At 34.4% G+C, this 70,081-nt stretch overlaps 4 protein-coding genes and 1 pseudogene across 4 annotated transcripts; all 5 read right to left on the bottom strand.

Annotated features, from left to right (window-relative positions):
* Nucleotides 1-21,614: 21,614 nt before the first annotated feature.
* Nucleotides 21,615-22,094, bottom strand: LOC132047758 (glutaredoxin-C9-like). The gene has a single exon (XM_059438756.1). The coding sequence runs from the start codon at nucleotides 22,092-22,094 to the stop codon at nucleotides 21,615-21,617; it is 480 nt and encodes a 159-aa protein (XP_059294739.1).
* A 4,663-nt stretch (nucleotides 22,095-26,757) lies between these two features.
* Nucleotides 26,758-27,456, bottom strand: LOC132048199 (glutaredoxin-C9-like). The gene has a single exon (XM_059439110.1). It carries the CDS (start codon nucleotides 27,411-27,413, stop codon nucleotides 26,928-26,930), a length of 486 nt encoding a protein of 161 aa, XP_059295093.1. The 5' UTR covers nucleotides 27,414-27,456; the 3' UTR covers nucleotides 26,758-26,927.
* A 2,432-nt stretch (nucleotides 27,457-29,888) lies between these two features.
* On the bottom strand, nucleotides 29,889-37,081 carry LOC132047757 (MLO-like protein 2; annotated as a pseudogene).
* Nucleotides 37,082-42,813: 5,732 nt separating this feature from the next.
* On the bottom strand, nucleotides 42,814-43,507 carry LOC132048198 (glutaredoxin-C9-like). Its single transcript, XM_059439109.1, has one exon. The coding sequence runs from the start codon at nucleotides 43,505-43,507 to the stop codon at nucleotides 42,959-42,961; it is 549 nt and encodes a 182-aa protein (XP_059295092.1). The 3' UTR covers nucleotides 42,814-42,958.
* A 4,507-nt stretch (nucleotides 43,508-48,014) lies between these two features.
* LOC132047756 (uncharacterized) lies at nucleotides 48,015-48,688 on the bottom strand. Its single transcript, XM_059438754.1, has 2 exons — nucleotides 48,549-48,688; nucleotides 48,015-48,450 (listed from the first exon to the last, which is right to left on the bottom strand). Exons 1-2 carry the CDS (start codon nucleotides 48,686-48,688, stop codon nucleotides 48,015-48,017), a joined length of 576 nt encoding a protein of 191 aa, XP_059294737.1.
* Nucleotides 48,689-70,081: the final 21,393 nt, after the last annotated feature.

The raw sequence follows: 70,081 nt of genomic DNA, 5'->3' as shown, positions 1-70,081 counted from the left end.
AAAAATTTTAAATTTTTTCCCATTCTTGTTTATCATGATGGGGATTTATTTTTTTTTGTTGGATACTGATCTTATTCGGAAGAGGTTCAAAAATGGTTAAATATTAAGAACAGAGTAAATTTCCAATAAAGTCATATGTGAGATTTATTTACAAATATTATTTTTGCTTATTTTAGGGCCAAGATCACCCAACTATCGCTATTTTTCTAATAACGTTTTCAACACATAAACCTCCTTCTGGTAATGAGCATTTACGTCACATAAAATACTACTATTTTTAATAATAAATACAAAGATATAATGCATTTACCACTTAAGCTGGTGTAATTCTTTTTTTTTTTTTTTTTTTTTTTGTAAACAGAAGTTTTATTTATATATTAGGTTGCACATCCCAGACATACATAAAGGAACTGATCTATATGAAATAGTTCCACAATCATCTCTATCAAGAGTAGTAGTTACAAAAGAAGGAGATGCTTCAAAAACATGATTGTTTCTTTCCATATCGGGTCCATAGACTTCCTTCGTATTCGTACAGCGTATCCGCACCCATATTAGGTTTCTCGGGAGTGTGGTGCGTACGGGTTCCCTGGTTGAAGTAGAAGTAACCTGCAATCCGTTGAAGATATTTGAGTGTAATAAAGTATTGCTATTCATCGTATTTAATAATACCTGCGAATCAGTCCCTACCATTAATGACAAGAGATTTTTTGATCAAAGGCTAATTTTACTCCAGCATGTATGGCTATACAATTCTGCATAGAGGAAGACAGATCCAACTTGTTATGTTGCATGTAAAACCACATGATCCACGATCCTAGATGATCACGGAAGACTCCTCCTATGCCTCCATTTCCCGTAGAAGTGGACTCAAATGATCCATCAATATTTAACTTTACGAGCAACCCAGGAAGAGTTTCCATGAAACAGGGATTACCTGCTTTGGAACAATGTTTGTCTTTGCTAATGCTAGATGAAGGTATTCTAATGCATGAAAGGTATACATAGATGGTAGAGAAGATTCTAGGGACGGGATGGTTTCCGAAGAGTGTGTGATTTCTATTCTTCCAAATATTCCAAAGAATAATTGGGGTTAGTATGGCGGTAGAACTGAGATGTTTGCCATGTACCATACTTTGATCCTTAGAGGTGCGTAACTAATGTAATTCATTATGGAAATACTGGTTGGGGATGATTATGCTGAAGTGGTTCCAAATCGGGATAGGTTTTGGACAGGAGGAAAAAAATATGATGAGTATCTTCTTCAATGTGTATGCATGATGCACAAGTTCTAGAGGTAATAATATTCCTAAAGAACAAGGAAGAAGCAGTAGGAAGTTTGTTATTAAGAAGAAGCCGCGTGAATTTTTTTATTCTATTGGTAGCTTGTATTTTCCAAATTCAATTGGAATGAGTTGTAAAGCTGTTTTGAGAGTGGTCCAGATTTGAAAGATACAACATATAAGCGCTTTTGGTGGTGAAAGATCTATCGGAGGTACGGTTCCAAAAATATGAATCATTCTTTGGAGTAGAGATTTGCGTGCAAGTGTTATAAATGGATTGTGGGAAATCGAAAGATAATCCGGACAGGTCCCAAACATTGTTAGCAAAAATGTTGGCTACAGAGAGGTTGTGTTCGGATGAGTTGAGCGGTCCGTGCATAGATCTTCGTAGGGTATGGGAGGATTCGAGCTAATTGTCCGTCCAAAGATTAATATTATTGCCAAGACCCACATTCCATGATATGCCAGTATTGAAGAAGGGAATGGTACATGAGAGACTTTTCCATATATAAGAATCAGACGGTTTATGGTTTAATAGGGGTTGATTTCTCAAACGAAGGTATTTTTTGAAAAGAACCTTAGCCCAAAATCGATCACTATTCTTTTTAAGCCGCCATATTAAACTTGCGAGGAGGGAAAGGTTTTGCCCGTTGTTTTAAAAATACCTAGTCCACCCATATGCTTAGGCATAGTCACGTAGGCATAGTCACGAGTCCAAATTAATTAAGTGAATTTTCTTTTATATGTGGTGGAACCCCAAAGGAAGTTTCTTTGAATGCGGTCTATATGGTCTCTAGTGTGTCACACCCCTAATGAGGAGTATGATGGGCTCCGACCCGTAGGTCGAAAACCACAAACGACTTAATAGATACTTAGAACATCACATATCATAACTCAGAGAACACCTGCACGCAGAAAAGGCCCAACATAGAAATATCCGATAATTCAACACATATGTATATATGCAGACCGACAAGGTCGCCACAACATAAAGTATATCATAAAGCCAGGCAAGGCTATCGTAAAATATCCAACCCACAATAAGCGACAAGGCCATACATAATATTTACATATCCCACTATGTCTATGAGCCCCAAGAGTGTACATATGAACATATACTACACTAGCAAAAAAATACCAAAAGACAAAGAAGTTCGGAGAAGCCGGCACTTGCGCTAACACCGCCGATTAGAAAGTCCCATCTGCGGTCGCTCCTCAATAACCCTGTCGTTCGTGCAAAGACGAAATGCAGCGTCACGTGCAATGGGACGTCAGTACGGATAAAAGTACTGAGTATGTAAGGCTGGAATCAATAACATAAGTAAAACGGAGATACAAAGACAATAGAAGTAACCTGCCATTTAAGAACGAAATCATATGCAAGCGTATACATATATATAAATAGTATCATCATCATAACGTACCCGGCCTTTTCAGGACTCGGTGTATAACGTACCCGACCCTTTCGGGACTCGGTGTGTAACGTACCCGGCCCTTTCGGGACTCGGTGTGTAATACCAACTGATCAGTGGTTGCACAATAGGTGCCGTACCCGGCCGACTATAGCGCGGCTCGGTGTAGTAAAATAGTGCATACATACATATATACCATGCATAATAAGCCAATGAAGTGACAACGGCCTTTCGGAGTGACATAAGGTCATAACCTCCGAATGAATTATGGAGCTCGTATCGAATCCAAGGAATTAGCTTAATGGTGATAAACATGATAATATGGTAAGAATCAATCAAATAAGTAAGGCATTAAGATTTGAAATACATATCATAGAATGGAGTGAAGTTGTTGGAACGCTTATGTTCATGTTCTAGTTGGGTTCGTGCCAAAGAAGAAACGAACACCTTGCATACCTTATCCATCAAGCCACCACTTAAAGAATTCCTTACACCGATGCTTGCCCTTCACCCGAACCTATATATCGAGAAATACATCTTTCTTTAATCATACTTTCATCATATTTCCATCAACTTATAAGCACTAATTATTGAAGACTAATTTGGGTTACGAAAATTTAGGCAGCATCTCCCCTATATCATATACTTCCTCCAAATACCAAAACAACTCCCAAACAATACCAACAACATCAACAACAACATCCTCAATATTCTACAAGATAAATATGTATATTCTCATCCCAAAACTTTCTTCAAACCTCAATCCATAGACCAACAACATTATAACTTTTATTCTTGTAAATATTCCTAAATCAACGTTGATAAAGAGAGAGATTCAATGATTCATACCTTATCTTTACTAAAGTAGCAAGATCTTCAATATTTACTTTGTTTCCAAGCCAACTCCAACACGAATGAAATTATAAACGAGACTACACGTTGTCGACCTTGATTAATACGCATAACTTGAAATTGACTTAAAATCCTCACCTTTTATGTGATATAAGAGAGGTTTGCTTGCTGAATTTTCTGGAAATTTTTAGAAGTTTTTGATGGAAAAAAATGGGGTTTTTAACCTTTTTATAGTGTCTCAAAGTCGGCATGCATCAGCGATGTTCTTTGTTTCCGTCAGCCTAAATTGTAACGTCCATAATTCTCTACTCCGATGTCCTATCGATGAGCGGGTTGTTGCGTTGGAAGCTAGACTCGACGAACTTCATTTTAGGCTTTTGCTTTACCTTAAAACTCCTCATATACTAAAAGATATTCTTCCTCCAAGTTGGGCCAAAATTGCCCCTCATATTTTCTTTAAAATTCCAATAAATTTAATTTCCTTGATTCACTTGCCCTTCAATCCTTCCATAACTAACCCTCGTAAACATAAGATAAGCACATCTATTCTCGTGTATTCTTGGAGGTAACTCCAATGTCCATACTTAAAACCGCCAACACCTACGAATTTCCGCGTACCAAACTACGGGGTGTAACAGAGTGGTTTGGGGCAGCAAACTGCATTGCATTGCATAGGTGGGAATAGACGCAATCACAGATTTAATAAGGGTACATGACCTTCCAGTGATAATGGACGAGTTTTCCACCCTTTGAGTCTATGTTCACGCGGTCAATATATATTGATAGTCAAACTTTTAGGGTGATGATTAGTAATCGGAACACCTAGGTACTTACCCACTTTAGCGGATTGTCGAATGTTTAGCATAGTCGAAAGGTCGTTTCTATCATTAAGGGAAACATTGGCAGAGAAAATAATCTTAGACTTATCAAAGTTTATTTTTTGGCAGTGCATAGGCAATTATTAAAGATATGTACTATGGTTGAGACATTCGTAAATCAACTTTAGCTAATAATTTAAGGTCATCAAGAAGAGTAAATGAGAGATGGGCATGCCTATTGTACTAATTTTTACTGGTTGCCAAAGTTGTTGTGAATTGCATGGTTAATAAATACGTCAATGATTCCATACAAATGATGAACAAATAGGGCGATAAAGGGTCACCTTGTCTAATGCCCCTAGTGGTGAAAAATAACTAGTAGGTTTACCATTAACAAGTATGGATATAGAAGAAGCGGAAACACATGACATCGTAAGGGCAATGGTATTTTGGGGGAAGTTAAGAAGAAGAAGCGATTGTCTAATGGAAGACTATTCTAATCTATCAAAAGTGATGGGTGTAAATTATTCATGTAATTTTATACATAAAAAAATAAGTTTTAAAATAAAACATGAATAATTGTATCTTATTCTCTCTATTTTACGTGCGAATTTTACGGAAGAAAATCTTAGAGAAGAATGGAGAAAAGCGAATTGTCAAAGAAGTAAGCAAAGAATTCAATAGGTGCAACCACAAATTCATAAGTCATAACCATGGAGTTTTACATGTGGGAATTACAAAAGTCAACATTGGGAGAAGTTGTGAAATCCACGGGTGTCACCGCTTCATACTCACACCCGTCAAGTGTTGAAATCCCCGGGTGTCACCTCTTCATATTCACACCCGTCAAGTGTTGAAATTCACGGGTGTCACCGCTTCATACTCACAGCCGTCAAGTGTTGAAATTCATGGGTGTTGCCGCTTCATACTCACACCCGTCAGCTCAAGGGCATCAAGAAAAGAATTACAAAATTCACGGGTTCGACTACTGTTGTCATACTCTCACCCATCAAGTAAGGTCACAGATGTGAGCACTACTTCAAAGAATGCATTCGTAGGGGGATACACTACATTCTCCTATAAATAGAAGCATCAATTTGCTTACAAAGGAGATAATAGAATCCAATCATGAGAAAGACATAAGAAATAGTCTTTGCTCTATTTTCTCTTCTTTTTATTTTATATTTGTAGGAGTAGTATTTTATTTTTAATTTCTTTCTTACATACTCCTTAATGGAGTAGTTTCTTTTTATTGGGATAGTTGAAGAAGCTTGGTATAATGTTATAATATTATCTTTACTTTAATTTTTTCAAGTCTTGATATTCAAATCTTTGATCTTGCTTCTTTTAGTCCTAATTCTCATGGAGGGATTAATTCAAGCTAGTTTATCGATTTAAAAATCTCAATATTATTTCTTTTAGTCCTAATTCTCACGGAGGGATTTATTCAAATAATTTTGTTGGTTTAAAATTGTTATCTTATTTCTTTCGGTCCTAATTCTCACGGAGGGATTGACTCAAATAAGTTTAATGATTTGAGGGGTCTCTATTTTATTTCTTTCAGTTCTAATTCTCGCGGAGGGACTGACTCAAATAAGTTTATTGATTTTAAGGGCTAATCGCAAGAGGTCTTTATTCCTCATAACACAAATCAAGTCAAATAAGTTTTTCTCTCTTTTGTGGAATTTACCAGAATGAGATTTTATTATAATTGTACCAAGTGGATTCAACGACTCCCAACTCTTTTCTTTTTAAATTTTCTAATAAGTTGTTTATTTTATTTTAAGTAATTTATAATTTCAAAACCTCTCCTTTCATCAATTTGATTCTCTCAAATAGTACCCAAGACAATACGCATCATAGCCTAGGTGGTTCCAATCTTTGTGACGATATCTTAAACTATACTAGAATTTGACGAGTACGAGCGAATTTTCCTATGCACTTTGGCCTCGTCAAAAAGCTTTTTCTAAATCAATTTTTAAAACATTTTCCCAAATTTACCTTTGGATTTCTTAAAAGAGTGAATAGCTTCTTGAACAATAATGGCGTTATCGACAACTCGTCTTCCCGGAATAAAACTACATTGTTGGGGACTAAAGATTTTATCGAGGAAAGGTATAATACGATTAACAAGGATTTTAGTGATAGTCTTATATATGGTGTTACAAAGGCTAATAGGTTTATAGTGGGTAATTTTTTTCTAGGTTATTGATTTTAGGGATAAGGGATATAAGAGTCTTATTTAGATCAGGCGGAATGGATGATGAGGAAAACACATCCATACATATTTTAATAATGGCACCTTTAGAATCGTTCCTGAATTTTTGGAAAAATGTAGGATGGAGACCATCAGGTCCCGGAGATTTAAGAGGTTGGAATGAAAAAATAGCCCTTTTAATTTCAGCTAAAGAAAGATCGGAACCCAAGGAACTACTATCTTCGGGCGATAGAGCATTAAGGCACGGATTAAAATTCATCATGTTACAATGGTTAAGTTCTATTGTATAAACTTTATGGAAATGATCAAGAATAGTATTGTTCATAGCAGTAGGATCAAGGTCCAATTACCTACAAAATAATTTAATCCAAGAATTCTGTTTCTTCGACATCTACTACTGGTCGACACATGAAAAGATTTGGTGTTATCGTCTCCATCAACCTAAAGGAAAATCAGTATAGAGGTATGCTTATTAGCTATAGCTCAGCAAAATTTGGTAGTAACTTTTTACACTAGACATGGATACATGTGTGAAAATCACTACTACAACTTTTAAGAAATACTCCTATTACAATTTGATCCCATAACTTTAAAAGTATAATTAATTCAGTCTAAAAACGTTTAAAGCGCAATCCGTCACATTTATATACTAATAAGCCACTGACGAAAATATCTACATACATGTGCTGCTCTTTTTTTTTTTTTTTTTTAAATTCTTAATTTCCCCTTTCCCTTATTTATATATGGGTAAAACACTTCTTTGATTCCCTCGATTAGTTTTGCAAACAAAAAACGCATGTGGATATAGTAGGAGTAGCAATTACGCTATCTTTTTTATTTTTACTTGTCTACAATGGACTTTGTATTTTTCTTAAAACATAATCAATGAAGTGTATATTTTATCATAATACCTATTTCTATTGATGTATAGTTTTAATATTCTTGAAAAATAATTTGAGGAATAAGTAATTAATGTTAAGAGTAAAACATGATTTTTTCTTTTCTTTTGATATGTTAAAGTGGAAAAGTAAAAGTAAAAATTTATTCCTATTATAATGACCAAGTAAAAGTGAATGAAGAAAATGTTATCTTCCTGTCTAATTGGCCAAATTTAATAAACGACGAAGTTTTTATATCTTCAAACTGATTTAATACAAAACAAACAAACTTACTAGGTTAATGAAGTTTTAAAACTACAGACTCATAAACAAATTGGAGTAGAAAATGACAAAGATTTTAATCTCCAAAATCAAAGTAGAAAGTCACGAAGATTTTAGTTTTCCAAAAAACAGAAAGTAGTGTGAGTATATAATTGTTAGTAAAATCTAAATTCCTAAAATCTGATCCCGTGCACACAATTTTCTCGTGTGTCCTCAAGAAATCTAATCCCCTCACTATTGCCCAAGGTTATAGATTAACTCCTCTCAGGATAGAACGAAGTACTATTCTATAATAGCGGCAATTCAAATTACAGAACTTCAGCGAACTTAACAAACAAAATCACACGACTCAACTACATTTTTGTCTTGAAAACAAATGTAGAGAGCATTTTAAAGGGGAAAATGTCGGGCCCCAAACCCGACCTTGGTTCAACATGCATCCGATGTTATGAATCACATAGGAATCACCTTATAAAGTTATAAACGACTATTCTCTTTTAAGTCTTTCAGCATTTATCTAAAACAAGTCATCTAAGGCTAAATGAAAAGCATGCCCACACTTATAAGAGTAATCAGTGGAGGTCCAATGTAAATAACCAATCGTAACACGTAGCAAAAGCACCAATGAGTCAAATGATGACTTCAACCACTACCCACCGTAATAACATCTATCTATGGAGCTTCTAAGATAAATAAATGAATGGTCTAACTTCGGAACGCAACCCGGAAACTAAAATAATAAATTAAGATAGAGGGGTACCTGTCCCACGAACAAGCATGTGGGCTCACCAATAATCTGGAAAGCAGAAGGTTCTCCTACTCCGTACGTGTATCACAAACTTGCTCTTATGTGTTACCTAACACACCATAAAAAACAACAATGGTATGCCTGAGTACTAGGTACTCAATGAGTTTCTCTGGTACAATAGTTATATAGCAAATATACAAGTTATAAGCATAATTGAAAACAAAGTTAAGAACAATTCAAACAAATGATAACATATTATGAATATTTAGTATAAGTTAATGATGAAAAAATAGTTACTTTGAATCCTTAAGTCGTTCTCGTTACCTTAAGTTCTTAAAAAAACATTTCGAAGTTCAAAGATAGAGTAAGCTAGCAACCTTAGTAATCATCACTAGCAAAAGCCAATAACACAGGGTTATATCAATTTCAACTTATTATACTGTTTATCACGTTAAGTCTTCTCACTCATGAATTCAAGATCATCATCAAGCTACTCACAGGCAACCAAACTATAACATATGCCAATATATGCCCAAATCAATATAACGAAGGAATGACCACTTAAGGTTTCCTAAACTGCATAAAGCACCATATCAGAGTTATCAACTCACAACAGCTACCTTTCTTCCCGGATAGCTAGGCAAAGACTCCACCGGGGATACCAACCCTCGATGGCCACTCTTCCTCTCGGATGGCTATGCTAACCCCACTAGGATCCATAGTGACTACCCTTCCTCCCGAGTAGCTAAGACAAACACAAAACAATAGAAATCATGGTCTATTAGCCGAATCACAATCATAGCATAGAAACCGAATCACTCATTATGGATTATGTTAAGAATCGGGTATGCCAATGTCATTATTAAATTTAGATATCAAATTCGGATCATTAATCAATTTCAATTCAATGAAACTCGTTCGTAGGGCAAAACACTTCTAATATCCAAACCTTTGAAAACAAGTTTAAAGCATCTCTTATAGAGGTAAATCATATTCAAATTTCAAAGCTTTATAATTCAGCTTCAATCATCCCTTAATAGGGGAAATCGGGGATATATATATATATATATATATATATATATATACATACACACACATAAGGTTTAATGGGGGCTTGTCCCTCACGCACACAAACCATTGCCAAAAAAATCATTTTCAAGGTTGAAAAGTATGTTCGAAAAGAAAGATACCTCAATTCCCGCTATAACGCTAACAAACGGGTATTTCGAGGTTCAACAATCACTCCACAATTTATTTAGATGAGCAATATTAGAACTTTACACTTTTCTCTTGAATTCCTACCCTTTTCGAAAACTAGGAGTTTTATGCCAGTTTCATGTTCTTGCTTTCACACGATTCACGATGGATTTTAACGTATTTAGGATGATATATGAACCCAAGATAATCCCCATAACTATACTAGAATTACAGAAACTTACCTCATGACGACTTCTCAACGATTTTTTTCTCAACCGTTCTTGAATCGAATTCTCACAATCTATGAAATAGATGAGGTTTCTAATGTTAATCTTTGTTAGATTGAGGCAATAATTATAGGAATTGATCAAGAACTTATCTTAGAAGTTTTGGGAAGCCTTAGGGTTAGTTTCTATCAAAAATCGTCCAAAATGAAGTGGGGAAGGGTTTTGTCGCAATTAGAAGTTTATATAGTTTGGAACCAGAAAACATGGTCCGCGAAACCCGTGCGTTGCACGCCCATTGCAAGTCACTGCATGTGCGCCACCCCTGTGTCGCACAGGTGGCGCACAAGGCCAACTTTTTTTCCAGAGATATGTATTTTGTGTTCCACCTGTGTGACATACGGGTGTCGCGACTGCCGACACCGTTCAGTAAAATGGGCATAAATAATGATATTCCAAACAACATTAATTCATGCAATTTTTTTTTCTAACCAAAAATCATTAAAATGAGCAAATAAGTCAAAGTCATAATGCTCCAGTTTGTCTCAGCATGGGAATTAATGCACCCAAAATATGAGTCTCCATCACTTTATCAACCTCTCATAACACCTTCCCTCCTATAAACACTGCCGACAACTCTCTCAGACCGCCATTTTCACCGCCCTCAATCTTCGACAGCTCCTCCCAAATGGCAGTTTCATCCGCCTCATCAACCTCGAAAAGGGTGGTGTTAACACCCAACTCTTGCAACAAATGACTGGTGGTCCCACCAGTCGCATTGTTAGATGATGAGTTCATGCTTCTGCTAGCAATAGTTGAGGATGAGCTCATGCTGCCACTGCTTGTGGCGGCCAGCAGCGAAAACAAATTTCTGTTAGAGATAGTTCGACACATAGTATCAAAGAGGGAATTAAGTATTGGAGAAAACAGGCCAGGGTTGGAATATATATATAGCCTATAGGGTTGTTAGAAGTGGGAGACTACGGTCAATGATGTGACGTAATACAGGCGTCATTGTTTTGTGTAATTTCGTCACTAATATACTTTTCAATTTTAATTGACTAGCTCATATTTAGTTTATGCTGGCCTTTTACCACCTTTAGTCCTCCACAATTTGCAATAGAAAAGAAATAAGGGAGGTTCATGATAATGTTTCAAAATTTCCAATTAGTTAAGATAATTAAATTCAATTATTATGATCAGATTATATTATGGATTTTTTACCAGTCAGACTTGTGCACCAAAGTGTTCCAAAATTAACTATCAGTCTTTCATTGTTATATAGATTGGAAGTATTTGCCTAGTAAGTTGATCTACTCGCATTAACCTAAATTAAATAGAGCGTTTTCATTTTAAACTATGTTCACACTAAGTCTTGCTTTTAACAAAATCAAGAATGCAACTAATTTTTATTTTTAAAAAGACTATCCTTGTTTCAATAAATAATCTAAATATTTTTTACAAAAATATCTCAATGATGTTATACAATTAAAAAGTTAATGTTATTAAACAATATTTTTAATAAGTGTTTCAAAACTTTAAGTCACATATAATGTTGATCAAAGTTAATGATTTGCACTTGGTGGTAAAAACTCAGAGCATTGACTCTACTTACAACTATCAAACTTGATTTTCCTGTAAGACAGTTGATATTCATAATAAAAAAATGCACTAGGTAAAATTATCTATGGTTAGAATAATTTTGAATAGATATTAATTATTTTACAGAGTCGCCACTTGGAATTGAGTTTTGGTGTTTCAAGTTATCTTATGAATCCCTAATCAAAAGGAAATGACTCTTTTATTGATCCGCGAAAACAAAATAATTGGTAAGGAATTCTGTTGACCGGGGAGAATGTGTTAGGCCTTCCCCGAGTTCCGTGGTTTTAGTACGATCACTTTTATCGACTTTTATTTGGCTAAAATTAATTCTTGGATAAAACGTGATTTAATTGTTTAAACCTAGAAGTGTGTATGCACACAATGTTTTTCATTTTTATTATATGTGTTTAACCAAGAAATAGGTCCGTACACATGGTTAACTCAATCATTATTAGAGCGTCAAGGAGCGGGATGACACACATGACCTTTCCTTAATTATATGCGTTTAACCAAGGAACAAGCCCGAAGACATGGTCAACACAATAATTATATATGAGTCAAAAAGTTGGATGACACGCATGACTTTTCTTTTAATTATATGCTTTTAACCAAGGAACAAGTCTGTACACATGGTCAACACAATTATTATTAACGAGTCAAGGAGCGCGATATCACTCATGACCTTTCTTTTAATTATACACGTTCAATCAAGGAACATGTTCGTAGACATGGTCAACAACTTTAAACACACCTAAAGAATCTACCGTTAAAAGGGGTTGTTTGTCTCTTAAATCCAAGAAGTTTCTTTTGTTAGTTTTCGCTCTTTTGACAATGGGTTTTGAACAAATTCGCAACTCATCTCGCTCCCTTACAATTGTTTTTTTCGCTCTTTTATTTATCGTTTGCAACAGGTATTGAATAAATTCATAACCTATCTCACTCAACCTCACAATTAATTAGCACTTTTTTTGCACGGATTTCCCTTCAAAGGCGTTGTCTCTAATTTTTGTCCCTCAAATTGTAGGTCTTTAATTTTTTTTCCCTTCGCTTAAAAAAGTGGCCGAAAATATCCTGAGGTTCTGGGTTCGAACCCCCGCTCAGTGAAAAAAAAAATTCGCAAGGCAAAGCTTCGCAAAAATTCTGTCTTATAAGGCAGAATTTGCCTTGCGAAAATAGGCCTAATTTTGCTACGAAATTCTGTCTTGCGATTTTTTTTTTGACTGAGCCGAAGTTCGAACCCAGAACCTCGAGGTATTTTAGGCGAAGGACAAAAATTAAAGACCACCCCCGAATAAGGACAATCGTGCAAATTGCGCATTAATTAACTAGTTAGGCTTTAACCCAATCTTGGGCCCAAAAGAAGAAAGCATTATAGGGAAAAGGATACTGTGTGTCCAATGGCCCAAAGTAATGCCACATTTGGCCAATATTTGGGCCTAATACTCTCAAGAGTCCGCTCGGCCAAAAATAATGTCAAAAAATGACCGGCCGACCCAAAATAATGCAAAGCGCTGGCCGGCCCAGCAGCCCAAGCCATTTTTTTTTTTTAAAAAAAAAGTCGCCACTAGTTACGTAAAAAATCAGGCTTTTTAGTGGCAATTAAAAAAGTCGTCACTAAATGTTAAATATCCCAAAACATGTATAATATGTGTATATTTAGTAAGAAATATCCCAAAATATGTATAATATGTGTATATTTAGTAGTATATACAAGAATGATACAGTTTATATACATATGCTGGAATTATATATATACTTTATATACAAGAATGATACACTTTATATACAAGAATGATACAGTTTATATACATATGCTGGAATTAATTATACATTTATTACACATAAATTATACGTTAGTTACACATTTATTATACGTTAATTATATATTTATTACATATACAATAGTGATACATATTATATACCACAATGATATGGTTTCTATGATACACTTTTTATACAAGACTGATACAGTTTATATACACATGGTGGAATTATATATACACTTTCTATACAAAAATGATACATATTATATACAAAAATGATACATACCTTAGTGATTCATATTTTATACAGTTTCTATACATTACTGATAGGTACTAATACATATTTTTATACACAAATGATACATATTATATACAAAAATCGCCTCAGAGTTTTTTTGGAATATTTCTTACAAAATATACACATATTATACATGTTTTGGGATATTTAACCTTTAGTTGCCACTAAAAAGCCTGATTTTTCTGTAGCACAAAAAGTCTGACTTTTTTTTTTTTTTTTTTTTTAAAAGCGCTGGGGCTATTGGGCCGGCCAACCTTTAGTGGCGACTTTTTAAATCTTTTGGGGCGACTAAAGGTTTGCTACAGATTTTGCCTAACGGATGGGAATTGTTAGGGGCTACTTTTTGGGTTTGGGAAAACTTGGGACAGGGCGTGGGTTTATTTTGGGCCCAACTGCCATTTGTGTCCTTTTCCCAACATTATATGCCACTCTTTTTGATCCATTTAATTTATTAAAGGAATAATGACTAAACTAATCTCTTCTCAATGCGGGCAATTTGCACGATTGGCCTTAATAGGGGGTCATCTTTAATTTTCCCCCCTCAGATTGCTAGTCTTTAATTTTTGTCCTTCGCCTAATATTCAGAGGTTCTAAGTTCGAATATATCCTGGCTCAGTAATAAATAAAAAATCGCAAGGTAGAGTTTCATAACAAAGTTAGGTCTTAAGGCAAACTTTTGCCCAAAATTAGGCCTTAAGGCCTAACTTTTGCCTGATAGGCCTAATTTTGGGCAAATGTTAGGCCTTAAGGTAGAGATTTCGCGAAAGCCTTGCCTTGTGAAATTCTTTTTTTAATTTATTTTAACTGAGCGGGATTTAAACCCAAAATCTCGGGGCATTTTCGATTACTTTTTTAAGCGAAGAGTAAAGACAACAATTTGATGGACAAGAATTAAAGGTCAGTGCGTTTGAAGGGAAATCCGCACAAAAAGAACTGTCACAATGCAAGACCACGCGGCCCATTTATATCGTCCTCATGCATTATCCTATAACAAATCAAAAGCAACATCCATTACAGTATAAGTGTATAATAAATCTAAGTCAGAAATCATTCACACTAATATGATGCTAACATTTAGAGAACTACACTTATTTAATCCATCAAATACGCAATACGTCAAATAGGGGAATGAAACACAAATAGAAAACTTAATTTAAGAAAACAGTGAGCTAAAATTCTTTCATACATATCAAAGTGATTGCATCTTAAACCAATCAAACACGTATTTCCTAATCTCCGAATTAAATTACTCCTTAGCAAGCAAATACATATGAGACTAAGATTACTTCGAATTACAAAACATTAAAGAAATAATCAGAGAAAAAAGAGAAGAGAATGGACCTCAAACAAAGCTGAAATAGTCTTTGGAATTGGATTGATAATGAACCATTTTGGATACAACAAAGTAAAAACTCCAGCGAGTAAATGTAGCCGGAGAAATGAACAATGACAAAAACCTCAAACCGGAACAAATGAACCGTAGCCTCGGACCTCGACAGCGATTGACCTGAAAGGAACTAACAGCGGCAACCCATGGCTGGTGGAAGAAAGTGGTGTCGATGGATGAAAGAAGCGATTGATTATTGGTTGTGTTCACTGGTTGAGCAGTGGTGTTTTGGATGAAGATTTAAGGTTCAGGTGCTGGTCATTGGTTTGGTTTTCAGCTTATGTGATTCTAATGGGTCTAGTTTTATGGTTGTTGAGGGTGATAAAAGAGTGACGTGAAGAAGGAGGGTTGTTTATGGTTGCTTGATTCTTTTGGACGATAACTTCTTGGCTCTAGGTGTAACTCTCGAGATTTTTGATGCGGCTATTGGTTCGATTTTTAATTTTCATTAAAATGGTAAATAAAAATACCAAGATGCATACACTAATTGACTACTTTTAAACCAAAAATAAGAAAACTTAAGTAACTAGATTAAGGGAAAATTCAAAACAAATTAACTAGAATAAAAGTAACCTATTTTTTTTGTAATTTTTCTTTCTTTGAAAGACTAAACTTGTATTCTAAAAATAAAACTTTTTTTGTTGGTTTTCAATTTTCTCAAATAAGAGATTAAAAATATTAAGAATTAAAAAAAGTCAAAAGTCAATATTAAATCTAGAAAATATTTAAAAGCTAAAAATGACCAAAAAACTGTTGGTATGGTAAAAAATTAGATGTTTACATTTACCATTTAAGTTGGTGTAATTCAACCTAAAGGAAAATCAGTATAGAAGTAAGCTTATTAGCTATAGCTCAGCCCAATTTAGTAGTAACTTTTTACACTTAGATATGGATATATATGTTTGTAACACTAGATGGCGAAAACAAATTTCTTTTAGAGATAGTTCGACGCACGGTATCAAAGAGGGAATTAAGTACCGGAGAAAGCAGTCCTGGGTTAGAAATGGGAGACTTCTGTCAATGATGTGATGTAATACATGTGTCATTGTTTAGTGTGATTTCGTCACGAAAATACTTTATAACTTCAATTGACTACCTCATATTTAGTTTATGATGGCCTTTTAGTACTTCTATGATCTATCCCTCTGCAATTGCAAAAATAATAATAAGAAAAAAAATAAGGGGTGTTTATGATAATGTTTCAAAATTTGGAATTAGGTTAAAATAGTTAAATTCAATTATTATGATCAGATTCTATATATGATGGATTTTTGACTAGTCAAACTTGTGCACTAAAGCATTCAAAAATCAACTATCAGTCTTTTATTGTTATACAGATTGGAAGTATCTTGCTAGTAAGTTGATTTCTACTCGCATTAACCTAAATTAAATAGAGCGTTTTCATTTTATACTATGTTCACACTAAGTGTTGCTTTTAACAAAATCAAGTATGCAACTAATTTTTGTTTTAACTATGCCTATCCGTGTTTCAATAGATATCTGGATTTTTTTTTTTTTTTTTTTTAAATCTCTCAATGATGTTATACAATTAAGAAGTTAATGTTATTAAATAATATTTTTAATGTGTGTCAAAAATTTAAATCACATGTAATGCTGATCAAAGTTAATGATTTGCACTTGGTGGTAAAAAGTTAGAGCGTTAACTCTACTTACGGCGTATTTAATGACAAAAGATACTAAATGAAATAGTACTTAGATATTAATACTATCATCTTCATTGAATTTCTACCATATGCAACAGCAAATCCTCATTTCTTCACAAGCATAAATTTGACTACTATTAACATCAGCGTCAGTTTTCTTTTCTTCTAACATTAATAGAGAGATTGTAATCTAACTGGTCATCAGTGTTCAGGAAAACTTGAGATTCGAATATTTAATACTCCAATTAATGATGTGAACTAGTATAATCTCGTCACTGAGGCTAATATTTGTTACTCTCGCCGGTTCAAAATAAGTGTCCATTTAGCTTTTAGCACACTCCTTAAGAAAATACGAACTCCTAGGAAAAAATAGGTATTTTGACTAAACTACCCTTATTTTAAATTTGTATATTACTATTGACACATTAGGATCTGGTCACTTAGCACGTAATAAGGATGAATCTGGAAAAAATGAAGCTAATTACTTCTTGATTATGTAAGTGGACACTTTATTTTGAACCAAACTAAAAATGCTAAGTGATAGCATATTATGAACCGGACGGTGTAATTACTTAGCTGGTAACATGAAAAATGGCTGAAGAACCAAATATGTACCTCCTCCTCCTTCTTCTTCTTCTTCTTCTTCTTATTATTATTATTATTATTTTTTTTTTATTTTTTATTTTTTATTTATTTATTATTTTAAGCTTCTTTTTTACTCCATATTTATTCGACTACCTTTTTTCCATTAGAAAATTTCCTGTACACACAACAAATAATTGAGTTAAGGAATTTTAAAACGAATTCTGTTCTATTCATTAGGAACGGGATAAAAGTTTCAGATTTTAAAAAAGGGAAAAGAATAAAAAATATCCCTCTCTTTGGGAAAAGTCTTTAAAAATATCAACAAAAATATCCTTCGTCCTTAACTTATTTTTTAACTACCTTTTTTCCATTAGAAAATAATAAAAAATAACAAATTTACCCTTCCATTAATAAAAGTTTTATTTTTAAAAAAGGGAAACTTTTCAAACATACCCCTTTGTTAACAGAAATACCGATTCCCCCAAAAAAACATTTTTTGACCTGATCCAAAATTAACCCGACCCAAACAAAATAATAACTCCTTAGTCAACCAAACAATACTCAAACGTTCAATGCCTCTTCACAAACATTAGAGAGAGAGAAAAGTGACGGTTCCCAATTCCTCATGCGATTCTTCACTTTTTCCAGCCAACTTTCTTTTCAATATGGCATAAAATATTATCTCAACTTCGACAAAATTAAGACGAATAGAGTATACTTAGTGAATACCATCTCTAGTATCAACAGCAACAGGCATACAAGAGCAAAAATACCCACTTGAAACTATCCTAGGCACATCCTCTGGTGCCTCTCTCACAGTTAGCGCCGAATTGGGTCGACATCCTTTCAATGCATTCAATGCCTCGCTCTCCAAAATCCTTCCTTTCAAGTTCTTCCCCATCTTTATTTCTCACTAACACTTCACTGATCAGAACTCTCTCTTCATTGTTCCCGGTTTTCGGGGCATCCAAGTTTTTGCTCTGATTAGTCAATGCTATTACGCACAACAAAGTAGAGGTGTAGTAGTATTTGGTAAATTCCAAGAAAATGCGTTTATGTTTCTTGGTTTTGTTAGGAATTGAAGAATTGCATTTTGGGGTTTGAACCTCTAACGAAGATGATGAGCTCATGCTGCCCCCCGCTATGGCGGCAGACGTGCTCATGCTGCCGCTAGCAGCGGCAGATGATGAGCTCATAAAACAAATTTCTATTGGAAATAGTTTGACGCATGGTATCAAAGAAGGAAGTAGTACTGGAGAAAGCAGGGCCAGGGTGCAATATATATATATATATATAGCCTATAGAGTTTTTAGAAGTGGAAGATTCCGGTCAACAGATGTGATTTAATATGGGCGTCACTGTTACTATTGCTTACGGGTGATTTTGTCACTAAATAATTTTTATTTTTTAATTGACTACCTCATATTTATTTTTTAATGCCCTTTTACTGCCTCTAGTCTCCCACAATTTGCAATAGAAGAGAATAAGGGAGGTTTATGATAATATTTCAAAATTGTGATTTAGATTAAGAGAATTAAATTCAGTTATTATGATCAGTTTCTATTAAGAATTTTTGACCAATCAAACTTGTGGACCAAACCATTCAAAAGTTAACTATCAGTCTTTCATTGTTATATAGTGTGGAAGTATCTGGCTAGTGATTATGTTGATCTACTCGCATTAAGCTAAATTAAGATAGAGCGTCTTTCATTTTAAACTATGTTCACACTAAGTGTAGCATTTAACAAAATCAAGTATGCAACTTATTTTTGTGTTTTTCTATCCTTGTTTCAATAAATAATCTGAATATTTAAAAGAAATCTCTCGATGATGTTATACAATTATGAAGTTATGTTATTAGATACTTTTTTTAATAAGTGTGTCAAAACTTTAAATCACATACGTAATATGCTGATCAAAGTTAATGATTCGCACTTGTTGGTAGAAAGTTGGATCATTAACTCTACTTATGACTTATTTAATGACAAAAGCTACAAAATGAAATACTTAGATATTAATACTATCATCATTTCAACCCATATCCAACTACAAGTCCTCGTTTCTTCACAAGCATAAATTTGACTGCTATTAATATCAGCGCCAGTTTTCTTTTCTTCTAACATTAATCATAATCTAACCGGTCATCAAGATTCAAGAAAACTTTAGATTCAAATATTTAATACAATTAATTGTGTGAACTAGTATAATCTCTTGTCACAAAGGCTAATACTCCATCCATTTCATAATAAGTGGTGTTTTTAGCTCATGCACAACCTTTAAGAAATCGCTTACTTCTTGAAAATTAATAGTGTTTTACTTACTTACCCCTAATCAAATTTTACCTCTTTCTAAGTTACTTCTTTCTTAGAAAAACTACTTAGTGGTTCTTGAGTAGATAAATAAGGGTAATTTTGGAAGAATAAGATTAATTTCTTTTTGAAATCCTAACGCACCACTTATTTTGAAACAAAATGAAAAGCCTAAAACACCAATCATCCACCCTGTTCTTTTGTATCCCAATTTTTTTTTCTCGTTCCGCGATTATCGTGAGCTTTTAGTACGACAAATGCGTAAAATAGAGACTAGTATATCGTACAGTCACTCTTTCTAATATAGTTAATTTGGATAACGATCAACTAAATCATCATGTGAAGTGTCATTGGTGCTTTGTAACTAATCATTGACAGTCAACTATTTAATTAATTAATACTAAATTCCCACATTTACATATTTTTTGAGGCATTTTATGATCAGTACGTAATTGGTTTTTGCTTATGGAGTTTAAGATATTATATTTAACCAATTATACAAACTATCAAACTTGATTTTCCAATAGGACAATTGATATTCATAATAAAAACTAGGTAAAATTATCTCTTTGAATGATTTTGGTTATTCACCTTAATATTTGGCTCTTCTATACTGAATGCAAAAATGAGCTAAATAAATAAAAAGTACAGTGTGAATAGATTAAAGAATGATTTTTGGTTTTTTACCTGAACAATTTTAAATTGCATATTCTTATTAATTCTATGGATGATTTTTGGTTAAATACAAAAATATGTTGCATTACCATTTAATGTTGATATAAAATTAATTTCAACATTTTAAGGTAGTTATCCAATGAAATAACTATAATTTTTGCGATGTGATTGTAAAATATATATGAAAAAGCGAATTTGGTGTAATTCAACCTAAACAAAAAATCAGTAGTATATGTAAGCTTATTAGCTACGTGTTCAGTCAAATCTAGTAATAATATATGTGGGAAAATTACAACAAATATTATATTTTGATTCAATAATTTCAAAAGTATAAATAGTTCAAATCTAAAAAATTTAATAGTTGAATCCATCAGATAATTATATATTAAAATCATGGAACGCCTCTAACAAAAATATATACATGTGTCGTTTTGTTTTCCCCTTAATTTCTTTTATTTTCCACCGTCATTTATAATTATGTAGCATGTTTAGCCAAGCTTTGGTTATATTTTTCTTAAAACTGCTTATTTTAGAAAGTTGAGGTGCTTATACTTGAGCTGAGGATCTATCGGAAACAACTTCTCTACCTTCAAAAAGGTAGGGATAAAGCTGCATACACACTATCCTTCTCAGACCCAACTTGTGAGTTAAATTGGGTATGTTGTTGTTGATCAAGTTTTTAGGAACAGAATAAGTGCTTCTGAGTAGCAGGAGCTGTTTTTTTAGAAGCTAAGACTTTTGAAACCTTGACCAAACACAAATCACTGCTCTAATATTGACAAACTACTTTTGTAAATCATTTGCCAAACACAAACGACTACTCTAAAAAAAAAAAAAATCTACAAAAAATATTTTTCAAAATAAATAGATTTTGGATTAAGCTTGGCCAAACAGACAAATTAAACGGTCTTTTCACCAAAACCCTTCTCGATCCCCTCGATTAATTCCACCAACAACTACTTCCTCCGTTTTAATTTGTTTATTTGGTTTTGATTTGACATTGAGTTTAAGGAAGTAAAGAAGAGTTTTAAATTTTGGGGTCTTAAATTAAATATATATTGAATGTACGAAAAAAACCTTTAATCTTGTGATTTTGAACATTGACATGTGGAAAGTTGAGATTTGTCAAAAAAGGAATGAGACATTTTTTAACGGACTTAAAAGGAAAGTGAGATTAACAAATTTAAACGGAAAGACAAATATTTCTCTAAATCATTTCTGTGATCCACTTTGCATAACATGAAACAAATTAAACAAAGTCACAGATGGTAAATGGGAACAATAATACTATGAAAACATATCCCTAACTTTGTCAAAGATCTACCTAGATAGCTAGCTATCATTTTGTTTATATTCAAAATAACATGTTTTTCGATACCTTATGAAATTCCAAACAACATTAATTCATGCAATTTTTTTCTAGCCGAAACTCATTAGAATGAATAATTCACCCGAGATATGAATATTCATCACTTTGGTTACCCCTCCTAACAACTTTCCTCCTACAAACACCGCCAGCAACTCCTTCGGACCGTCATTGTTGCCGTCTTCGCCGCCCTCAATCTCTGACAGCTCCTCCAACTTGGAGGCTTTATCCGCCTCATCGACCTCGAAAAGGGTGGTGTTAAGACCTAATTCTTGTAGCAAATGCTTCACAACAAGGCACATGTAGCACCCACGCATGGCTACAACAACAACCACATTTTCCTTTATCAGCGTCACCACACTCTTATGCCCATTCACATTATTGTTGTTAGTCTCACTAGGAGGTGGTGTTTCGCGACTGGTGGTCCCACGAGTCGCATTAGTAGATGATGAGCTCATGCTTCCGCTAGCAGTATGGCATGACCCAAGTACCCGTGAGTGGCACCCACACAAATCCCCTAGTGGGCGAACCATTCTCGTAGCCTTTTTTCTTAATCACTTAAACAATTATAAATCAATAATCAGGATTAATTCGTGAATAAGTCTAAATCATTGCCATAAATAAAATAACCGCAGAAGTCCTGACTATTACAACCCCAAAATCCTAAAGTCATCGTACATGGACTCTAAAACATAAAGCTGTCTAATGAATGAAATAACTGTCTAAAACAATCATAAATGTCTGGAATGAAAGTAAACATCCAAATAACTAAAGATCTTCAGGCGGCATGGCATGGATAGGAGCTCACCCTTGGATTTAATCGGAAACTGGCTTTACACTAGATATGAGGTCTGGAAGATGTCTCTATAACACAATCTGCACTCAAATAAAAAGTATAGCAAGGTAGTATCAGTACAAACACTATGTACCGGTAGATATCATAGGCCGAATAAGATTAGTATCATGCATACTTCATAAAATCAATAAGATATGCAGATAGGCACAACAACACATACCAAATAATTTCATTAACAGAAATCAGCCAACAGGGATAAGATAAGTCCAGCTATCAATCAATCAACGAGTTGATATAAGTTCAGTCATCAACCAACAATAGGAATAACATGAGTCTAATGCAATGCAGTAAAATAATGAAAGTATCTCAACCGTATACACACATGCTAAATGGTATTGTTTCCCAAACATTCATGACTTGCAGGGGACCCATGATGTCCATGTACCACTCGCTCCCGAACTGACCTCGGATCACGAGCCCATAACTAGGTCACATCCTCACCCCTTGTCAAATGTGCCTTTATATATTTATATCGCTGCATCTGATCATAATATGAATCTCAACGTATTTCCAGACCAACAGTCAATATGGAACATGATCGGTCAATACTATCAATATCAATGAATACAAGGCACCATGCCACAAGTCATAACAAGACTCAGATAAATTCACTCAACACAGACAATCTCAATCAACAAGAAGAGTATATATTGACTCCTTCCTTTTCAAAACACAGTAATTCCATCTTAAGTTTCGATATATGAAGAAATGGCAGCCAGCCCATATAATCAAAATTCATACCAACCAAATCATAATTTCTCCTATCAACTTCATTACATATACAATCAACTAACCAAAGTCTAACTCAAGTAAACCGTAACCTGCCTCAAAGCCGAACTGGAACAATGCAATTATTTTGCAATAGCTTTCCCCTTTCATAAGGCTTCGGAACGTTTAAAGTCTAGAAATTATAACGCTAAGTGAGTAAGGAATAATCTACTCAACAACAGTAATTTGGGGAAGAAAACCCCACTACTTCTGCCCCTTTTCAATGGGTGAACTATCATTAGGTATGAATTCATCCTAAAATCAATCCCAACAATCATGCTATATCAATTCATTGGTTCTATAATTAATTCAACCCCTTTCAATTAGTTTTAGGCTAAAGATTCCATTTTTATTGGACCTCTAAGTCTCAATCAACCATTCCCACCATTAATAATCAAATTCTCATCCTAGGAAGTGATAATCTGTACTCCTAGATGATTAAATAACAATAAAATCAACAACCATTCATTGTTCAAGGGTTTTCATAAATTCTAGGGTTCTAGCCTTTTAATTCACCATTAATGAACCTTATTTGATGTAGGGACTTAAGAGGATTATGTAATGAATGAAGCAAAAGGTTGAGACTTACCTTGATGAAGAGTGGTGCCCTAGCCTTAGAGAAATCACCTTAGTGTTCATGGGAACTGTTTTTGGTGTTATGTGGGGAATGAGTTCGAAATATTGAATATAAAACACTGCGTTTACGCCTCCGTCGACCGGCGGACCTCATTAATTACGAAGGTCTGCTATAGCGGACCTCCACCGTTTAATTCTCGAACCCCAGTGGCGGCGAAACGGCATAAAAACATGCTCGCGGTGGACTCGCTACGGCGGTCTTTGCACTACTACTTTTGAGTTCCCATTAAGCGCAACGATCCATATTGACTAGTGAGCTACTGGTTTCACAGAGAGAAAAAAAATTTTTCACCCAAAATCCCAACACCAATGTAGTACTGAGGCCTTTTTTTTTTTTTTTTTTTTTTTTTATGGCAATAGTTGCTGATAAATAGAGAGAAATCTGGAGCGATACATGCAGAATCCCAAAATTGCCATACATAGCTGAAATTTATAGTTTAATGTTAAACAACAAGAAACTTAAACAACAAGAAACTTATGGTACATTACTCCCCAGTAACAGCTAAATCAGAAGTATTTTTTCTCATAACCGACAAGACCATGCACCCCTCCTTCAACTTGTGCGGCTCCTGTTCGAACCTCTAGCCTCAATGTGCCTGATCTTAAAAGTTCATGAGCAGACGGCAAGGAAGAAGCACCTAGATCCTGGAATCCTTGTTTTACAGCTTGCACCTTACAGACGCAAACCAAACATGCACATATGCATAAAAACATGCTACGGACTCACCAGTGGCCTCGGAATTCCTAACGGAGGTCTAATTTACTAAGTCACCCCCTAACGAAAATGAAGACAAGTTTCAGACAATGCACAACTAAAACCAACACAAGTTTCAGTTTTTAGACTTCTAACTTTTTGAGTTCCCATTAAGCTCAATTCTATTCTCGGAAAGGTACTAGCTAGGGTAAAATGGGCAAAGCCCCCATAACGACCTAGCGGGTCGTTATACAATAGCGGAGGATGAGCTCATGCTGCCGCTGCCTGTGGCAGGGGACAGAGAAAAAAAAATTCTGTTAGAACTAGTTCTTCGCGTGGTATCAAAGAGGGATGTAGTACTGAAGAAGGAGGCTATGGTGGAACATATATATATATAGATATAACCTATGGGGTTGTTAGAAGTGACAGACTATGGTCAATGAATGTGACGTAATATAGGCATCACTGTTACGATTGTTTACGTGTGATTTCGTCACTAATATACTTTTCAATTTCAATTGACTACCTCATATTAAGTTTTTGATGGCCTTTTATTACCTCTAGTTCTCCAATTTGCAATGAAAAAGAAACAAGGGGGTTTATGATAATGTTTCAAAATCTTCAATTAGGTTGAGATAATTAAATTAAGTTATTATGATCAGATTCTGTTATGAGTTTTTGACCAGTCAAACTTGTGCGCCAAACTGTTCAAAAATTAATTATTAGTTCTTTGATTATTATATAGATTGGAAGTATCTAAATAGATCTACTCGTATTAACCTAAATTAAATAAAGCGTTTTCATTTTAAACTATGTTCACACTAAGAGTTGCTTTTAAACTATGTTCACACTAAGTGTTGCTAAATCGAATTTTAGCTTGAATTAATATTAAATTTTAGTAATAGAGGGGATTAGTTTATTGGTGTGCGAACCTGAGAGACGAGAGCATATAAGGCAATGTGACATATCCACCGAGGAACTGAACCGACACTCCCATGACAAGCCTTGTGACAAAGTCTACTGTTTTTCGGTGGAAGCAAGTATTTAACCCATACTTGTACTGCTCAAAATAACAACCAAAAACAAATTAGTTAAGATGTTCTTAATTAGGAATCCCAAAGGGAAAAAATAGAGAAATTTCAGTTGTATTGTGGTTCGAAATCGTGGAATCGGATCGTATAAAAGGAGCTTCATTGGTTTATGATTACTCATTACTGTTAAAGCAATATAATATAGGTATATTATAAAGTCCATACCTATGCTACTTAGTGCTATTTAACCTTACGATTTTTTGTTGGATGTTCAAATTATTTCTCACGAGCTTTGATCTAATATACTATCTCTCATAAGTTCGATCTTCAATCTATATATGAACCCTGTTCCACGTGAAAGAGTATTAGAGATACATAATATAATGTCTCACATTAAACCAATATTATAAAGGTGTCATCCATCTATAGATATTCCGTACTCTATTTAAGGGTATCACTAGCTTCAGATTTCGGTACTCACCAACACACCTCGTACAAAATTAAAAAGGTTCACAGGGAAAATAATTCCAGTGCATAAGAGGACACATAGCAAACTAGTAAAATTACTCAATCTATATAATTTTAAGTGTTAGTTATTCTTATTATAATGAACAAGTAAAAGTGAATGAAGAAAGTGCTAGTTTCCGGTCTCCTTAACTAAAGTTAATAAATATTTAAATTTTTATATCTTCAAATTGAATACAAAACAAACGTATTTACTCGGTGAATGGAGTTTTTAATCTACAAACTGAGTAAGTAAACGGAGTAGAAAATTACAAAAATCTTGATCTCTAAATGAATGTAGAAAATCTTTAAGATTTTAGTCTCCCAAAAACAGAAAATAAGGTGAGTAAATAATTGTTAGTAAAATCTAGATTCCTAAAATTTAATTTCGAGCACACAATTTTTCCATGGGTCCTTAATGAATCTAATCCCTTACTATTGCCCAAGGTTACAGTTTAATTCCTCCAATGATCATAAAATGGAGTACTATTCTATAATAGCTGCAATTCAAATTATATAACTTCGGCGAACTCATCAAACGGAACAAAATACACAACTCTGAAAATGTTTTTTTTAAAAAAACAAAACAAATGTAGAGACTAATTTAGAGGGGAAAATGAACTCAATTTTTGGTGTATACATCGATAATGAAAGGGTGAGATGAAAAGTTACAATCTAAAAAGTGCCTTTTTGATGCAATTCAAAAGATAACTTTTCTTATTTTCCGTTCACACCTTAAAACCCAAAACAAAGCATGTATCTAAATCATTTCTTTGATCATGTATTTAAAATAACTTGTTTTTCAATGAAATTCCAAGCAACATTGTATCGCGCAAATTTTTTTCCAACCTAAAAGCCATTAGAATGAGTAATTAGATCAAAGCCACAAGGCTCCAGCTTGTCGAAGCATGGGAACTAATTCACCCAAGATATGAGTCTCCATCACTTTGTTTACCCCTCCTAAGAACTTCCCTCCTACAAACACCGCCGGCAACTCCCCTGGACCGCCATTGTTTCCGCCTTCGCCGTCCTTAATCTCGGACAGCTCCTCCAACACGGCAGCTTTATCCGCCTCATTAACCTCGAAAAGGGTGGTGTTAACACCCAAATTTTGCAACAAATGCTTCACCACAAGGCGCATATAGCACCCGCGCGTGGCTGCAACAACTACAGCATGTTCCTTTATCAACTTCACCGCAATCGTATGACCATTCACGACGTTGTTGTTGGTCTCAGTAGGAGGTTGTGTTTCTAGGCTGGTGGTCCCACCAGCAGCGGTGGCAGATGATGAGCTCATGCTGCCCCCCGCTGTGGCGGCAGAATAGCTCATGCTGCCACTAGCAGCAACAGATGATGAGCTCATGCTACCTCCGCCTGTGACAGCGGACAGCGAAAACAAATTACTGTTGGAAATAGTTCGACTCATGGTATTAAAGAGGGAAGTAGTACTTGAGAAAGCAGGAGCAGGGTGCAATATATATATATATATAGCCATAAGGTACAAAATGAAATACTTAGGGAGCATTAACTCTACTTACGACGTATTTAATGACAATAGTTACAAAATGAAATACTTTAGCTATTAATACTATCATCATTTCAACCACATCCAACAGCAAATTCTCCTTTCTTCACAAGCATAAATTTGACTACTATTAATATTAGCGCCAGTTTTCTTTACTTCTAACATTAATAGAGAGGTCGCAATCTAACTGGTCATCAATTCAGGAAAACTTGAGATTCAAAGATTTAATACAATTAATGATGTGAATTAGTATAATATCAATTTGTCACTAAGGCAAACTCCCGTTCAAAATAAGTGTTCACTTAGCCTTCAACACACTCCTTAAAAAAAATACTAACTCACTGGACCAAAAAAGTATTTTGACTAAACTACCCTTAATTAAAATTTACATGTTACTATTGACACATTGGATATGGTCAGTTAGCACTTAATAAGGATAAATATGAAAAAATAAAGTTAATTTCTTCTTGATTATGTAAGTGTACACTTTTTTTGAACCAAAATAAAAAGGCTAAATGGACACTTATTATTAACCGGTAATTACTTAGCTGATAAGGAATGGTCTGACATGAAAAATGACTGACGACACAAATATATACTGTCTTTTCTTTTGTATATTATATTGCACGCTATTAGGTGCCGGAATTTTGTTATGTGTTTCTTTTTGTTCAGCTTACTAGATGACTATATTGAAAAGTTGATTCCTGTGACATTAATTCAGTGATCTTAACACCAATGTCCTAACATGATTACATTCAAAAATATGTTCAAGTCAACTTTAAATTGCAACATAGAGAGAACAGTTTGGGAGGTGGAATTGATTTTGACATTTTACATTACTTACATAAATAACACGTCGCTTACATAGGTTGACAAGGATTGAAAGCTATCTAGGGTGGTGTATAAGTATTGAATGTGAATCAAGGCAAATAAGTGGTGCTCTTAATAATGGAACAGCACTGGGCACAAACAGAAGCCAAAGCTTTTACTAAATTATATTCCATTGCATTCAAAGTTAGTTTTCCAAATTCCAAACGAGAAAAATACTAAAAATATGAAAAGTGATAAAGATAAACGAAAAAGAAAAACCAATAGTTCAACATGACAATCTTGGACCACTTTAGGAAAACGAAAATGGAAGCCCATTTTAGTCCCCATGTTGGCTATATCCACATTCCTTATACTATGGGGACAATTTGCACGATTGCCGTTATTGGGGGGTGGTCTTTAATTTTTACCCTCAAATTGCTGGTCTTTAATTTTCGTCCTTCAATAACCCGAGGTTATTCGATTGACAAAATTCTCGCCAAAAAAAAAAAAAAAAAAAATCGCAAGGCAGAGTTTCGTAGCAAAATTAGGCCTATTCGGGCAAAAGTTAAGCCTTAAGGCAGAGGTTTGCCTTAAGATAAACTTTTGCCCAAAATAGGCCTATTCGGGCTAAAATAGGCCTTAACTTAACGCAAACTTTTGCCCAAAATTAGGCCTTAAAACAAACCTCTGCCTTAAGGCCTAATTTTTGCCCGAATGAGCTTAATTTTGGGCAACTTTTAGGCCTTAAGGCAGAATTTTCGCGAAAAGCCTTGCCTTGCAAAATTATTTTATTTTTTGACTGAGTGGGGGTTCGAACCCAGAACGTCGAGATGTTTTCAGCCACTTTTTCAAGCAAAGGGCAAAAATCAAAGCCCACGGCATTTGAAGGGCAATCCGCACAAAAAAATGATATTATGGGTGTCACTCCACATACGATCGAACTACCAACCAATGCACCCAATAACACAACTATGACATATATAGTAATAGTGTGGGCTAGTCAATTTCGCCCAGTAACTGAAAAATAACTATTGTCATGGAGTTTCAAAATTTATCGATGAAACTTATGATAATATTTTGAAATTTCACTTTTAAACTACATTACAATGACTATTTTACGACTAAAAATGTGAGATTTATACCCTTGTTTAATCGCACATATCTAAATTTGCATCTTCCTCAATAATTTTCAAATGTAATGCCCTGAACGGACTATATGTTACTTGAGCCTTCCATCGCTATACGCAAATTTAGGGGTGATTTTGTGTGTTTGACAAAATTCATCATTTTCAGCTTGAACTATATATACATATATAAGAAATGAAAAATGTATACAAGTAATAAAACCACACTTTTCTGAACACATTGACTGTGGATCCTAAACTCACCTATGTCCATCTCTCAAAAAAAAAATACCAATATTCTAGTTTTGTACGCTAAATTTACTCGACTGAAAATCATTAAAAGATTCTAGCTTTGTGTGCTGCTGAAGTTGTCTCTCAGCTACAGTTCGATTAATGTGGAACCATCCAAAGAAGTTCTAAAAGATGGTGAAATATCTAAAGACAATGAATTGTCAAGAGTACCAAATAGTGATGGTGAAATGTCCACAGAATTTTTGGGCCACGTAATTGTTTCTTCTAGCCAACTTCTTCTTTGCTTTGGCTTGCCATCTTCTTAGCCCTCTCATCATTCCATCAATCAAAACACTAGTTCTTATTTTGGTTCCCATCTGTTGGCAGAAGAAAAAAAGAAAGTATATACAATTAAATCGAATTTTAGCTTGAATTAATATTAGAATACACATAGTAATTGATCAGGGATTAGTTTATTGGTGTGTGAACCAGAGTGACGAGAGCATATAATGACAATGGGACATATCCACAGAGGAAATGAATCAATGATATTTGGCACAAATATCATGTTTTGTGTCATTTTACATCCTATTCTTATGACTTTTATCGCGTAATTCGTGATGCAATCGTCGTATTTGAACTTATGTCGTCATATTTCATGTGCATAGGTACGAAGATGACGAACGATGGAAAACTGTGCTGAAAGTGAGTGAATTTGGAGCTTATGACGATTAGACGAGATGACGAGTCGAAGACCGATGAACTAAAAGGAAAGAAACTGAACTGAAGGCCCTGCTTTTCTTCCGCATCGCGTGAAGAAAGCGGACACACAAGACCAGGCATCACTACCACGCGATCCATCCGCATCGCGGAAGGAAAGCGGAAAGCTACAAAACCTTGAGCGATCCTTTCGCGATGCGGAAGGAAAGCGGGATTCTGCGCGGCTTTCCCGATTCGACTAGGATTTGGAATCCTTATTTTTACCCTAGACTATATATAGACGTTTTATTTTGCTGAGAACGTGTGCTGGGATTTTTTCAAGGATTTGTAAGCCACCGTTCTCTTTTTCTCTCTCTAGGTTTCTTTTATTTTTCATCTTTTTCAACCCTAGGTTATTCATGAATTCTTTTGTCTATGATCGAATCATGAGTAGCTAAACTTCTTAATTCTAGGGTTGTGGCGAAAGACTTGAAAGTTGATTTGATGACAATTATTATCTATTGATTTTCCATATTTTGGGTTGCTTATTTATTCTTGATCTTAATTGTTTGATTATCTGGCCAATAGTTAGACACTATCTGTGGTGCGCGAATTGGACTTGAGAAAGGGAATTCACGTACGTAATAAGAATAAATAGAGTTTGTTCGATTTAATCGTTTCGCTACTGAGGATAGAGATATACCCTTTAGCCCTACTTAGTTGAATACGGAGAAATAAATGCGTTCTTGTTACCTCTGAGGACCATAGAGATATAGGCATTATGGTAACATCTACAGGCTTGTGAGTAGTTCGAGAGAATATCACAAAGTATAATTAACCCGTCAACTAGTAACCCAGGAATAAAATAGGTGGAATTGTACGAAGATCAACCGGATTGTCGAAAGCCATGACCCTGATCTTTCTCTCATCTGATAATTCTTACAATCTTTGTCAAGATATTCCCGATCCACAAAAACACCCATCACAAATTGTTTACTTTTCAGTTTTAGTTTAGTACAATAAACATCTTGATTTTCACTTTCTTGAACAGTTTCACTCGAATTTGAATTAGCTTAACAGTAGAGTCTAAGTATCTGTGGGATCGATATCTGGACTTAACAGTCTATATTACTTGTACGACCACGTATACTTGCGTGTGCGTTTGGGAGCAACAATCAATACTCCCATGACAAGTCTGATGACAATGTCTACTGTTTTTTGGTGGAAACAAGAATTTAACCCATACTTGTGCTGCTCAAAATAACAACCAAAAACAAATTAGTTAAGATGTTCTTAATTAAGGATCCCAAAGGGAAAAAAAAAAAAAACAGAGAAATTTTAGTTGTATTGTGGTTCGAAATCTTGGAATCAGATTGTAAAGGAGCTACATTGGTTTATGATTACTGTTAAAAAAACATAATGTCTCACATTAGGAGTATTATTATATTATTATAAAATTCATAGCTACTCCACTTAGCTAGTGCCTTAAGATTTTTTGTTAGATGTTCAAATTATTTCCCACGAGCTTTGATCTAATATGCTATATTTCTATCTCTCATAGGTCCGATCTTCAATATATGTATGAACCCTTGTTACACGTGAACACGTGAAGGAGTACTAAAGATACATAATATAATGTCTAACATCAAACCTATAAAGGTGTCATCCATCTAAAGATATTCAGTACTCTATTTAAGGGTATAACTAGCTTCTGATTTCGAGACTCATTACCAGCACACCTCATACAAAATTAAAAAGGTTCCTATGGAAAATAGTTCTCTTGCATAAGAGGACATGTAGCAAAATTAAACTAGTAAAAATTACGTACTCTATTCATTTCATTTTAAGTGTCTTTTTATCTTTTAAAAATAATTCTCGTTATGAAAAATCAAGACATAATTGATTAATTTTTTTCAGTTTTACGCTCTGCTGTTGTACTCATTTTTAAATAGTAGCAACACTCCCCGTTAATAAATAAATAAGGGTAACCTGATAAATATAATTCTACCTTGTACTTAATGTTTTCTTGGTAGATGTATTAAAAACCCCTAAAAGATAAACACTTAAAATGGAAAAGAGGGAGTAAAAGATTTGTCATGAGATAGTATTAAAAAATCTAACAATTCTGCTATAAATCATTCCAATGCTTCAAGGAGCATACCGTGGTCCATGTAAACAATGCCAACGGAAACAACAGATAGAGGATGAGTAAGTTTTAAGATTTCTATTGAAACAGAAAAGTTATATGAAAATAAAAAAAATAAAAAAGAAGGATAAAATAAAGTACCTGAAAGAGGATGAAGTGCATGAGATGGAGAAGCAGTTTGGGTTTCCCAAACCAAAAGAATTGATCATCAGGTTATAACTGCTGTCTAAGCACATCTTTGTTATGTTTCAAAGAAACAAAAAAGTGTTTTGTAGGTGAATTACTCATCATTTATATTATAGGCCTTTTCTGTTTTTCTGTGTATTGTTTGCTTACCACTATAAAGGAATGAAAGGAAGCCAATAGGTGCTGTGGAACACTGCAAATATAAACAAACGAATAAATTTTGCTGACAACTTCGTCACAGTTGATAGATGTTATTGTTTGCATTCGGATTATAATATGGTGATATGAAAAAGGGAAGGACAATTCTACATAAGTTAAACAGATATAACCCCCACCCCCACGCCCACCCCCACCCCACGCAATAACCTAGATGTATTATTTTGTACTCCGTTCAGAATTAACATAAGAATGTTGAACTATATTTTCTTATGACGGTTCGCCCAACTTGCGCGCAGCTCAGCTGTTTCGTTGGGTACTTCCTATCTCCTACCAGCAAAAGTACCGCACAAATCTTCCATCAATGCTTAGGCAATTGAGAAGGAATCACATGATATTTTTTACCTCCGCTAAGGCCTAGGATAGGATTGGAAGTATTTAGTTTTACATTAATTAACGGTTACAATAGCATGTGAAGTGAAAATGAACATCTTAGCTTAAAAAACTTTAATTTAATCGTTTCACTTTCTAGTTTCTACATTATCGTATCATAGGATAACCGACAAAATAAAATTTTGTTAGTCGATCGATTATGCAGTATGAGTCTACAAGAATCAAGCATACTGCATATATAATGTAGTTCAACAACTGTTACCATATGCATTGAAGAATATGAAGAGTACTGAGAATGTCCAAATCCACGGGCTGCATGAACAAAGAAAAGCAAAATTATATTATCAGAAGTCATACGCCTTGAGTTTAAATCAAATGCTACGGAATAAATGCTCTATTGCATTTAATACATATGGTTACCTAATTCCCACCACCACTTTAAAATCTTTATCTAAAGCTCTTCTTATATATTTCTGGAAATCAAACTCTGTTCCTTCAGCAAAATGGGCCTAATAAAATGAAGGGAGTAAGTATGTGCTCTGATCACAAATATTAGTTTTAAAAATTATAACTTATCAGACATTTAAGAAAAAGTGTTGTAACTTTAAATTACAAAGATTTTAAGTCGCTTACCATTATGAATCCATGACGGAGAGTAAAGTAGTCTACTTTATATACTGATCATAAAATTACCTTAAGAAACAAACCTAGCTAGCACAAAAGGTGATATACAGTAGAATTAGTTTTAGTAATTCGTTCGAGAATTTTTAAGAAACATTTAAAGAGTATTTCGTTTCTATTTGTATTTTGTTATTTTTTTTAATTTTTTTTTTTGGGTCTAGAGATTAAAAAACTTGATTATATTTAATCACGACTTACTTACAAACGCAGAAACCGGTGTTCACTCCAGAATTTGAGATGCCTCTTCCCGAATGACCAGTGGCGGACCTAGAGTTTTACGTAAGTGGGTTCAGTAAAATGACTTTAAATGGCAAGTGAACTTTGTCCAACACTCTTTTTTTTTTTTTTTTTGGGCAGGCGAGGTTTTGGGGGGGGGGGGGGGGGGGGTTTCCTAATGCTACCACAAAATGAATAATGTGTTCCTTTTTTCTTTTTCTTTTTCTTTTTTCTCTAGAAACATTTGGGAAGGAAATTTAAAACGTTTAACAAAGATCTATTACTTTAACTAAAATAAAATTATTCAAAATAACGAGCGTTGTTTCAACAAATTGAATCATTTATCCAAATTAGAAATCTATTAAATTCCAAGAAATTTGATAAAATCTAAAATCTTTTTCTTATTAAAAAGAATAAAGTTGTTTATTTACAAACAAAAGAACAAAATTAAGGAAATATAGTCATATAACTTAAATTAACCAATACTACAAGTTATAAGAGAAGAGAGCTTATAAAGTAAACTAACAAATTCAATAAAATATGAATAAACAATTTATAGTTAACAATTATTATATGTTTTCATGATTGCACTTGCATATTTTAGATAAAATAGTACTCCCGCCGTTTCAATTTATGTGAACTTATTTGACTGGGCACAAAGTTTAAGAAAAAAAAGAAGATTTTTGAACTTGTGGTGTAAAATGAAGCACATATATTTTGTCTGGCTATAAATCATTACATAAAAGTTAATTGTTTCGAAATATGAACAAAAGTCATTCTTTTTTACACAGACTGAAAAGGAAATATGTTCACATAAGTTGTAACGCAGGGACTATAAGATTTCTCTTTGTAGATTTTTTTTTTATATTTTGAAGTGAAATTGACAGTAGAATAACCCTATGAAATTTGAGTAAAGAGATCAAAGGTAAAATAAAATAAAAAGATCATTATCATTGAGAAAAAAAGAAAAAAAACAAGAAGGAAGAAGAAGAATAAACTAGCAGGAGAAAGAACAAAAAAACAGCTTTGCACGTGAGTGCAGCATCTGCCAAATATAAGCAATTGCTTTTGTTAAGTTTCGAACACATGACCATCCACCAGCAATTGAACCCACTGACCATCCATCCACGGGATTATTTTGTTCTTTAGTGGATTCAAATACTTCATATATTAGAATTTACAGAATTTAACCTATAGAAAACACCAGAATTTGTCGGTGAAGTGGGTTCATTTGATCCCACTTGATCCTACCTGGGTCCGCCCCTGCGAATGACGTTTGCTGAATTAGTTGAAACCTCCTTGGATCTAAAGCATTATTAATTTAGACACGAAAATAATTAAAACTAAACCCTTTTACACCATAATAATCATAGTATATAGTAAGTAACTATTATGAGGAATAGTTTGACTCAAATGAAAGATATTGTTAATTGTCAATAGATTTTTTTTTAAGGGGAAATGGGGGGAGGGGTCAATAGAAAATCATTGTTACTTTGTTTAGGTAATTTAATTGATAATATCTTTCTTGCGTTTTGGAAGTTTAGGACAATGTCACCTCAAGCAGATACTACGTACTGTTACTAATAATCTGAAATAAAATTATCACACTATAACGGATTAAAGTACTTAGATAATAAAAACGGAAAAGGGCGAAGGGGTTAAATGTCAATAGTCGTTCCATAGGTGAATTTTTTGCTCAATTTCACTTATTTTTCCGGATTCTAATCGTCTGTGTAGGGGTGTTGCTTATGTTCTTATTGCAATTTATTCAATTCCAAAGATAAAAATCATCTTTCTATAACAGCGTCATTTTCTGAAACAGTACTTAACAAAATGATTCTGAATATTAGAAATTCAATCCACGTGGAACCTACAATTTCTATAATATTTGTGACAAGTGTGATCTTTAATTTTATAACCTAGTTCTACGCTTGTCAGCTTGCACTTGGAAATCAAGACCCGATTAAAATTAAATTTAATCTAGATTTGAAAAAAGATTAATATGAGAATGATTAGAGATATTAATACGGGTAAATTGGTTAATATGTTCTTCGTATTAATTTTCCTTAAAGAGTGGCTACAAGATAAACAACAACCTAATATGATCAGAAGGCGCGTCAGTCTATTATTCTTTTACTCTTTCATACTAATATTTTTCTTAATCACACCCCTTGGGTGCAACCCTTCGCTAGACCCTACTAATGTTGAATGCTTGGCTGGCCTGCCATTTATAATATTTTTATTTAATTAAAATAATAATAATAATAATATAAAAAAAATAGAGAAATAGAAAATATTCTAATTGATAGTCAAAAGTCATTAATGAAGTCAAACTCTTAATATTGGGATTAGAATTGGGCAAAAACTTACTCGCACCGGGTGTTTACACCCTATCAATAAACAAGTGACATGTGTCACTTTCTTTAACTACAATTATTAATACTTAACCATAGTTAGCTACCATATATTTTACACATATTTTAAATATATAAAATAAGTAATATTTAACTTTCAAACCTTTCTTTAAATTTCCTGTTCAGAATGCTAATCCATTGGAAGTCAACTAACTTTTTCAGCCAAATTTCATTTTTAATATCTCACCGTGTAAGATGAGATTTCTCCCAACTCTCAAACAACAGTGGGTATGGCTTTGGAAAAAATAATAACCAGTTAACCTTTTTCTGCTTGACAGAAACATAAAGCTACTTTTCTCCTAGCAACCAATATTAAACTGAAAAGAACATCATGATGTAGTAGCGATTAATGCATGAACAAGTGAATGAATTTGGATTCACATCACAATGGTATTACAGTGTGCACAAAAACATGACGAATGATGCGTAATATTCATTATCTGATGCCATTTTAATATGATTAATGTATTAACTTTTTCTTACTTTGATTGACATTTGACAGAAGTTTAGAACGAAAAACTCACATAGAGATTTCATAGTATAGTCTAATTATCAGTTATCGAGACACATGTATAACCCTTTGCATTCGTCCCTTGTTACCTTAAATCACAATGAACACTACAAATCCACTTGAAATATATATTAATCAGCAGTAAGCATGTTACCTACCGTAAAAAAGTGACGCTAGCTCTGGAAATAAAAGAGGAAGACGTGCAGGAAATTAAAGAAAGAAGAAGTTGACGGCAACCCTAAGTCTTTCTACCATTAGTTAGTTAGTATAACTTTACTTCCTTTTAGGTTAATTAGTATTTACTGTCTTTTTAAATTTTTTAATTTAAAATAACACTCCAATAAACTTTAGTTTGTCTTTTATGGTTAACTTAACTACATTGGGTGTAAACACCTGGTGCGGGTAAGTTTTTACCTTAGAATTGTGACCTTGTATACATATTGACATATTGAGTTGTCTCCACTAGACCATCGATCATAATTTTGGGTAAAATAAAAATTTTAGGAATTCTGAAAGAAAAAAGTTAAACTATTGAAGGTTAATGTGTTTGGTACACACTTTCCTATTCTTAACCCCTGTGGATACTTCAGCTTTTCCTTTTTGCATTTGTTTTATTTGTGTTTTGTTTTAGACTCTTAGTTGCTTTTGCTTTATTAATAATAAAAAAAGAAGAAGGCTTTTATGCCTTTTGATTTAAAAAAAAAATAATGTGTTTGGTACAAAGTTATCTAGTCGTGAATATTTACAACTTGCGTTGGTACTTAAGCCAAGGGTGTCAAGTGGGCCGGGTTGGGCCGGGCCGGGCCATTTTAAGATGGGCCACAAGGGGCGGGTCGGGGCGGGCCGGCCGTAAGTTGGGGGGCCGGGGGGGGGCCGGGCTTGGAGAGGAAAAGGGTGTCGGCCCGGCCCACCTCGGATAGGGGCTACACCTCGGGCTAACCGGGCCGGGCCGGGTTATAGTTAGTGGGCCGGGTTTTTTTTTTTTTTTTTTTTTAAGTTCTAACTTCTAATACAAAAATAGACATTTACATTTACTAATAATAATAAAATTAACATTTACATCTAATGATAAAATTGCTAAATTAAAAAAATGTTTAGTCGTCGTCAAATTCAAAAAGCTAGCGTTGTAAATTTAAAAAATTAGTCGTTGCTAATTTTATTTGAACCCCTAAATTTATGAATAACTTCACTTTGGTCATATTCTCAAACTATAAATACCCCTCCATTCTTCTTCATTTTCACACAATTTTTTCACAATTCTCTCTTTATCTAAATTTGTCATTCAACTAGTATATATTACTTCACCTCCACCTTCTCCTCGAGTTCGAAGATCAACCTCAAGTGCGGTGTGGATGCATTTTGAGCGAGTAAATGAGGAACATGTTAAATGTCAACATTATGGTGACATATATCTCCACAAGTCTGGAGCGTCGGGTATTATCCTATTAGGGGGGGTGGGGGGTGGAGGGGGGTACCGGTGTGTTGCGTAGACACTTGTGAAAAGGCATGAAATTGAACTGAATGATTTATCAAAGGTATATTTGTTGAGATAAGTACTACCACAATCTAATACATACTATATACTGAAATGTATCAAAGGTATATTTGTTGAGAAAACAAGATTGTCTAGCTTTAAAATACAATTTTAAAGAAAACTAAAGTGCTCCGTAAAAAGAGACTCCTAATTTATTGGGATATAATGTTTTTAAAATATTTATTATTAGTAATAAATGTAGTACTTATTTTTTTTTCCTTTTTTTTTTTTAATTTGAAGTGGGCCGGGCCGGGCCGGTGCAACATATGCCATCAACCGGCTAATCAACATATACAAGTATAAAACGTCCACCTTGTCCGCCCAACATTTCCTAATAAAGCCCACCTAGCCCAGCCCCTTACACTTTTTAGTGGGTTTGGGCCGGGCCGGTGGTGGGCCGGGTTTACCGGGCCGGGTTCGGGCTGGCCCGGCCCACTTGACACCCTTAGTCTTAAGCTACACATTGAATGGTCTATAAGGAAAACTACCTTACTAGTACAAAGCATTAACATACTAACTAGTTTATTTAGTAATATAAAATTAGATTACATAGTAAAAAATCCATTAATATTCATGTGATGAGACATAATTGACTTGAGAACACGACTGTTTAATCACAATGAGCTGGGTCGATCATCTCGAGAAAAAATAGAAAAAAAAATAGAGAGGGGCCATGCTTCTAAATTGCAAGATTTGGAATAATCTGAACTATTAATGACATAAAATCGCATATGTTTTCATTATAACAAATCACTTTATAATTTTTTGTGGATAAATAGCACTAATTGTGGAGGCCATCCTACTCAACTCTAGCCGTAATACTCGGTGGATTACAAAAATAATTATTTGATGCCACGCAATTTATGATCATTAAACATTAATCAAATCCACTCACTAAACACGGTTGTTTTATCCAAATTCAGACCATACAAGGACGGTTGTTAGTAGTAAGGGTGTTCATGGTTTGGTTAAAAACCGATCCAAACCGAAAATTAAAACTAAACCGATTAAATAAACCGATATTTACTTGAGTTAGATTTAGTTTGGTTTTGAATTTTTACAAATCGATAATATCTGGTTTGGTTTGGTTTTACTTAAAGCAAACTGAAGAAAAAACCGAACTGAACCTATAAATTTTATAGGTAATTTTTATAATTATGTATATACAATATATTAATTTTTATAAATAATTTATATACTTTATAAGCAAAATTTTATTTATCTCTAATAGGCTAATGAACTTTATACCTTAAGCCGATTTTTAAAAAAAAAATCCACGAATTCAAACTCATTTATTCAAAGAAACAACTGTATGAGATTTACCTAGATTTATTTTTTGTATTTTTTTTATAAACTTTATTCACTTAATTAAAATCATAAATCCTAACACATTTTCTCCGTAATGCAAGAAACTATAGCTTTTTTTTTTTTTTTTTTGGATGCAAGAAACTATAGCTATCACAATAAAAGGATAATAATGGATTTTAAGTTGGAAAAGGATAGCAAAATTCTCTCCTAATTGTAGGAAAAAAACATGAAAGAGAGAAATACAGTTAATTTTCTTAAAAATCGACTCAAACCGAACCAACCGATGGATATGTATTATATTTGATTTGGTTTGGTTTTAATAATTTTAAAAACCGACTAGATTGGTTTGGTTTTGATTTTAACCCAAAACCTACCCAAACCGACCCATGAACACCCCTAGTTAGGAGTATGACCAGTCCAAGACTTAAGGATATGTATTTTAGTTTATGCTGAGAAAATAAAGAAAAACAATTAAAAGATCATACAAAACTTTTTTTCTTATTTGTAGTTTTAATTGTAATGTGTGAATATTTTTAGTGGTTTTGTCATCCATTATATATCATCTACCCTGTTCTTTTCTGTCCCAATATTTTTTTTTTCTTGTTCCATAATTATCGTGAGCTTTTAGTCCGACAAATGCGTAAAATAGTAGTACACTTAACCTTTCTAATATATTTAGATTGAATAATGATCAATTAAATCATCATATGAAGTATCATTAGTGCTTTGTAACTGACCGTTGACAGTCAACTATTTAATTAATACTAACAACTTCTTGAGGCATTTTATGACCAGTCCAAGACTTAAGGATATTTATTTTAGTTTATGCTGAGAAAATAAAGAATAAGAAATTAAAGATCTTGCAAAATATTGATTTTCTCATTTTAGTTTTAATTGTAACATGTGAATATTTATTTGAGAATATTTTTAGTGGTTTCATCATCCATTATATCATCCACCCTGTTCTTTTCTATCCCAAATTTATTCTTGTTCCACGATTATCGTGAGCTTTTAGTACGACAAATGCATAAAATAGAGAGTAGTATATAGTACAGTCACTTTTTCTAATATAGTTAATTTGGATAACGATCAATTAAATCATCATGTGAAGTGTCATTGGTTCTTTGTAACTAATCATTGACAGTCAACTATTTAATTAACACTAACAACTTCCCACATTTACGTATTTCTAGAGGCATTTTATGATCAGTACGTAGTTGGTTTTTCTTACGGAGTTTAAGATATTATAATTATATTTAACCAATTGTACGAAACTATCAAACTTGTTTTTCCAATAGGACAGTTGATATTCATAATAAAAACTAGGTGAAATTATCTCTGGTTAAAATATTTTTTAATGATTTTGGTTATTCACCTTAATATTTGGCTCTTATGTACTGAAAGCAAAAATGAGCTAAATAAATAAAAAGTACAGTGTGAACAAATTAAAGAATGATTTTTGATTTTTTACCTGAACAATTTTAAATTGCATATTTTTATTAATTCTTTGGATGATTTTTGGTTAAATTTAAAAATATGTTGCATCACCATTTTAATGTTGATATAAAATTAATTTCAACATTTTAAGGTAGTTATCCAATGAAATTACTATAATTTTAGGGATGTGATTCTAAAATATGAAAAACCGAAGTTGGCGTAATTCAAACTAAACGAAAGTCAGTAGTATATGTAAGCTTATTAGCTACATGTTCAGTCAAATCTAATTAAAAAAAATTCACATGAGACGTGAACATATATGTGGGAAAATTACAAAAATTACAACAAATATTATATTTTGATTCGATAATTTCATACCTATAAATAGTTCAAATCTAAAAAATTTAATAGTTGAATCCATCATATAATTATATATTAAAATCCTGATACGCCTTTAACGAAAATATCTACATATCTACATGTGTCATTTTGTTTTTCTCTTAATTTTTTTTTTTTTTTAATTTCTTTTATTTTTCACCGTCATTTATAATTATGCAGCATGTTTGGCCAAGAATTAATTATACTTTTCTTAAAAGTGTTTATTTTAGAAAGTTGAGGTACTTAAACTTGAGCTGAGATTCTATAGAAAACAACCTCTCTACATTCACAAAGGTAGGAGTAAAGTTGCATACACACTATCTTTCTCAGACCCCACTTGTGGTATGAAATTGGGTATGTTGTTGTTGTTGTCGATCAAGTTGTTAAGAACATGATAAATGCTTCTGAGTAGCAGTAGCTGTTTTTTAGAAGCTAAAAAGCACTTTTGGAACCTTAACCAAACACAAATCACTGTTTTAATATTGACAAAATGCTTTTGTAAATCATTAGCCAAACACAAACGCCTACTCTCCCAAAAAAAAAAAATCTACAAAAAATCAAAATAAATAGATTTTGGATAAAGCTTGGCCAAACAGACAAATTAAACAGTCTTTCCACCAAAACCCTTCTCAATCCCCTCGATTAGTTCCACCAACAAATACTTTCTCCTTTTCAATTTGTTTGTTTGGTTTTGATTTGATACTGAGTTTAAGAAAGTAAAGAAGAATTTTAAATTTTGGGATCTTAAATTAAAGATATATAGAATATACGAAAATGACCTTTAATCTCGTGGTTTTGAACATTGAAATGTGGAAAGTTCAGATTTGTCAAAAAGGGAATGAGACTTTTTTTTTAACGGACTTCAAAGGAAAATAAAATTAACAAATTAAAACAGAAAGACAAATATTTCTCTAAATCATTTCTTTGATCCATTTTGCATAACATGAAACAAATTAAACAAAGTCCTAGATAGTAAATGGGGAACAGTAATACTATGAAAACATATCCCTAACTTTGTCAAAGATCTAGCTAGATAGCTAGCAACCATTCTGATTATATTCAAAATAGCATGTTTTTTCTATACCTTATGAAATTCCAAACAACATTAATTCATGCAATTTCTTTTCTAACCGAAAACTCATTAGAATGAGTAATTAAATCAAAGCCATAAGGCTCCAGCTTCCCTAAGCATGGGAAGTAATCCACCCGAGATATGAGTATTCATCACTTTGGCTACCCCTCCTAACAACTTTCCTCCTACAAACACTGCCGGCAACTCTGCCGGATCGTCATTGTTGCTGTCTTCGCCGCCCTTAATCTCGGACAGCTCCTCCAACACGGCAGCTTTATCTGCCTCATCAACCTCAAAAACGGTGGTATTAACACCCAAATCTTGCAACAAATTCTTCACCACAAGGCACATATAGCACCCACGCGTGGCTACAACTACTACAGCATTTTCCTTTATTAACTTCACCGCACTCGTATGACCATTCACGACGTTGTTGTTGGTCTCACTAGGAGGTTGTGTTTCGCGACTGGTGGTCCCACCAGCCGCGGTGGCAGATGATGAGCTCATGATGCCCGCCGTTGTGACAGCAGATGAGCTCATGCTGCCACTAGCTGCGGCAGATGATGAGCTCATGCTACCGCTGTTTGTGGCAGCGGACAGCGAAAACAAATTTCTATTGGAAATAGTTCGACGCATGATATCAAAGAGGGAAGAAGTTCTGGAGAAAGTAGGGCCAGGATGCAAAATATATATAGCCTACTGGCTATAGAGCTATAGGAAGTTGGAAGATTACAGTCAACAGATGTGATTTAATAGGGGTGTTACTGTTACTATTGCTTACATGTGATTACGTCACTAAAATAACTTTTCATTTTTTTAATTGACTACCTCATATTAGTTTTTGATGCCTTTTTACTGCCTCTAGTCCTACACAATTTGCAATAAAAGAGAAATAAGGGAGATTTATGATAATGTATCAAAATTGTGATTTAGATTAAGAAAATTAAATTCAGTTATTATAATCAAATTCTATTAAAATTTTTTGACCAGTTAAACTTGTAGACCAAACCGTTCAAAAGTTAACTATCAGTCTTTCATTGTTATATAGTTTGGAAATATCTGGCTAATGATTATGTTGATCTACTCCCATTAAGCTAAATTAAGATAGAATGTCTTCATTTTAAACTATGTTCACAATAAGTGATGCTTTTAACAGAGCAACTTATTTTTGTTTTATCTATCCTTGTTTCAATAAATAATAACAAAATAATTATACAATTAAGAAGTTAATGTTATTCAATTAAGAAGTTAATGTTATTAAATACTATTTTTAATAAGTGTGTCAAAATTTTAAATCACACACGTAATATGCTGATCCAAGTTAATGATTCGCACTTCTTGGTAAAAACTCAGATCATTAACTCTACTTACGACGTATTTAATAACAAAAGGTACAAAATGATATACTTAGATATTAATACTATCATCATTTCGACCCATATCCAACAACAAATCCTCGTTTCTTCATAGGCATAAATTTGACTGCTATTAATATCAGCGCCAGTTTTCTTTTCTTCTAACATTAATCATAATCTAATCGGTCATCCAGATTCAGGAAAACTTTAGATTCAAATATTTAATACAATTAATGATGTGAAGTAGTATAATCTCTTGTCACTAGGGCTAATACTTCATTCGTTTCATAATAAGTGGTGTTTTTAGCTTATGCACATCTTTTAAGAAATTGCTCACTTGTAGAAAATTAGGAGTATTTTACTTACTTACCCCTAATCAAATTTTACCTCTTTCTAAGTTACTTCTTTCCTAGAAAAGCTACTTAATGGTTCTTTATTAGACAAATAAGGGTAATTTTGAAAGAATAAGATTAATTTCTTCTTGAAATCCTAACGCACCACTTATTTTGAAACAAAATGAAAAGCCTAAAACACCAATTATTTAGAAACAAAAGGAGTAGTTGCTACTCTCTTCGGTTCAAAATAAGTGCCCACTTAGTCTTTAACACACTCCTTAAGCAAATATTAACTCCTAGGAGAAAATAGGTATTTTGACTAAACTATTCTTAATTAAAATTTGCATATTACTATTGACACATTGAGATTTGACCATTTACCATTTAATATGGATAAACCTGGAAAAATAAAGTTTATTCCTTCTTGATTATGTAAGTGGAATCAAAATAAAAGGGCTAAGGGTTTGTTCGGAATGGAGGAAAATGTTTTACATGGAAAATGTTTCCCTGGAAAAAGTGTTCTTGGAAAATAAGTGAATTTCTACTTATTTTCTCATGTTCAGTTGGGTAGTGGAAAATAAGTGAATTTCTACTTATTTTCTCATGTTCGGTTGGGTATTCCTGGAAAAAGTGTTCTTGGAAAATAAGTGAATTGCTAATTATTTTCTCATGTTCGGTTGGTTAGTAGAGACCACCCACCCACCCCCCAACCAAATTCCAACCCCACCCAACCACTACCCTCGAACACACCTCATCTTCACCCACCCCTACCCCACACCACCACCCACCCCCTCTCAAATTTTTTATTTTATATATTTTATTTTACTTTTATGAAAAATGAAAAAATTATAATACCCACCCCGCACCACACCACCCCCAACCACCCACCCACTCCACACCAAATTTAACCATGCAAATTTTTTATTTTTTATAAAAGTAAAATAAAATATATTAAATAGAAAATTGGGGAAGGGTTGGGGATGCGAGGGGGTGGGGTTGAAAACCAAGAAAAAAAACTTTTCAAAACTATTTTTAAAAAGAAAATTACATTTTTTTAGGGGTGGTTGGGTGTTGCTCAGGGTTTGGGGTGGGGGTGGGGCGGGGGGTAGTGGTGTAGAAATAAAAAAAAAATTAAAAAATTGGAGGGGGTTGGGGTGGGCGTGAGTTGGGTGGTGGGAGTGGTTGGGGGTGGGTTGGTGATGGTGGGGTGGTTGGTGGAATGCCACTTGTGGGACTTGTTTTTCCTACTTTTATTAGGAAAGTCATTTTCCACATTTTTATGAAACTTTTTTTCCTAAAGAAAATATTTTTCAAAATTTTTGATCAAACGAACATGAAAAAATTGGAAAACATTATCCGAAAATGCTTTCCTTCGTACCGAACACACCCTAAGTGGACACTTATTATGAACTAGAGCTCGGAGGGAGTAATTATTGTAGCTTATAAGGAATAGTCTTACATGAAAAATAGTTGAAGAACCAAATATGACTGTCTGTCCTTTTGCATAATGTTGCATGCTTTTTTTATTAGGTGCCAGAATTTTGTTATGTCTCTTTTTTTTTTTTGGGTAACTAACAAACTTTTGTTAATCACCAAATGGAGAACATTACAAATCCATAGCTAAGCCACAACACAGCTTGCTATCTAAATAACGAAACTCAGTCAACAATCAGCAAACATAAGAGGGCTAAATTTAGAACATAAGCTGTTGAATCTTAGCTTTGATCCCCAAAGGAGCTCGCATATTGCATATGTAGGCTATCTCCCTTGGAAGCTCGTCACACTGTCTTCTTTTGGCTTCAAAAATCATCATGCTTCTCTCTATCCAAATCACATAAATGACTTCTGCATACACCATTTTGAAAAAGTTGAGCAGCCTAGGACTTTCTTTTCGAATTCTTGATGACCCAGGTGAGATGATTTGCCCATGTATCAGTAGTACTCCACTGTCTCTATAACCATAGCATTACACTGACCCATAATCTCCTTGTAAACTCACATTGGACATATAAATGATCTCTTGATTCTGGAAGTATTTGGCATAGTTTGCAAGTGGGTTCAATATCCATTCCCCATCTGATGAGCCTATCACTGATTTGTAGTCTATCCTCTTGTTGTAGCCATAAGGTGAACCTCTTTTGGTCTAGCTCAATTACCCAAGGTTATACATTTCCAGGGAACTCTTGGATGGTCACCCAACAACTTTAAGTAAATGTCCCTAATGGATAGTGTCCTCTGCTTCTCTGTGTGGGTTTGTAGCAGTGTTTCCCTAGCTAAGATGATCTTCCTAATAATCCATAAAGCTTGACCAGGGATGGAGGCAGTGAATACACTGTGGGTTTTTATATAGTAACAATGAATCCATTGGATCCATAATTCATCCTGCTTATGTGCAAGATCCCAGCAGGCTTTTGCAATAGCTGCTTTGTTCCATAAGTGAATGTAGATGAGATTTAATCCTCCAATAGACTTTGGGCCACAGATCTTGTCCCAGGCAACCAGGGCTCTTTTAGTGATGCAGTTTGTACCAGACCAAACAAAACTTCTACAGTAGGAATCTATGAGTTTTAGGATCTTGGTAGGATGAGAAACGGTTGAGACCAATATGATTGGACCCCAAAGAGTACAGATTGGACTAACTGAATTCTTCCTGTATATGAGAGTTTTCTGGCCGTCCATGATGATATTTTTGCAATGATTTTTTCCACTAGAGAGGTCCACTGGATGATTGTTTTTTTTTTTTTTTTTTTTTTTTTTTTTTTTTTGTAGAAAGGGGGATGCCCAGGTATTTAAATGGAAGTTCACCAGTTGTGAATCCAGATTCTTGCAAGATTCTGGTTTTCTTTGTGTATGGGACACCACCCAGATAAATTGAACTTTTTCTTATGTTAGCTTGTAATCCAGAGGCAGTGGAAAACTTGTTAAAACCCTTCAACAAAGCAAAGAATAGAATTATGATCCCCTCTAGCAAACAAAAGAAGGTCGTCAGCAAAGCATAGATGTGACACCCCAAGCTTGGCACATCTAGGATGGTATCTATAATCTTCACTCTCCTTAAGCTCATCTAATGATCTACTAAGATACTCCATGGAGATGACAAATAGGAAAGGGGAAATAGGGTCCCCTTGCCTAAGTCCTTTGGCAGCATTGCAGGGGCTAGTAGGTTCACCATTAATCACAATTGAGTAATGTACAGTTTGTACACATGCCATGATCCATTCAATGAATTTATTAGGGAAGCGCAGCGCCTCCATTGCCTGTTTCAAGTAAGGCCATTCAACAGAGTTGTAGGCTTTTTGCAAGTTTATTTTTACCATGCATCTTGGAGATATGTATTTTATAGTATAAGCTTTCACCAATTTAGTTTCTAAGGTGATGTTATCTCTAATTTTCCTGTCCGGAGTGAACCCTGATTGAGCTTTACTAATCACTGATGCAATTACATGTTGTAGTCTAGCAGTCAAGATCTTTGCTATGATTTTGTAAAGGATAGTACAGCTGGTAATTGGCAAGTGAAGGAGCAGCAGTCTTTGGAACCAGGGTAAGTATAGTGCAATTGATAGCTCTATGCATGACACCAGTAGTGAAGAATTCCTTAATAGCTTTCTGAATATCCTCTTTGATGAGGCCTCGTGATTTTTTGTAAAAACATACATTGTAACTATCTACTCCAGGGGATTTGTCATCCCCAATAGAGAAAAGTGCATCATGAATCTCATCGTTAGTGATATCCTTACACAGATGTATTCCCTGTAGCTGATTTAGGACAGGTCCTCTCCTCATAGTTGCTTTGCTTACTGCAGGAAGGGTATGAGCAGCTGCTCCCTTTAGTGATTTGTAGAAGCCAATAATCTCTTCTTTTATAGCTGTTTGATCAGTCAATTTTGCTCTATTAAGTGAGGTAAGTTCTAGTATTTGCTTTTTGTAAGTCCTTTCCTTAATGAGCTTGAAAAGAATTTGTTGTTGCTATCTCCTAATTGGATCCACCTAGCCCTGGATTTCTGCTTTAGCACACTCTTCTCCACATTGGACCATTTCTCTAGATTTTGTAAAGCTTTGTTTTCAAGTAGAAGTAAAATGTCTGTGCATTGTCTAGTGATCTGATTTTGAATCTGCTGCAGTTCCATCCTTGCCTTGGAAATTTTCCCCTCAATACCTATAAATTCCTCCTTATTTAGTGCTCTGAAAGCTGATCTTAACTTCTGCAATTTCCTTCAGATATTTTCCATTGGACCAGGTGCTAATTGATGTCTCCAGATATTCTTAACAATAGCAGCAAAGGAAGAATGTTCATCCTAAATGTTGAAAAATCTTAAGCGAGTTTTGATGGTCTAGTGTATTGCCTCTAGTGTCAAGATCATTGGTGCATGATCTAAGAACTGCAGAAGATCATAAGTGAGGTGCACATTACCCCATTTCATCATCCACTCATGATTTCCAAAAGCCCTATCGATTCTACTTGATCATGTGTAGTGCTCCTCCTTCCAGGCTAGTTCATTAAGGTGCAAGTCATGTATGCATTTAGTATAGTCTTTAATCTCAGCAAATGTGATAGGTGAACCCATAAGTCTATCATTTGAGTGGAGTACTGCATTAGAATCCCCACATATGACTCATGGCAAGTTAATGCCCTGTGTAATGTCTCTCAAGTCAAGCTAAAGCCTCCTCTTTAGTTCTATAGAGTTATACCCATAGACAGTCATAAACAAGCTAGAAAAAGTACCTGCTAAGTCACAAATAGAGCAATGGATGATCTGAGCAGTTGTCTTAATTTCAGTAACCCAAATCCTACCATTAACAGCATGTTAATAGTTAGTAATTAGCCCTCATCCTGGGAAAACATTTGAAGCCACTTTAGACAATTTGTGCTTCTTAACTCTTGTTTCTACAATTCCCGCAAGTTTGATGTGTTTATTTTTAAGATAATGCTTGAGCTCCTTTTGCTTATGCCACTTATTAATCCCCCTTACATTCCACACTAGCCAACTCATTAGATAGTTTTTTATGTTCCTCCTTTATCAGGAGGGATCGGCACTGGTACTCTGGTATTACTAGTCCCACATGGTAAACTTCCAAAACCAATTTTCATAGGCACATAACTCAATATAGGAAAATTAATTAGATCAAGTTCAGAACTAGTTTGTTTAGTAACCTCTGGACTATGAGTTTCCTCACTGCAATTTTGCTCTACAATTGCACTTATAGTAGTCTCAGATATCACTTCAGCTGTTGCAGGTATGTCACGTGTCACTTGTATCACCCTTTTGATTTCCATTCCGGATTCACCTTTTTAGGTCTTTGAGGTCTCTTAGGGGGTTGATCTACAGGTTGTGCCAGCTTAGGAGGGCAACAATATTCAACCACTGAACATTGAGGACAATATTTTTAGGCCTCCAATTGTAGTAGACATCCTGTAGTATCTCTCCCACATGGTTCTATAACAGTTATCTCAGTAGGCAGGGGATTAGAAATGTTTACCTCAATAAGCATTCTAGCAAACGAGATACATGTTTGTATAGCAGTGCACTCATCGGCATGTACAGGCTTGTCAATAACACTTGCTATCCTGCTCAACTATTCCTTTTCCCAACAAGACATCAGTAAGTTTCGAAATTTAATCTACAAAGGAATCTCATTAGGAAATTCAGTAGCGTAGTCAAAAGCTGGAGTTCAAGGTTTCAATATTATATGTTTGTTGTTGATGGTATAAGGGCCATCATAAAATGCATCTAGCATATCATCCATGAATTGACACCAAATCAAGTAGTAACCTTCTTCATGTAGATATATATCAGGATCAGCAACATTAGACCAAAATTGACTCATATACCGAGCCATTACGTTATATCCAGGAGTTTCTTCGATGAAATACGCTATTATAGAGCAGCTCCACTTACTGAGTGCTTTATCTACATCTTCCTGACCACCGGTTTTCCGTTCACTATTTGGGGTGGGACATAGTCCAATGCAAGGCCATTAGAAGCTGCCCTATTTTTGGTGAAGAGATTAGTCCATGGAACCGGGTTGAGGTTTCGGACTAGTAGCTTCCTCAATTCCATCAGCAGTTGGATCTGGTCTATCTGTCAGTGCTGTAGATCCATCTTCCTTCACCCTTTCAGTCGCCGCTTTGGTACCAGATGATGTAGCTCCAGGTGTTTGTACCGTAGAATCCGGTGATTTTTGGCTAGATCCAGACATATTGAGCTTTTTTGTAACATTACTCTGTCCCGATGAGCATCCAATTTCCGTCGTGTTGAGAACCCCTGTATTGATGGGTAACTGGCTTCAGTGGGTTTTATTAGTCAATAGTCATTTGAGCACCTACAGAACTTCCGAATGTAACTAGTGGTATCTTCTTGGGCCATCCACTCCCTCGCCCTTATCCACGTCCTCTCGCCATGGTTGAAGCTCCCTCGGCGTATGTTTACTAACGTGCGCCGAGAACCCTAGAGAGAGAAAGCATAGAGAGAATACGTGTAACTTATGTGTCTCTTTTGTACAGCTTACTAGATGACTATATTGAAAAGTTGATTTCTGTGACATTAATTCAGTGATCGTAACACCAATGTCCTAACATGATTACATTCAAAATTTTATGTTCAAGTCAACTTTAAACTGCAACATTGAGAGAAAGAAGTGCGGTCATAAAAGTCCTCATTAATTATATAAAATAATATTTTAAAAACATTATTAGAATATTGAAAATTATTTTTAACAGTTGGATCATTTTCTCTAGTTTTAATGATTTTAATCTTCTAAAGTACTTGATTTTTGCATAATCCATAACGGTTAAACTTCGAAGGCAAATTCTCACGCAGTACAATTGTTTTAGTCATTGGTTAAGATCATTACATTACCGTGAGCGCAATGTTAACCAACCCGTTAGCCTTACCTGCTTTAGTTAGCCTTTGAATTAATAACATATTAGGAGTATTCAACAGTTAAAAAGGAGCACAAAACGAATTCGGAAAATAACCATTGAAATCAAATAAAGTTGATTTATATTTCAGATTAGTCTAAGAAAATAGACCAAGACATATTTTGTTGGTTAGTAAAACCAATTATGTTCCTTCCTCAGTCCCAAATCCCCGACAAAACAAGAACCAATACTTTTTATTGGCATTGTAAGTTGATTAAAAACATACGGAGTGTTTGAATAAGAAGTTTTCACTATTAGAAAGAACTTTTTCATCTTAACATATTATAATTTTTTTAAAATAAATTTTATCATGTTAGTAGACATTACTAGGAAGAACATAGCGTTTGTGTTGGGCTTGCATAGAGTTCCCGCCCCAAATACTAATATAACGTTGCATCATAGTCATCGCTTCCCAGTATTCTCCCATTCTCTAATCAACTTAACTTAGTCTATATATACAAACTGGGATTCCGTATCTTATTTTTTTATTTTATTTTTTTGTTTAAATTGAGTTCTGCTTGATTTTCCTTTTCCTTTTCATTTTATTCTTCTTGTTTTCTCTTTGAACTTTTTGTTCTTCTTTCATTCAATCTCCAATCAACTTTATTTATACAGAAAGTTGGACTACAATATAAATCGAAAATGTATCCTTATTTTGTTCTTTTGTTTTTACTTGGGAAGATAAGGGACATAAAGTCATTACCTTTCCGGAAAAAATAGAATGAAAGAATGAAAAATAAAGTCAAATAACATAAAAGCTGACGTTAATCAGTAAAATATGGATAAACGTAAAATAATCCTACTTATAACTTTTCAAGATAGAATTATTTGTTTAAAATACATAATGAACGATGTAACGTGAATAGAGGTGTTCATGACATATAAATTTAAAGGACAATTATGGGCTATCTACGGCATGCATATCGCCTATTCAGCTTCTCTACATCAACATCATCGTCCAACAAAATTTAGCCAGAATGATTAACATAGTAAAAATTGTAAAATATAGAGAAACTGAGAATTGACTTACATCTTCCTCATTGTTGCTGCTGGAATCATCAAGAAACTCAACCCCAATTAGAAAAGTAGAAGGGAAAGTTTAGGAAGAAGAATAGGGTAGAAGCATTGAACTGATAGAAGTATATATCATTCGGAAGGCATGTTTAAGTTTGATTTGAAATGGAGGAGTAAGACAATAATGAAATAAAAGTTTTACTGACATTTGAAAGATATGCTGGTGTATGTTTACCGGTTTGCTTAACTACTACGGTCTTACAACCACGCTTCATTAGTATGACAAAGTTGCATACTTTAGTTTGTGTCGTCCACGCTACTCTCAATTGCTCCGAAGGAACCAAGAATTATGAATTGTGATTGATTTCTTCAAATGCATCATAACCCCAAAAAACTCTAAAGAACATAACGTTCCACTAATTTAGAAGCGACAAATGAGTAAAAACACATCCGTCATCCTCATCTTCTATACGAAATCATCATCTGAATGGAGATCAAAATCTACAACTCTATCCTACCAACAAAAAGGGTAATAAACTAATGGACTATAGTACATATGAAGGCATTAGTAGTAGTAGTAGTAGTATAGTACTTATCATTTTTCAACTGTTCGAATTTTGAAAGAATTAGCAGCCCTTTTCTTTGTATCCTTCTGTCGATCTTCTTTAGTGGAGCCTCGTGGCCTTCAGAAAACCTAATAGTATCATTGTCATTCTCTTTGTGTTTTTCTCGTCTCATCTTTCCCACAATGAGCATGTACATCTTCTATGCAATCATTCTGTCTCTGAGTTTGAATTTATCAAACTGCTCTGTGCTACTGTAAATGGATTACCGAAAAGAAAAAAAAAGTTGGATTCAGATGAATTTACCACGACATTTTGACGAAGATCAAGTATTTTGCACGAACCTGCATAGTAATGCAAGGAGATGTTATAAAATTAAGGGAGGAAAAAGATATTTAACAGAAGAAGCAATAAAGAAAGCGTGTTTGGAAAATGAAAGGTTGGTCTTTTCATTATCCATTTACTTGAATTTGTTTTAATTATAACATATATGGCAAAGGAACGTGTTTCCTCACTATATGGGCAATGCATTTACAGTTTTGTTTCCTCATTAATTAGGTAATGCATTTAGGGACTTTCAGTTTTTTTTTTTTTAAAAAAAAGATAAACGGAAAAATTAAGATAAAAAGGAAAAAAAGATAAATGGTATTCTAGGTGATAGAGAGGTGCCACATCACCTTGTTTATGCCTAGCTTTATATGTAGACTAGTAAATTTACCCGCGCTTCGCGCGGTTATTACAACCTCATCAAACTTATAAAATGAAGTCATTTTAACTTCAATACTAAGTGAAAAAGTCATTTTTGATCCGTTCTCTTCACAATTGTCTATTTTTGATGTATTCAAATATTTTTCACTTGTTCTTTGCTCAATTGTATAGTTTTAGTGTATTCAAATACTTTTAACAAAACTTATGAGAGCTTTAGTTGTAAATATACTATCAGTAATTTCTATTGTTTTGAGAAAAATTACAAAACTATTGTTTCATTTTATTTCAATCTTCTACGTAATTGTTAAAACTGCATGTTATCTTCTAAATATTATATTTTAATTTCTTATACAATTAATGCTTTAACAAAACAAATTAATAGTGTAAGACACTTGTTGGCATACATAATATTCTTTAATTTAATTAAATACATATTTAATTGTTTCCTTAAAAGGTTAAATATTTTTATTTTATAGCTCTCATGTTTTAACGTGTCAAAAAAATAAGAATGGAGAAACCATGATGTGTCAATTTTCCCAACAAACTACATACAGTTTGTTGAAGGATGTGGTTTAGCGGATGGGGCTACTCCTCGATAAAAAAACTCTATCAATCCATAAGGTGTATGCATTGAACTTCGTAAAATGAAATATTTCTGCCTCTCACTACCAAAAAATTGGGGAAAATATATGGGCAAAAACCAACGGCTTTTTGCGTGAAAATTAAATTTATCTCAATATAGTTTTTATTCTTCAATATTGTCATGGGATTAAACTTTTTGTTCCAAAGGTAAGGAGTAAACAATGAAAGAGATGCTAATAGAATGTCAGAATATGTATCAATGGAAATGCTCATAGAATGTCAGGATATATATACCAATAAAGTCACATATATATTTTTGTCAGTCCAATCGTGCATAATAATTTTGCAGAGAACGAATCTCGCCATAAAATTTAAAATTTCCTTAGATATAAAAACTAAAAAGGCAACACAATATTTTAAAGATTCATGTAATTTTTTAGGCTTTGAAACAGACTTCTACATCCCATTTTTCACAAAAAATTAGCAGTAAAAAAAAAAAAAGAATGTTAACTTCAAAAGCACGCTAATACAAACTGAATTTAATCTTTATTTTCTTTCACATAATATTTTCTTTTCTTTATCTTGTTCATTTACTACTGTATTATTTTTTGCTCTTTTGTCTTTCCATCTTCCTTTCCCTTTTTTTTTTTTTTTTTTTTGTGTGTGTGTGTGTATTACCTTCATATCTCTTCTTCTTACCACAGCCATTGTTTCAGCAAATATTAAAAAAAAATCCAATAAACATACTAAACATCATATATGTACTCCACAAAGTAATAACTTTTCACCACCCTCCACATAAAATTTAAACCCAAAAAGGGGAAAAAAACAAAGGCAGTATATCTCAGCATTCAACTATCAAGTATGAAGAGATGAGAGAAAAGATTAATTTGTAAGCTCCGATTTTGTTCATCAAAAGAATATAATTTTCCCATTTTATTATAATTATGCAATCTCAAGAACATACCGAAATGTTTGTATGGGAGAATCGGGCGGCGTACATGTCCTTTGTTATCACTGTTGCCACCTTCATAGACTAATCGAGATTTCTCTACCCTTACATTTGACGTTATTTTTAATAGTGAAGAGAGGAATTTCCCAATTAAAACGTAGCATGCAAATGAGAAGAAGTAAGAAAAGGTTGGATTGGACTTGGAGTAACGTTTTAGTGTATAAATGAGATCGAAGAATTAAGAAAATCGTTGATTTAGAATTGCAGTGGCTGTTGGGTTTCTCAAACTGACATTGATTATTGGAACGGTTGTTTTGCAGTTGTAGTAACTATTGGGTTTTTAAAAATAACATATATTGGGAAAAGTTGGGGAAATATTCAAAAATTCTATATATACAATATAAAGCTAGGCATAAACAAAATGACGTGCCACCTCTCTGTGGCCACCATTCCTATTTATCTTTGTTCTCCTTTTTTTGAATTTTTCCCCATCTCATTTTGCTCCAAAAATATTCAAATAATTTGTTTTTTTTTTTTTTTACTTTCCCTTATTAATTAGAATTAAAGTCCCCTAAATAAGATCTTTAATATGTCAATAAACGGGTGAAGACAAAGGGTCACCACTTCCTCCTTATTTTTACTTATTTTTCAGTTAGCAGTAGTATATCTTTTTCAAAAAGAAGTGAATGAACAGATTATTTCTGTTAAGACTAAATAAAGACTCACTATTAATTTCCCTTAAATTTCTTCCACTATTTTATTTGTTATTAGAATTTACATGTATGTTACCCTCTACTCATTTCTTACCTTAAATTTCTACCATTAATTGCTTTATTATTAGAATGTACATGTATAGACGTTAAATATTGTATATGTGTTCAAGCACATTAAAGAGGAAGATAAAGGAAAACGAAAGATATAAAAATAACACTTCTTAGGACATTTCATCATCCTAAACTATTTTTATTTGAGGACAGCTATTTTATAGCTATGACAACGTGTATAGATAAGCAAAATAGAAAAAAGCATTTTTATAGTGTTGCTGAGGAAGGAAAAAAATGAAGAAAATAGACAATGTCGGTAGTATATGTAGCGCAAAGGAAAGAAGTGAATCATTAAAAATAGAAAGAACGGAAAATTGCAAGATATCAGATCTGCAGAACGTAGATGAGGAGAGACCTCGATCAAATGGACAAAACAATGGCGACTTTATATAATGAGACGATGAAGATGACAAAAGTGATCATGTCGGTGGAGGTAGAAAGGTGGAGATGCGTGGTAGCATTGGATTCTTCCGCAGAAATATTTTGGTATGTTCGTGAGTTGTTACATGTCATTAATCCATAGTATTCTGTACTTCATGAATATGGAGTCTCGCATATTAGTTTCTCTTAATTTTCTAATTTATTCTCTCTTTTCTCTTTCAGTTGAACTTTGTAGATTTATTTTCTATACGTCCTTTCTTTTGCAGAATTTATATGCCAAAAACGTGATGAAAATTGTAAATCGGTAAACATGAATTTTATGAGATGCAATAAATATAGAATGTTAGTCTGGTTTTTTTAAGGGAAAAGAAACTTTACTATATTTAGAGCAGTGACTTCAGACTTTGGTGACTAATTGGTAGGTAAGGAGTGAGAAGAAAGGAAACAAAAAGAGAAGGAAGAAAAAAATGGATGAACAAGAAAGAATGAAAGATAATGCTATTGTAATCTGTATTAAAACAAGGATCAATAATTATTTGAAACAAATATAAGGATAGATGTTTGTTTCACCCCTCAATCATGATTTGAACCATCGAGGTGTAGTTCCTGTTATATCCCGTGTTTTCGCGTATTCAAAAATTTTGAGACAAGTGTGACTTGTATGTTATAAGGTAATATTTTGATTTTAGTTATGATGTGTGTGACATTTATGAGAAATATTGATGTGGAGACATCGGAGAAGGCCAAGGGCAAAATCGGAATTTTGAAAATTAGTTTCGGGAATTACAAAACGAGAATTTTAAGTCATTGGGCTCAAAAAAAAAAAGAGAATTTTTGGCCCAAAATGAGGAGGGTGGCCGCCCAACATTTTTTTGCGCGGATTGCCCTTCGTTTGGGGTGGTCTTTAAATTTTACCCCTCAAATTTGTGGTCTTTAAATTTTGCCCTTCATATTTGTGGTCTTTAAGTTTTGCCCTTTGCTTGGAAAGGTGGAAGAATATATGAAGTTCTGGGTTCGAATCCCCGCTCAGGCATAAAATAAAAAAATAATTTCGCAAGGCAGGGTGGGGGAGTGTATGCCGAATCCGGCGATACAATCTTTAAGGAAAAAGTTAAAGTTATGCGGATCCGGCATAACTAAACATAACTAAAAGTCAGTTGGCGGGTTTTAGTTAAACACAACTAAAAGTGCCGGATCCGCATAACTAAACATAACTAAAAGTCTCCCCTCGGCGATATTGACTTTTGCATTTCTAAGAAAGTATGCCTCGGATCGAGCTTGCATTTTAATCTTCTTATGCGTATATTGTTCCAACTCACATGCTTAATCTCAGTTTACAAATTAACAACAATTAACATAAGTATGAATTCAGCTTGAGACAAGCAACCCAAGCGATATGTCCAACTTAACGGAATATAGAGTACTAGATTTTTTCGAATCGAGCTATTAAATTTAAAGTAACCATAAAACTTTGCGTCCATGACGGTGAGTTTGTGGTAATTAAGTTATATCCCAAAGAAATTAACAAATCAATATTCTGTGATTCGTGTGGATCCTCGATATATATACTTCAAAACCTAACAATAAATTGTTCGAATTAAGGAATAGAGTTAGTATCTCACGTTAATGACAATGGGTTCGTGCCTCGTGGTGTTTAACAATTAACATCTTGCTATACAATGCAACCCATAATTAGTTTGGAATGACAAATACATATATATGCTTCAAGTAAAGTCGCCTCATAAGGCATAAGTATGCCCCATCGGCATAAGTTTGATAATTCGTTAACAAATTTATGCCGATGGGGGCATACTTTTCATGGGCAAACTTGTATGCGGACCCGGCATAAATTTGTGAAGGAATTACCAAAGTTATGCGGAACCGCATACTTATGCCAAGTCTCCGCATTTCGAGGCATAAGTATGCCGTGTCCGATAACTTTGGTAATTCCTTCATAAGTGTATGCCGATGGGGCATAGCGAAATTTAAACTCTTGTGCTAATTTTTTTTTAAAATTTTGACGTGTGGGGGTTCGAACCTGGAACCCATGGGGTTTATGCGAAGGGCAAAATTTAAAGATTTCAAATATGAGGGGCAAAATTTAAAGACCACCCTAAAAGAAGGGCAATTCTGCGAATTGCCCGCCGGCCAACATGGCCTTGGCCCAACCCCTCATTTTAAATAATTTCCCATGTGTTATAATTTATATAAGTGAGCTCTATCCATTAGAAATTTCAAGAAACATAAGAAGAGAAAGAACAAAGCAAGAAGAGCAATAAAAGAAGGGCATATTCGGCCCTAAGGTTGCCAAAATCACCCTAAAAAATCTTGCCTCTAAAATTTGAATTTTGTGATTTTCCTACTAAATTGAAGTTCCTCTACTACATGGTGCAATTGTTTGGGAAGAAAGAGTGCTTGTTTCTTCAATATGACAACTTGTTAAGTGAAGAAGTTGAAGAGAAAAAGGTAAGAATTCATTTCATATTATTATGGTATGAAGGTTTGTTTGTGTTGTAGTGTATAGAAACGAGTAGAATTCATGAAAACATGAAAGTTTGCAAAGTGGGTATGGAATATGGTGCATGGCCGTGTATATATATAAATTGTATGCTTATGGTGGATTGAATTTATGTTGTATTCTAGTTGTGTGTAGGGTGGAATTTATATTGAGAATGAAAGTGGAACGAATTTGGTTGAAGTTGGAAATGTATAGGTTGGCCGTGTGATATAAGGAATGGAATGGGGACGAATTAAATTTTTAGTTAACATGGTAGTTGTGTCGTTATGACATTTATGACGTAAGTGAAGTCTTAAACGATTCGAAATAGCGTTGAAATGGTATGTATGTCATTATGGGAAATTATGTGATTTTTGCATGAATTTATATAAAAATGCAAGTGAGGCTCTAAATGTGAATTATGATTGTTGTTGACGAATTTGGGAAACGAGAATGTGTTATGAACGTTTATATGGAAGAATGGAGGTTTTGAATAAATTATGACTTCGGTGAGAATTTTGTATATTTTGCAAATATTTTGTATAATGATATGGAATGCTTTTGAATGATGTTGGAATGATTTTGATTAGTAAATGAGTATGAAAACATCGACATTGATTTGAAAATGCAAGTTAGATTGGGAGTGTTGTGTTATTTGGAAAATAAGACTATTTACGCTAGAATGCGTTTCTAGTCGATGGTTAATGTTAATTATGTTATTATTGGTTTGGTTGTTGTTGTTTTGGCCAAGTTTGAATTTCGGGGATGTTGTATGTGTAGGGGAGATGCGCCAAATTTTTATAGACAAGTATTGGTTGAAATTGAAATTTCAAAGCCTTATGACCAGGTGGGCCCGCTATTTCCGAATCGCCCCTATTGTGTTACTAATTTGTTTTGAGCAAAACTTAAAGGAAACCCGTTGCTCCTCAACAAGTAAACGATTGGTGTTTTCATTATTCCTTGAGCCTCATGGTATAGCTTGAAGCATAAGATGATCTAGAAAGATTATTGTGATATAACCCATTGTGATATACGTAAGATATACCCTATGATTATCGTGCGAATTCTCGTATATGATCCGGTAGTTGAGTTGTTCTAATTATTTCATCGAATCCATGATATATTTCGACATACCAAATCGATCCCAAAAGTTTCTTTGCGGCGGTCCGTCTGGACATCCAAACGGCTCATACTACGATTATTGCCTTCTTCTCTTTTAAGTGACTCATCACTCGCGCTAACCGATGAGACGTAATTTGGGATAATTCGGCTCCTTAGTTTGGAATTTGGTATGATTCATAGGCTCTCGGATACGAACGGTCGGTATAAATATTCGATATAAATACTCCGATACGGTAGCCCGATATGAACGTTCGATACAAGTATTCGATCGATCATTCCGATATAAACACTTCCAATCCCGATATAAGTATGTCGATATGCATAATTTGAGATAGGTACCTCGACATAAGCGATCTATCTATTCGATATGGATATGCGGTTCGAAATAAGAAATCTATTATAAATAACCTAATGTAAATATTTGGTAAAGGTACTTTTACTATAAGTATTATAATATCGGTACCTTGATGTAAGTATTCGACATAATTAACCCGATATAAACATTAGAAAGGTATAGGATATGATGGTTATTTGTTGATGATTATTTGTCACTTGAACACGAATTGGTTTTGCTGAGTTCCTGTTATTAAGAAATGAATTGTATATGTGTGATGTGATGATTTGTGTGTATGTCTGACCGGGCTCGGAGTGCCGTGGTATCTGTCCGCCTCCGGGCGCCGTATATATGTGATGATGTCATGATGTGTGATGGGATATTGGTTGTCTGTCCGTCCTGATACGATATCTTTTAATTGTAAAAGTTTCTATACCAAAATGTCTTTGACTACCGAAGTTTGTTCCATGTCTACAAATGTAAGATTCCAAGAGTTCGTTTGATTTGGTTCGTACTAATATTTGAAAACGCGTTAGGGAGCTACTCGATGGTCCGAGGTCCCAGGGACAAAAACGCGTTTCGGGAGCCGCCGATAGTCCGAGGGTCCCAAAGACAAAAACGCGCTCGGGAGGCCGCTCGATAGTCCGAGGGTCCCAGGGGCAATAAGCTTCGAAAGACAAGGTCCCGGGAACCGATTCGCTTAACATTCACATCGATATGCTTTGATATATATGCTACGGCGTCCGGATAAATAAGTATTTTGGAATTTCGTATATCTGTGTGACTTGCGCCGACATTCATTGTCCTACACGATGCGTAAATGTCGATATGATTTAATGTCCAAGGGAGCATTCCGCGCCTTGTGTTTTCGATTCTCCTTCTAACATATAACATAGGAATACGAGACTTGTGTACGAGTAAGTGAATTTAATACATGACTTTGGCATATACGGTTCGTGTCCGATAAACAAGTATTTTGGTATTCATAGGTATATATTTTTGTTACGATTATGATCTGTTTTCTGTATTTTATGCCTTCTATATCCCCAATCCTTCAGGAAGGATTCGATCCTCTGTTAATTTAAAACACGTCTGTCACATGGTTCTGCACTTTTCGATTATGGTCCTTTATATTTCTATGCCGCATTTTTGATTTACTATATGATCCGAAAAGGTTTTGATGGATAAGTAAGTATTTTCTACGAGACCACGATTCTTGTAGATTAATCTCTCATGACCCCTGATCATGATAAGATATCCGATATACTTCTCGCACGCCCGATTTCGATTATGATTTGTTAGATGTATTCACGTACATTTGGATTGGTTTATGATTCTATTACAATTTTAAAAGTGTACATATTCCGCAGCCCCCCTGTTCTGGGGTTGTTTCAATACTTATCCCACCGAGCCGAAATTATTATATAAGATGTTCCATGTACCCATTCTCTATAGTTCGGAAGTCGAGTTTGTTTGTTATGAGTTCCGGAGTTATGTTAGAGACTTTGCGAGAAAAAGTCGTGGAAATAACCTTATGCTTCACTTGTCAGATCCGTATTTATGTAATGAAATTTTGTATGTTTACGAATTTGTTTGATTCGAGGCTACGAAAAAAAGAAAAAAAAAAATTCTGACGCATTTGAATAGTATTTTACTTTATTTGATTTAAATAGTTTGACTCTTAGTAGGCAAGAGTCGATTTGAGGCCCTAACTAAGGGTCGGTGCCGCACTACTAAGTGGGTAACTATTTGACGAAAAATATTTCTATAGGAGAAATTTATTAATTGAATTGTGAAAATTACTTTATGTTTGATAGACTTTTATAGCTTTGACCATGATCTTAGACTTAGAAAACCATCTGGAATTTGAAATTTCCTCTTCATGAGAAGATGTTTACGCCCGAAGAAAGCCTTTAAGATTTCGGATACGGCCCGTATTTCAAGTCGTAAACTACCAAAACTCGGCGGATCTGGATTTAAACCTTGGTTTAACCTTAAGATTCTTTAGTGTAAACCCGTTGTATTTTAAAAGTTATCGGTTTATCTCTACTATTTATTGCGAGAAATAATAAATTTTTACACATAAATTTATGTCGCGGAAGTTGGGGGTTGAATGGAACCCCGCTTAGCATTCCGGAATTTGACATTTGGATGTTACATTGTTAAATACGGATCGTATTTTAATATACAGCCCGTATTTCAAAACGTATTTGGAATTTGGGAAAACTTCCTTGATAAAAGTTGTAGAGCTTTGAAATACCTTTCCAACGTATATTATAAAATTCAAGGACTTATGGCCATTTTACTAAGAGACGATTATGTCCACGGATTACGGACCGTATTTCAAAATAGAAATAAGGTGCCGGGAGTAAAATTGAATTTTTTGTAACAAAGATATATTCGTCCATATCAGTTCAAATCATTATTTTTCATTCCTTCAAGCCACACAGAACAACCTCCTACCCTCTCCCATCATCAAGAACACCAAGTTAGCCTACGAATTATTCCAAGTCAATTCTAATACATATCCTTTGTAATCTAAACAAGAAATCATCATTCAAACTAGGGTTTTCAAGAAACCCATCTCAATTCAAGATTCAAGATTTTGGAAATCTTCTTCAAAGTTCAAGTCTTTAATTCAAGTTTTGGAGCATTACCGTGTATTAGAGTATTACGTGCGGGAACATCATTGTTCTTCCCCACGCCTAATCCATAAAGTATGAATCTTTACGAAAACTAGGGTTTTACACTCATGCATCTAACAACCCTAGGTCCATGTCCATGATTATATTATGTATGAATTGCTATTATTCTATCATTGTATTCTTAATAACTCCATATGATTATTGAGAATTGGTCCGATCCATGAAAACCCATATCTTGTATTCCATGGTTTTTTCTCGCATGTTTTTAGCTAAAAATGATTATTTCCAAATATCCTATGTCTACAAGTCATGCAACTATATTATATAATTACTTTCATGCCATGATACAAAATACCTACATGCTAAATACAAGCTATTTCATGAAACCATGTTTACAAGTTATTTTGTGAAATCATGATTACAAGTCAAGTACAAGTTAATTCACGAAAATTATGGGCTTCTTAGCCAACTATATCATGTTCATGTTTTTGGGAGTTGCACAAGTTATCGATAAGGCTCGATAACCTCGAAACTACGTAGCCACCGTAGGACAAGGATCTCCGCGCCTGGAATTCCTTAATTTACACCGGATGAATCCATCGCACGTTACCACCTTATACCGACAAGGTATGGGAAGGTGCCCACGTACCCACGTGTGTGGTGACTTATGAAATGCTCACTTATCATGTTTTACATATATATATATATATATGTTTGCTCATGTTCATGTCCATTTTAGCTTTCGGTTCTTGTATCATGTTATTCCAGTCCCATGTTATTTCTTTCGCTTACATAGAAAGACATTCAATGTGCATAAATTGCCCGCGAGTGCATTTCTGACGTAGGTACTGATTTATAGGACGACGTCGAAGGATAGCATTCGTATCACTATATTGGTGAGCCCCATCTCATTCGGGGGTTTAGTCAACTCTTTATTTTATGATTAGTTATGCATCTAAGGTATGTTGGGGGCCTTTGTCCCACCGAGTATGTTTTTCATGTTCGACTTATGTTAGAGGTTTCATAGACTAGACAAGTCGGCTTATGTCACGTCACACTTTTAGCTCGTATAGCCATTTTGGCTCATTCATGTTATTTCGCACTCATGTTTAAACAAGTATTTTTGATTAAGTATTATGACTTATTGTATTTTATAAAGGCTCATCATGCATTCCGTTATATTCCTCTCATGTTATGCCTTACGATGATTCGGGCGTGGTTCGCTCGCCCGTACGGCACCGAGTGCCGTGTTACCCACAGCCATGGTTCGGGGCGTGACAAAGCTGTATCGAGCACTAGGTTCAAGTGTCTTAGAAGTCTATGAAACCGCGTCCTGGGGTCACTTTTATATGTGTGTGGTGCCCACACATATAAACACCACCAAGACATTTAAGATTGTCCACTTCTTTCAACTTAGATCGTGCAAGAGCTATGTTCCTAAATCACTACTCGTGATTTGTTTCCCGTTCTACAATATGCCTCTTCTCAATGGATGAGATATGTAAATCTAATCATGATCGACGTGTTGCTTTTTTAGATGGAGTCATCGTGAATTATTCTAATTTGTGCCATGAAGCTGAGAAAGTAACATTCTTTTTCCATCAAATTCTTAACGTATCAAATGTGTAGCGAAGAAGGAAAGTCGAGATATATAAGACTTGCCAAATAGTGCATGGTGTGTTTATCGTGTTTAGTACCATTTGAAAGACAAATGTCGGTATGGTAGCACACATAGGTTATATACCCTATAGAGTAAGTTTATTTGGATTCTTTGACCATGGAGCTATAGTATAAATGTGATGGTTCATATTTAAGACCTACGAGGTAGCATGTTATGAAGTTAACCGCACCGAGCATAAATTGTCCACGGTAGTTTGAGCAGAAATAGCCTAAGAGCTAACCACGTAATACTAGAAAGTATCGATTTTTTCAAGGATATATATTTTTGTCATATGATCTATGCACATGACTAGGAAGGGACTGATGCGATAAGAAAACCACGAGCAGATGACATGAATTTTTTTAGGGTTAGGTTTAAATTATTTAAGCTTATTTAGATCAGACCTAGAGGGTATGACGTTAGTAAGTTACTACAAGAAGCAGATATTACTATGAGATAAAAGATATGACAACTTCCTCTTAGGTTATATGATTAAGTATTTATCCCTGATGTGTATAGTATGATATATTTTAAAAGTGTATAGGGAGTTTGGGGTTAGTTGTTCCAATTCCTTGTTTGAGACAGATGAAATTTCTGAAGTGTGATCCATGTCTATAGTTCAGAAAGATAGTATACAACCCCAGAATATAGTCGGATAAGGAGAAAAAGTTAAATAACCTTATGCTTCACTTTAGTACTCGTAGTAATTAGAGAATACGAGAGAAGAAGTTAAGTTTGAGAATATGATGCTAGCAAGTGGTTAACGAAGCATATACGATGAGTAAGTTTGAATAGAATACACCGAATTAGAAATTTTCATTTTAAAGTTAGTATAGAAATTGGTGAAAGAAGAAACCATTTGAGTTACTTAGTCAAGTTATAGAAGTTTTCCTTAAGTGGGTAACTATGTACATTAAACCCGTTCGTTTAATAATCCATTTTTTCAACAGAAGGCTGTTAAGCCGAAGAAACCAAAAGGTTTAATTTAAATTTGAGGTATAGAAATAAGGGGAAGAAAAGAAAGGTGCCGAACCATCTGTGTTTTGTAAGTTGATAAAAATAAGGAGAGCAAGCTACGAAGAGAGCCTTTAAAGAGTTATCAAAAGGTAATATGTTATAAGATAAAGTTTCCTTAAGGCTAACAAAGTAATTCATGCATTATGTGTTACTAATGCCGCTTATGTGTACATTCATGCCCAAGAGCTTTGCACTCCACGTTTTACAAAGTAATCCATTTTTTTCCGGTGCTCATGTCTAAAGTTAAAAAACCGACTTGTCTTGATGTATTTATCGTGAAATAGTCCACGTCGGTATTTAGAGGAAAGGATGGCGGATAAATAATAGCTTGATGACCACTTATCGCTAACTTAAGAGAGATCCATTTCGACATTTAATTAACTACGTTTTTGAACTAAGGGAATTTATAAGCATGCCGATATAAACTATGTGTTTTGTAAGTTGATAGGTGTTAAGGAGATTGATGAAATGGCTCGAGGATCACGCCTTGTTATGTTCAAGGTGACTGTAGCTAAGATAAGGTGCGTAGAATGTGATTTTTGTCATCATGTTGAGATCAAGTACTAGGTAATTATGTTATAAGATAAAGTTAAATTATCTCAACAACCGGTTTTTAAGGATGTGAATAATTCCAATTCCGAGTAATTCATGCATTATGTGTTACTAATGCCCCCCGGGGCGGGGCTCACCAATTACTCTACTCGTGCCTTTTCTATATCACGCCCATGTTAGAGCTTTGAATAGTACTCCGCATGGCAAGATAAAAGAATTAGAAAGTCTCGAAAACAATACAAAATACATGTATATAAAACTTCGTAACGTGGGGAATGCAGACACCGACATGTCCTTTCAGAGAACACTCACACCTTGGAAAAGATTTAAGTAATAAGACACGTGTTCAACCGCATAACGAATCATGTCTAAAGTTAAAAACGTAGCATTCCGAGCCTTCTCGGTCCCAAAAACATGAACATGATATAGTTGGCTAAGAAGCCCATGAATTTATAACTTGTAACTTGTAATCATGATTTCACGAATAACTTGTAACATGGTTTTAACGAACAACTTGTCGTAGTCTTGCAAACATGTTCTTGATTCACGAGTAGTAATAATAGTTGAATTATATAAATAATTGATCGAAAGGGATGCATGTGACTTGTTACATAAAATCATAAAATGCCATATAAACATAACCTGCATGAGGAAGAATTCATGATGACCTAAGAAAAACTTCCGATTAGGAATACAATGACAATATAGATACAAAATCCATATACATAAATACATAATTACGGACCAATATATATCCCTAGTGGTTTTTTATCAAGATGACTTAGAGATTCTCTACACGGGACGAAGTTCTACATACCTTAATCGTTTTCCAAACTTCGAATTAGACAGTTTTTGAAAGATATATTAACTACGTTTTAGTTATGTGCTCATGTCCACGATAGATTTATTCCAAGCATCCCACAAGGAATACCAATGGTTTAGAAATAACAGTAAAAACCTATTTTGCCCAAAACCGAGAAAACTTCCGTACGAGAATACCCCCGACACCATACGCGACACATGGTGTCGCATGTTGCACCAAATTATCGCAAAGTCCTATCAACGATCTCTATGTATGCGACTCGCATGTACCACATGCGATGCTCTCGTGTCCAACACCCGATGTTTTACGATCACACCACCTGCGATGAAATGGTTCCAGGTTGCTTTTGCCTTAGTATAGGCTCATGTTTTTTTGGTCTAGGATCATGCTCAAGGTCCGACTTAATGGTACCCATGTTACAAAAGATGCGGGGTGTTACATAGATGAGGAACAAATTATTCATGCCTATAATCCATTCTTTCACGAGCCTTATTTATAACAAGTGGCGTTTACTCACTTGGATAAGATGCTAGTAAGCTATGTTGAACCATGTCCTATTCTTTTGGTATATCTAAATCCTAAGGTAATGTTTTATCCATGCCTTATGTCTCTGACCCAAGAATGAGCCTACAATTGTACTCCACGCAAATCACACTTATGTCTTATTATTAGCTCAATATTCATGAAATCAGGTCCAGACGCCACGATATGCATCTATGATGTACTCATGTAAATGTCAGGTTGCTCATGGTCCCATGCCCCATGTCATGCTATTCACGTTTCATACCATATGAATCATGTTCCCATGTACGCATGTTCCACATTACGTCCTCCATGTACAATGCACCATGTAATGTCTGTTCTCTAAAGCAAAGTATCTCATGTGAATAGTACCAATAATTCCTTTTCTCTCAGTCCTCTATAAGGTGAGCTAAGGTATTCATAATCATAATTAACAGCTAACAAGATAATCAGAAGTAAGGTCCATTCCTATATTCAAATAGATATCTTTTCATATACCCTGTGGTACTTATATCAGGAGTATTCTACTCAGATTCGACGTATTCATGTCATCCCTATGCTAGAGATTTATGAATACCTATGTTAGGATTATATTCTTGTTATACGACTCAAGCTGTCGCATTCACATCGATTTGCGCTTATATTCAAAGCCTAAGTCATACTCCTATCTCATATTACCATGGTGACATATGAACGTCTATGATTAAGTCTGTAATTATCCAAATCCTAGCAGCGCTTAGTATTCAACCCTCATATTGTAACAATCATGTTTTTGACATTCAGATCCCATGTTACGGTATCCATGTTTACACGTATTCGTATCTCATGACAGTTTAGCACCCATGTATTCATGTCATCGAATCTTAGTGTATTTATGTCCCACGTCATGCGTCTCACGCCCAGGTAATCATGTCATGTTCGTGCCTATTTCCAGTACTCATGTCATTCATGCCTACGGATTTTCTTCCAAACCACATGTATAGTAATCATGTAATCATTCAACCAATATACGTGTGTTCAAGCCAAGCAAGCCTCGGTATTTATGTTAGCTACATTCAAGATTCGAGAATCACGTTATGTCACATCATGCGTATTAAGACACCGTGTGAGTTGTGTTGGTACTTTAGTTAGGGCGCGGTGCGTTTGAGAAATGTCGTGAGGGTCCGAATTATGAAGGAAGTCCCGCCATAAATTTTGTAGATTCCGAGTTAGTAGCGATTCTTAACCACTAGTCATAAATCGAGGACAAATGTTTCATGATTCTCATTCACGTAGGTGCTACTCGCTTCATGTTCCCCATGTACATGTTTTCATGTAATCACGTATTCGCTTCTGATCCATGACCATGTTCCCACGTAACCATGTCAAGCTCTTATGTTTTATGTCATGTTTCATTCATGTTCATGTATTCAAGCCATGTCTAGCCATATTCTTAACCATGACCCATCATTCAAGGACGAATGATCCCAAGGGGGAGATATTGTAACACTCCGTACCTTTAACCTAAGCTTTGACCATGATCCTAGACTTAGAAAACCAGATAAAGAATGTGAGAATTTGAAATTTCCTCTTTAGTTGTAAGATGGAGGTTTACGCCCATGAATAGTGATCGTATTTCAAAGATATGGCCCGTATTTCAAGTCGTAAACTGGTACCAAGGATTTCTGAGCATTCTGGAATTTGGCATTTGGATGTTACATTGTTAAATACGGATCGTATTTTAAAATATGGCCCGTATTTCAAAACGTATTTGGAATTTGGGAAAACTTCCTTGATGAAAGTTGTAGAGCTTTGAAATACCTTTCCAACGGTATATTATGAGGGTCAAACGGACATCTGTGCAAAGACTTATGGCCATTTTACTGAAGAGACACAGTGCAGTCCACACAGAACACGGCCCGTATTTCAAAATGCGGCCCGTCTTTCAAAATACGGCCGGTATTTTACTGGGCGTAAAATTTAATTTTCCAGAACAGTATATATTCGTCCATATCAGTTCAAATCATTATTTTTCATTCCTTCAAGCCCTAGAACGACCTCCTACCCTCTCCCGTCATCAAGAACACCAAGGTAAGCCTACTCTAATTATTCCAAGTCAATTCTAATACATATCCTTGTAATCTAAACAAGAAATCATCATTCCTAAACTAGGGTTTTCAAGAAAACCCATCTCAAGGTTCAAGATTCAAGATTTTAGAAATATTCTTCAAAGTTCAAGTCTTTAATTCAAGTTTTGGAGCATTACCAGGTATGTAGAGTTGCTATCTACGTGTGAGAACATCATTGTTCTTCCCCACGCCTCTTAATCCATAAAGTATGAATCTTTACGAAAACTAGGGTTTCTACACCATGCTCATAACAACTCTAGGTCCATGTCCATGATTATATTATGTATGAATTGCTAT

Source organism: Lycium ferocissimum, chromosome 2, assembly GCF_029784015.1.
Source record: "Lycium ferocissimum isolate CSIRO_LF1 chromosome 2, AGI_CSIRO_Lferr_CH_V1, whole genome shotgun sequence".
In the NCBI taxonomy this organism is placed as follows: Eukaryota; Viridiplantae; Streptophyta; class Magnoliopsida; order Solanales; family Solanaceae; genus Lycium; species Lycium ferocissimum.
This window is presented reverse-complemented; position numbering and strand designations above follow the sequence as displayed.

Bases quoted from the DNA above. Each gene is read 5' to 3' on its own strand.
- LOC132047756 (XM_059438754.1), bottom strand. From the start codon at position 48,688: ATGGAACTGCAGCAGATTCAAAATCAGATCACTAGACAATGCACAGAC. The intron at 48,451-48,548 runs GTGGATCCAATT...CTCACTTAATAG, and splicing joins AAGCAGAAATCCAGGGCTAG to AGCAAAATTGACTGATCAAA.
- LOC132047758 (XM_059438756.1), bottom strand. From the start codon at position 22,094: ATGGTTCGCCCACTAGGGGATTTGTGTGGGTGCCACTCACGGGTACTT.
- LOC132048199 (XM_059439110.1), bottom strand. From the start codon at position 27,413: ATGAGCTCATCATCTGTTGCTGCTAGTGGCAGCATGAGCTATTCTGCC.
- LOC132048198 (XM_059439109.1), bottom strand. From the start codon at position 43,507: ATGCGTCGAACTATTTCCAATAGAAATTTGTTTTCGCTGTCCGCTGCC.